Below are 64,161 nucleotides of genomic sequence, written 5' to 3'. Positions count from 1 at the left end.
AAGGCTTCGTTGGAGAGAGGGCGGGGGGTCAGAGGGGACTGAGAGCTGGATTGGGACTGGGGGCTGGCAGGTATGCGGGAGAAGGGTTCAGAGGGCAGGGAACGGGGCGGGAGGGCACAGCAGGCCTCAGGGGGCTGCAGCCGGGGCGTCAGCGGGGGCTGTGAGTAGGGGTCCAGGTAGGGCGACTGACGGTAGAGATCAGGGTGGCCAGGGGGTGAGGGGGCCGAGGGGATGGGGGTCGGGGGGCCGGTGCCCCAGCCCCGGGCTCTGCGGCTCTACCTGAGAGACCCGTGGGGTCATGGGGGCTTTGAAGACATCGGCCGCCTTCAGCTCCGCAGCCGAGAGGTGGGGCCCACTGGGGGAGTCCCCGTAGCCCATGGCAGAAGTGTAGCCAGGTGAGCAGACCCCCAGGCTTCCCCCATCCTCCTTCTTCACCTCCAGACCCTTCTTCTGCTCCCCAAAAGGCAGGGGAGAGAGCAGGGCCTCAGGGGGCCGTGCCCCAGGACTCCCTGGCACTGAGAGGTTGTCCAAGGAAGGGCACCGGGGTTTCAGGAAGGGGTCAGGGGTGCCAGGTTGGTGCCGGGGGGTGCCAGGTGGGGTGGGGTGGAAATCAGGGGGAGCACGGGGGGCTGTGAGGGGCTGGGGCTGGCCAGGGAAGGGCTGGAAGGCAGCACCCGAGGTGGGGCTCTGGCCCAGGGGCGAGGGGAAGCGGGGCTCCAGCGTGTAGGCGGAGGCCGCGCCGTAGGGATCGTGCGAAGGCACTTGGGCAGGGGATTGGGGTGGGAGCTTGAGGAAGAGCTCGCTGGGAGACTCTGGTCCCCCTCCAGCACCAGCTGGGGGCTTCAGGAAGCCCTCGCCGGTGGCGGGGGGGCTGCTGATGTAGACAGGCTGTGCCCCTGACGGCACCGGGATCCGCAGGTGCAGCGAGGGCCTCTCAGGCTTGCGCAGTCCCTCCCCTTTGGTCTGCTTGTTGATCTGGCTCTCGGCCTGCTGCAGAGAGAGCCAGGCTGTCAGCGCTGTGGGAGCCCTGCTGCCCTCTCCGTGGGTTGGGCACGGGCTGGGGGTGGGCACACCATGTCCCCCCAGGGCTGGGCCGGGGCCGCCGGGCACCTCCCCACGCCTCACGTACCTTCTGCACCTTGTTGATGCGATGAGCCGCCCGGTTATCTTTGGCCTTTTGCTAACAAAGACACGAAGCCAGCTGACTTGCAGCCCCCGGTGCCCCGGCCCCCCATCCCAATGACCTCCCAGCACTCACCAAATACGGGGCTTTGTCCGTGGCAGGGACTTTCCTCCAGAGCTTCATGATCTGTTTACAGCGGCTCGACCAGTCTGGGAGTCCAGTACGAGCAGATAAAGAGGGGAAAAGCAACATTAACCCGGACCTGACAAGCCCACTCATATCCTTGGTGGGTCACTGTCCCTCTCTCATGTGAAGGGACAGCCCTGTGCCCAGAATATGGAGGTGAGACTCTCCCAGCCCACTGCAGAGAACACTTCAGAGCCAGAACAGCCTGGTCTCCCCTTGAAATAGTGACAGGGGAGTCACACTTTATCCATACCCACAACCCTCACCCCAACTGGGTGGCTGCAGCTCCCCCAGAGCCCTACCTGGATAATCCTGCTTGAGGTTGGGGAAGTTCATGTTGGCGTAGAGGACAGGAGAGATGGTGGAGAGCTCACCCAGCTCCTCGTCCTTCTCCCAGCGCTGCAAACTGCGCTGGTTGTAGGACAGCCCATCACCCTCGCCCTCCGTCGTGGGCGTTGTGGGGGTCGAGGGGGTGGTGGCGGCCGAGCTGCTGGCCCACGGGCTCTCAGGCTCGCAGTGGTCAGGGCTAAAGAAGCCACTCCGCTCCCTGAGTGGAGAGGAGTGTCACAGGTTGTGAGGGAAGAGTGGTCCCACAACACCCTGTAGTTCAATCCCTCCTAGGAGGGGACCCTCCAGCTCCTTGAAGTACCTGTTATCAAGGAATGGGGACTGGCAGACACCCGAGTACGAGTCCAAGGAGACGGATCCGGAGAGTGAGCCCAGAGAAACGCTCCCTGTGAGGAAAAGGAGATGGGTTTCAGGGAAAGTAAAGCTGGGGCACAAGCCTGCACGTCCACTGGTGGTCCAAACAACCCCCAGACAGCACAACCCCCAAAATGCCTCTCATGTTCACCCCTGGAGCAACAGGGCTCTCAGATACCACAGGCACCACCGCTCTCCAAGCGGATCAACCCCATGAGTTTGGCTTTCCTTGGGCTGGCAACGAGCCCTGCCCTTCACCACATTCTCCAGGGACCCCCTGGATGGCAGTTCCACCCACCCTGCCCCGAGAGCTGGAGGTCTCCCTGCAGGAACGGCCGCTGTGCTCGGCTGGGGTCCTGCCCGGCCTCCATCCCCGCGGCCACGCAGTTGAGGGGCTGCTCCCCGCGCTCTGCTGAGCCCAGCACATCCTTGAAGAGCTGCTGCACGTCTTTGCTCTCCATCTTGGGCAGCTCTGCAGGGGCAAAAGCAGGAGCTGGGTGTTATGGGAAGTAGAGAAACCTCGGGGTCATGGTCCTGGGACCACAATCGCTTCAGCAGGAGAGGGGGCACAGGATATTCTCACCTTCTGTGGGGATCTTATCGAGGTCAGAGCTTAGCGCTCCTTCGCCTGGGGTCGCTGGTTTTTCGGTGTCCCCACGGTCTGGGGAATCCTTCGGCTCGTCAGCCCCTGTGAGGAACAATCAGGAAATTCCCTCAGCCCCCCGGGGACCCTCACGGGGCAGACCCCATCACTGGAGGTCCCTCGGTCCTCCAGGCAGGCCGCGCCACGCGGGGGCGCTCTGGGCGCCACTCTATGGTTACCAGCACCATGTAACTACAGGGAACCATAGAGCTCAGCCCAGCCCAGAGCGGACCCCACAACCATAGAGTTCCATCTCGATGGTTGTGGGCGCCCCAATGCCCCATGGAGGACTCGATGTTGGGGGTGTCGCAGAGGGGTCCCCAGGCCTCACCCAGGTCCTCGGCCTTCGCGTCGTCCTTGCCATCATCATCGGGAGCGGCGGCGCTGCCGTCAGTGCTGTCGTCCCCTGCAGGGTACCCCAGGATTCAGCGAGCAAGGTCAGGGCCCCCCGACCCTCAGCATCCTCCTACACCCCTCAATGGCAATGGCAGCCCCCCACAGACCTTGGCATTCTCCAACGAGCCTCAGTGTCCACAGCGGCTGCTCACAATGAGGGTCCCCCCACAATCCCAGTGACCTCCAACATCCCCCCAAAACCCCCAACAATCCCTCAGCCATTCCTAGGGACCACAGTAAATTCCAACAAACCCAGGGACCTGCAACAACCCCGGGGACAACCCCCAGCAAGCCCAGGGATCCCCTGATCAAGTCCAGGGACCCACAACAACCCCCCACTAACCCTGTAACCCCTTCCTGGTCAGCAGCCATGGTTTGGGTTGCAGACCCACTCCTGGTCACACTCACCTCGAGGGTGGGTGGGGGTCTCCCTCCTGTCCAGGGTGCCCCCTTGCAGTGCCCCAGCGAGGTTGGGGTCCCCCTTGGGCCTTGGGGCACTCTGGCCCAAGGAGGGGCGGGCAGCCCCGTCCCCCACCCCGCCTGCTGCCAGCAGCGCCTTCCGGCTCAGGTCCATCAGTGCTTTCCCAAAAAACGCTTCCTGGAATGGGAGGGTTCTGTCAGCACCAGGAGGTCCCCTCATCCATCCCCCCATTCAACTCCAGCTCCCCCCATCCATCCCACCTGCAGGTACGGGGGGAACATGTCCTCCAACTTGCTCTTCTTCCGTCCCCGGCGCTTCTTCTTCTCGTCCCCCTCTCCTGAGCCTGGATCCAGACCAGCCTCGGCTGGGACATCACCTGGAGCCCCTGCAACAGCCCCCCAGGAATGAACACCCACCCCCCAAAAAGGGTCTGGGGCTGTTCCTGTGCCACCAGCAAAGCACTGTGGGGTGCAGCCTGAGGGCCCCTCCACATCTCTGAGGGTGGGAAGGGAATGGGAAATGAAGAAAAAGAACAGTGCTGAGGAGAAAGAAAAAAGGAGGGAACTCCAGGAAGGAAAGAGAAGGGGAAAAGAGGGGAAAAAAAGGGGAAAAGAGGGGGGAAAAATGGGGGAAAAGGTAGGGGAAAAAAGGAGGGGGGGGAAAAAGGGGGGCCACTGGGCCCTACCATCCTCAGGGTGTCCCTCGTTGCTCAGCCCCTCGCGCCCCACATCTGGCAGCACCGCCGAGACCTTCTTGAGCCGCGTGTGGGATTTGCGCTGCCGCACCATGAACCCACCAATGCCTGGGGGGGCAGAGAAGGAGGGAGGATCACAATGAGGCCTGGTGGTCACAGAAGAGCCTGGAAGGGCTCAGGGCCCGCAGGACACTCACCAGGCCGGTACGGTTTGCGCTTCCTCTTCTTGCACTCCTCAGGGTCCTCCAGCCCCTTCCCCGAGTCCCCATCAGCTCCAACGTCGCGGTCAGGGCTGGCTGGAGCCTCGAGCTTGATCTCACACTCCATGTGCTCCACACCCACTGCGAGGGGGGTGCGCGTTAGTGGGGTACCCTGACCCCCCCACACTGCAACCCCGCAGCTCTCCCACCAGCAACACCCACCCTCAGCTTTGAGCAGCTCATCGGTGTCCAGGTCACCGTCCTTCTTGTCCTCAGGGCCCAGGGGGTCACTCCCCTCCAGCCCCCCATCCCCGTTGAGGGCGCCCGGGCGCCCCTTGCGCTGCCGCCGCTTGTGCAGGGGTGACAGGGTCAGGTTGCGCAGCACGGCCATCCCTGTCTCCGTCAGCCACACGCCCTCGAAGCGGAAATACTGGGGTTCTGAGGGGACAAACACCAGCGTTGGGGACAAATGCCAATAGTGGGTGCGTGGCCAGAAGAGGGCACAGCCCTGATAACCCCACAGTACCCTGCGCATACCTGGATCCTTGGCTTTGATCATCTCTGCAGAAGGCGCGGGCACTGTAGCAGGAAAGCAGAGGCACAGGTTGAGTCCCCACACCACTCAAATGCCCTCCAGATTCCCCAGAGTTCTCCCTGCCCCATGAGCTCACCAGGTTTGACCACATAGGGCTGGCAAGCGCTGCAGTCGAAGCCTTCATCCGCAGCCTGCTCCACCTCCTCCTCAGTGAAGAGGCTGTCGCACGCCGCGTGCAGCCACCTGTGGGCAGCAGGGGGTCACACACCACAGCCCCCCCTGGAGCACCCCAAATTTGAGCCCCTCAAGCCCAGGGCACAGTGCTCACCGATCGCAGTGCCGACACTGGATGAGCAGGTCGTCCTCCACGTACTTCTCGCGGCAGAAGGGGCACACAACGAGGCTGGCGCAGGGCGCGCAGTGCGTGTAGTTGTTCTGCCACTCGCAGTGGAAGCCGGGGGATGCAGCCCCACACTGCACACAGCACACACACCTGCAGAGGGGGACCTGAAGGGTCAGCACCAGCACCGAGCTCCCCCCGTGGCTCCCAGCGTGTCCCCCACGCACCACTTGCACTTCCAGCCGCCCTTGGGCACGGTCTGCAGCGGCGGGTCCAGGCAGTAGGTGTGGTAGCTGATGTCGCAGTCGTCGCAGAGCAGCAGGCGCGAGGGGTCGGAGGCTTTGCCGCACACCTCGCACACGATGCACTCCACGCAGCGCCAGCCCTTCAGCAGCATCACCTTGGTGATCTGGGGACATGGGAGGGCAGCCACGTGAGCCCTGGGCATGGCCCATGAGGGTCTCCAGGCTCGGTGTGGCTGTGGGGGACACGCCAGGCTTGGCATGGATACACCAGAGCCCAACTCAACACACAGACGTGTCAGGCATGACCTTGTGTGTGTCCCTGGGGGGCACAGCACAGTCCTGGGATGGGGCCAGGGGTCCTGGACCCTCTCCTCACCTTGCTGTTGACACAGTAGGGGTGGTAGCACTGGGAGCACTGGGAGCAGGCAAGGAGATGCCCCTCGGCCCCACGCCCGAAGCTGCCGCACACCACGCACATGTCCTGGGGATGGGGAGAGGTTGTGAGTAAGGAGACAGCGGCTGGCAGAGGAGACACAGAGTCTGTCCCACCCTGTCCATCTGTCCATCCCACCATGCCCTGGTTACCTGCATGAGCACAAACTTGTCAGTGTTGGAGAAGAGGACAACCGTGTTCTGCATTGTGTCATCATCATCCTCATCCTCCTCCTTGCTGGGCGAGCTCTCCACATCAGCGAGCTGAGGAAAGAGGGGGAAGCTCAGCATTGTGGAAAGCCTCTCTGTGCAGGGGCAGCAGAACCTCTCCCCAGGGGGAAGCTCCATATCTGCCCTATGCTTTTGTGGTGAAGCCCCCAGACTCAGCAAAGGCCCAGGCAGTTCCAACTCCCATGAGATCCCTATCCACCCCACACTAAGGGTTCTTAAGTCTTTCCAAGGGAGGGATAATGGGAAAGGGGATGGGAGAGACTCTCAGCTCTCAGCCTAACAGCTCAAGGATTCCCCAAACCCCACCTCTGCCCCAGCCCAGCCTTACTGCTAAGGTGTCAACAGACGAGGTGGTCGACTTCAGGCGTGCACGGCCCCGGCCTCGGCCCCCGTGGGACCCACCTCGAGGGCGTCTCCGCCCAGGGAAGCTGCTGCTGCGACCCTGTGGCCAAGGGGAGAGGGGAGTTACAGCACTGGGGGGCCCAGTGGGACACCCATGCCAGAGCAGCAGAGGGGCACTGCCCCCATCCACCTCACCATGAGCTCAGCCCTCACTGACTTGCTGCAGGGGCAGCCCAGGGAGGGGATGCGGCCCCAGAAGAGAGCTCAGGGTTCCCATAAAATTGTGGTAAGAGGGGTCTCCCTTACCTGCTTGACACGGGAGCGCCCAGGAGAGCTGCGGCGCCGGCTTTTGTCCCCGTCACCCTTGGCTGCTGGCTCGAAGAGCAGCGAGTCATCGGTCTCAGCACCCAGCGGCAGCGACCCAGCGTCCTCCTTCTGCAGGCTGGCATCAGCCGAGGCCGGGCCCAGCTCAGGGGACAGCGATCCCCCACCCTCAGGGTCTGGGGACCCCAGCAGCGGTTCTGAGCCAGGGAAGCTGCTGCTCGTGTCCCCCTGGCTCAGGTTGGAGATCTCATTGAGGATGTCGGGTCGTGGGCGCAGCGCGGGGGGCTCAGGGCACCCCTCATCCCCGTGCTTCTCGCTGGTAGTGCACACCTCCATGGGGGTCTCAGGGCCCAGCTCCTCTGGTTCCAGGAGCAGGGGTGACCCCGAAGGGGATCCCTTGACTTCAGGGTCCCCCCCAGCCCGGGTTTCTTCCAGTGCATCCTCCTCACTGAGTGGCGGGGAGCTTCCACTGGTGCCCTCCCTCTCCAGCCTCGGTGCTTCTTCTTCCTCCTCTTCCTCCTCCTCAGGCAGGCCTGGGAAGGGCCCCAGCTCAGGGGCTGGGCTGCCCTGGGGGGCATCTCCAGGGGGGCTGGCTGGGGACTCCCCCTCGCCACCGGCCATCTCCATCTCCTCATCCTCAGGTGGCTCAGCAGGGGCCAGGGTGACAGCAGGGGAGCCCAGGGGTGGCGGTGGAGATCCAGGGGGGTCGGTGTCCATGGCGGTGCCAGGGCTGCTGGGGGGCTCAGGCAGGGCTGGGGTGGGGGGCTCGAGCACTTCATCCTCCTTGGCATCAGGGGAGGGGACTGGGGTCCGTGCAGGTGAGATGGCACGGAGAGCTGGGGGTAGAAAACGGAGAAAAGTGATGTCACTGCCCACCCAGAGACACCCACCTACCCCAATCCCAACCCTGGTGTTTCCCCAGACCCACCTGGGGGAGCTGAGGGTGGGGGTGTCATCTCAGGGGGCAGCGAGGGCTCTGGCTCCAGCTCCATCTCCTCCTCGGGGAGCACCTCTGGAGCCAGGGCTGGCGCTTCCTCTGCCACTGTCACCTCGGGGAGGAGACCTGGGGGATGGGGATGGGGTGAGGGGGGTCCCCTCCACTGCCCTGTGCCATCCACCCTGGGATTGAGAGGCAAGACCCTTCCCCAGCTCCCCATGAACCCCAAAACAGGGCACCAGCACATGAAAACAGGTGGAATATGGGGATCAGGCAAAGCCAATGTGGGGAGAAGCCCCTGGTGCAGGACCCCCACACCCACTGGAGAAAACAGGAGGGGAAAGAGGACAGTGAAAAGTCCCCAAATTACCTGGTGGTTTCAGGTCCTCCTCAGGGTGCAGCTCACTGGGGACTGGTTGCTCAGGGGGTAACTCAACAAGAGGGGGTTCTTCAGGGCTCAGCTTCTCGGGGGACAGCGCTTCAGGAGGAGGTTCCTTGGGGAGCAGCTCGATGGGGGGTGGTTCATTGGGGGGCAGCTCCTCGGGGGGCAGCTCCTCGAGGGGCAGCTCCTCGAGGGGTGGCTTGTTGAGGGGCAGTTCCTCGAGGGAGGGCTCACTGAGCTGTGGCTCATCGAGGGGAGGTTTGGGAGGTGAGCCATCGGGGGGCAGCTCGTCAGGGGGTGATTTGTCAATGGGCAATACTTCGGGGGGCAGCTCACGGGGGGGGCGACTTTTCAAACGCTGGTTTCTCAGGGGGCAGCTCGGCAAGGGGAGGGACATCGAGGGGCAGCTCATCGTGGGGTGGTTCACTGAGGGGCAGCTCCTCAGGGGAGGGTCTGTCAGGGGGTTGTTCAGCAAGGCATGGTGTCTCAAGGGGCAGCTCCTCTGAGGGAGGCTCCTCGGGGGGCAGCATGAGAGCAAGGGGCTCCTCAGGGGGCTGCACATCGGGAGGCTGAATGTCAGAGGGCTGCGTTTCGGGGGGCAGCTGATCAGGGGGGAGCTCATCAGAGGGCAATTCTTCGGGGGGTCCCTCACTGGGGGGCACCTCCACAGAGGCCAGCTCGCCAGGAGGAGACACTGCACTGCCTGGGGGAGTCTCCTTGGGGTCTGGGGGTGCCTCTTTGGGGTCTGGGGGTGTCTCGTTGGGGTCCACGAGGGGTTGTGTCTCCTCGTCACCCCCCACGGGCTCCAGCTCAGGCGGGGGCACGGGCACATCCGTCGGCTCGCTGGGGACAGGGGACTCTGACCTGGCATGGGGGAAAACCTGGGTGAGGGGGCATCCCCAAGGCTGTGGGGCACATCCCCCACCCATAAAGGGCCTGACCCTCCCTCCACACCAGCACCCCCATCCCCACTCACATCTGGGCAGGCGGGTCAGGCTGTGGTGAGTGTTCTGGCTCCGTGGGGACATCGGCCGTGGCACGGCGCTGCTGGCAGTCCCCACACACCGCAGACCCCGGGGACCAATGGCAGCTGGAGTCAAGCCCCGTGGAGTGCCGGCCACAGTCTGAGCAGACCCAGCAGTTCTGGGGGGGAAGCAGAGATGTGTCAGGGGGTGCAGTGGTGGGGCAGGTACCCTGCACCCCCGAGCGAGAGCAGGACATACCTTGCACTTCCAGGAGCCGGTGGGGAGGCCCTGGGTGGCTGGCTCCATGCAGGAGGTGTGGTAGCCCTTGTCACACGCCTCACACACCAGCATGGCAGAGTCCTGGCCGCGCTGCCTGTGGGGCACAGGGGCAAGTGAGGGCTGGGACTCCTCCTTGGGTGCATACCCACTCCTCACTCCAGGGCTGGGGGCTCACCTGCAGGTTTGGCACACTTTGCACTCGGGGCACTGCCAGCCCGAGCGCTTGCGAGGCGTCAGGGAGATGTTCAAGCAGGTCCCGTGGAAGTGCTGCCCGCAGCTGGTGCAGAACACCAGGTCCTGCAGGTCGCCCGGCCCTTTGCACACCGAGCACCGCGCGTCCTCTGCCAGCCACGAGAGAAGGAGGTCAGGACCACCATGGCTCTCAGGACCCTCACAGCACCCAGAGGAGGTGTCCCCAGCCCACATACCCATATCCACAGCCTCAGCCACGTGCTCGGGGCAGAGCAGCCGCAGGGTCTTCATGGACTGGAAGCAGCCGCTGGCGGCGGCGCAGGGGAAGTGGTAGAGGCGGGAGCAGCCGGCGGCCGCCCGGCAAGGGATGGTGGCCCCCAGCCGCCCGCAGCGTTCACATTTCTGAGGGCAGAGAAGTCCAGGGGGTCAGTGCTGCTGCAGGGCAGCCAAACCGAGCCCCTGCCGTCCCCCCAGCCCCCTCGGGGTCCACTCACCTGTGAGATCCCTGAGAAAACAGCTCTGGCCACGCCGGCCACCTCCGGCTCTGCACCAGTCGCCCAGGCCGCACACCAGTGGTGCACCCAGCAGTGCCCTGTGAGGAAGGGGCGTCAGGAACAGCTTGGGGACCCCCAGGTGGCAGGATGGGGACCCCCGTGCTGTGAGCACACTCACCTGTCGGCTCGAAGAGCTGCGCTGGGGTCACCCCCTCGGAGAAGCCAATCTGTGCCAGGCCGTCACCCAGCAGCTCTGGCTCTAGGGGGAGCTGGCTGGGCCCTGGGGGAGGCTGGCCAGGCCCATCGGGGGGCTCGTGGCCCACCAGCCGCTCGGGCCAGTCGGGCACCGGCTCGAAGCGCTGCAGCTCCCGCTGCCCGTGTAGGCTCCAGTCCCCACAGTTGCAGAGGGCACAACGTCGGCCCAATGGGCTGGGAGAGGGACAGGGTGGGTGTCAGGGATATTTGGGACCCCCCTCCAGTAGCTCCATGCCACCCCCAAATCCTTCCACCCTCACCTGCCAGCCTCAGGAGGTCCCTCCATGCCCGTGCTCTCTGGCTCTGGCCCCACAGAGGCTCCTTCGGGGGGTTTCAGAGGGTCCCCCTCGGCGCTGCCCATCTCCTCCGAGGCCATCACCCCATCGGCTGTGGGGAGAGGGAGTGTCACCATCACAAGGGAAAACAGGGACAGGTCCCCAAAGTGCTTCCCTAGCTCACCTGGCGCGGCTGCGTCCTTCTCCTCACTGGGCACCTTCTGTTCGTCCATCCTGCCTCCGGCGTTCCTGGGGGGCCACAGCTGTAGGGGGGACATCCATCAGCACCAGGGATGATGACACCTTCCCCGACACCTTTGCAGCCCCCCATGACCCTCTACCCAAGGGACAGGGCAGCATCTTCCCACTGCTCTCCCCAAGGCCATCTGTAGGCTCTGGGATTGGGAACATCCCCCACGAGCAGGGGGTGGCTCCCTGCTCCCCGTGGGTCCAGGAGACCCCCTGGCCTCACCCATACCCCCTTGCCTCCCTAGGTTCTCCCCAAATCCAGGCAGCGACACCCTAACAAATCTGGGGCAGCCAAACCCCCGAGTGACCTCGATTTAACCATGGGGGAAAGGGGATCAGTGACCACGGCTCCACCACACACCAACACCCCAGGGAGTCACCAAGACCCCTGAGGAGCCCTCAAGACCCTACCAGGAGCGCACCCAGTGCTCACAACCAAGCTGAGACCCCCCCTGTGCCTCCCACGTGGGGGATCTTCAGGGAGAATTTAGGATTCAGCAAAAAAACGGGTTCCCCACGACCAACACCTGTCTGTGCCCCTACTTCCTCAGACACAGCACCAACCCTGCACAGTACGGGGATCCCGGGATAGACACGGGGGGAAGGCTCACCCCAAAACACGACACACAACCCAGGGGGGGCCATGCCCTGATCTCCAGCCGCCCCCTCCCACCGCTGCCTCACGTGCACCCCAAAAACCCGAGAGGGCTCCGGCACCCCGGGGCCAGGGGAGGGGACCCCAAACCTGACCACGAGCCACACACGGGGCGAGGGGAGAGACCGGGAGGGGACCCGCGGGCACCCCCGGGGCACCGGGGAGAGGGGAACGCGCTGGGGCAGCGCCAGCCCCCCAAAAAAAGGGGACGGCGCGGGGAGGGCGGAGAGAGCCCCCGGCGGGGTCCCGGCCGCGGGGTAGGAGCGTCGTGTCCCACCCAGCACCTCCCCCCTCCCGGTTCCCGGTGGGCCCGGGGATATTCGGGCCTTCCCGGAAAGGCTCCGGGGCCGGGGGTATTCGGGCCCTCCCGGGAAAGGCTCCGGGGCCGGGGGGAGGCCCGGCCCGCACCCCCGGGTGGGCCGAAACACCACGCGGGGACACCCCCCCCGCACCCTCCCCGGCGCGCCCGGGCCACGCTTCCCCCGCTCCCCGGTGCAACCGGGGGGTCGAGCCGGCCAGGCCCCGATCCCCGGCCCACCGCGGCCTACGCTGGCACCGGCACCGGGCCCCGAGCGACGGGCCCGGCCGTACCTGCGCTGCAGCCGCCCGGGCCCCACCGGTACCGGACACAAAGGCGTGGGAGCCGCGCTCCGGCCCGGCCCCGGTCAGGCCTTACCGGGAGCGGCGGCACGGCGGAGGCGGCGCGGCCCGAGCCCGCACGACCGCGGGGCCGCTCCTTCCGGGGCCGCCGGGGCCCGTCCCGCCCGCGCGGGCCCCCCGGCGGGGCCGTTTGCACCCCCGCGCCCCCCGCCCGGTGCTCACCCCCGCGGCCGCCCTACGCCGACGGGCCTCGGGGCGCGGGGCGTTCGGTGCTCCCCGGCGCGGCCATTTCCAGAGGAAAGTAGGTCCCGCCGCCCGCCCCCGCCCCGCCCCGCCCGCCCCGCCGGGGCCGCCGCCGCGCTGGGTCCTAGGGGGGAGCCGCGGACCGGGGGGCGCCGCCGCTCCCGCACTACTTTGGGCGGCGGGGGCTGCGGGCGGAGGGAGACGGTGCGCGGCGGGCGGGCGCTGCGGCCGCGGGGGGGGTGCGGGGGGTGTGACGGCGCGCGCGCGGCCGCAGCGCACGCTGCCGGGCGGGGCGGGGGGGGAGATCCCTCCGCCGCGCTTAACCCCGGCGGCGCCGGGGCGGGAGCGCACGTGGGCACCGAGGGGGCGGGGCCGGAGGCGCGGGGCTCCGCCCCTTCCCGGCACCGGCACCGGGCCGGCCCCGAGGGTGGACAGAGAGAGGCCTCCGGGACTGCGATGGCCACGGGGTTAGAGGAGGGGAGGGTGGGTTCCGGGATGGGGAGCCGGCGGGAGTGGGACCGTCCACCGTGCACCGCGCCGGTGTCTCCGGTATCAGCCGCTGTGTCCGGTCCCAGAGTTCTCCGTAGCAGCCGCCGGGACCGGTTCCGGTGTGTCCGGAACAGCTACTGTGTATGGTGCTGGTGTTCCCGGTGTCACTGGAGTAGGCGCTGTGGCGGTCCTGGATTCCCCGGTAGCAGCCGCCGAGCCCGGTCCTGGGGTCTCCGGTAACAGCGGCCGAGCCCGGTCCTAGTCCCCACTCACGGCCACCGCGTGCTGCTGCTGAGCCACGCTCGCCCGGTTCCGGTATCCCCGGAGCAGCCGGTCCTGCACCGTGAGCCCCACACACCCCTCGACCCCGCGGACCCCAGACCCTAAAGAGTACACGGGGCCGGTACCCCCCGGTGTGGGGCCACATCAGCTCCCTCGGACCCTGAAGCCCCCCCGGGACCCCCCAGTTCCGGGTAGAGGGATCAGACCCAGGGCCCCGGGAGCCCAAACCCCCAGACCCAGAAATTTGGGAGGGTTATTGAGGGGTGCAGCCCCCCCGAGCCCCCGGGCTGCATTACCCTTGCCCCAGCACCCCAATAGCCCACTTCACATCCCCCCAGCAGCTCTTGCTCCTCTTTACCATCATAATTGGGCAATTAGTAATAATTAGCTCGACTGGGTGGAGATAAGCCACAAGGGGAACCACAGCCAGAGCACCCCCCACACTCACGGAGCAGGAGCTGAAGTTCTCAGGGAGAGAAATGGGGGGGACAGGGCTGAACACACCCCCCAAAGGTCCCAGTGAGGTCTTTGGGGTGCTCAGCCCCACGAGGAGGGGGCTCAGGCCCAGAGCACATCCAAGGTTGGAGGGACCCCTATGCTGGGGTGCTGGAGAGGGCCTCACATGCTGCCCCCCCAGCAAGGAACAGCTCCCCCAGTCCAGGGGTTTACAGACAAAACAACGTTTAATTGTTTCAGCTCCGACTCCCACGGGTCCTGCCCAGCCAGGCTGCGGCCCCACGCTGGGAACAACACCCGCATTCAGCCCTGGCTGCCAGAGCAGGAATGGCCCCGACCTGTTCTTGTGCATGTGGGGGACAGCAGTGATGAACTGAGGGGCTCCTGCCTGGGACAGAACCCCCCAGCCCCCCGTGAGCCCCACAGTCTGTGCAAAGTGAGGGGTTCAGAACCACAGCAGGACCATGTGGCCTCCCCAAAGCCACTGCTGTGGTCGAGGTGAAGGCTCTGTCCCATCCCAGGGATCACATCAGGTGGCAGCAGGTGGATCTGCCATAAGAATTGTCCACCTGGTCGTTCTCCTCAGTGAGCTTCACGAAGATCCCTGAGGACAAGGGGACATCAGTGCCAGCACGCTGGGAACCCTCCTTCCAACGCCGGGTGGGCTCTGCCCCCCAAACTTGGCTCTCCTTGGCTGAAGACTCGAGGAAAATGGCCCCCAATGACTCCACCAGCTTCTTCCCTTCATCTGTCCTCACTTCCCAGCTGAGGACACAGCAGAGCAGCAGGGGACAGGCAGGACCCCCCTTCCTTCAACAGGGCCAGGTCTGCCCAGGACACAGGGAGGATCTGAACCCAGACCACCCTGGGCCCCCTCTTTGGGAGGGACAGCACCTTGGCTCTTGTGCAGCTCATTGTGGAGGGTCTGGAACACCTGGAAGCTGTGGGGACAAAGGAACACCCAGGCACTTCTTCCCCTGCTCCTAGGTGATTCATCCCCGAGTCTCGGGGGTTCCTCACCTTCGCAGGGATTGTCACCAAGTAGACCAGGATGTAACCGTGGATGGTGATGATGGAGTGTGGCAGGATAGTGTACTCATCCTGGTGGGTGGGGAGGAAGGACAAAACCGGTGGCAGGGGCGCCTGGCAGCCCAGCATCCCCACAACACCCCCAGACCCCAAATCGCCCCAGCATTACCTGCCCAGCTGTGGAACTCAGCCTTGCCCACCACCACCATCTTGTGGGAGCAGGTCAGGGGGGCTGCCTGGGATCTTCAGATCCTCTCCTCAAGGCTCAGACCCACTTCCACCTCAGTCCAGGGGCACCTCAGCCCCCAGCAAAAGGTTTTGGGGTACAACCCATCCTTCATAGAAGTGGGGTCACGTCTGTCCTCATCACCTGGGGCCCCACAGGGGCACCAGGAAGAGGGACCACAGGCGGCCCCCCACCCACCCTCCCGGGCTCGTAGCACTGCACGAACTTTTCCAACACGAATTGGTGGGCCAGGGATATTTTATCGGAGTAGGGGGAAACAACACCGCTGGGTGATCCCGGCTTCACCCCGCGATAGGGGATGGAGCCGGACAGAAAGATGGGAACCCCTGTCCGGAGGGACTCCAGGGGATGTGGCCCCGGGGTACAGGGGGTCCCAGGGAGGCTGCCCAGGCTGAACACAGCCCCAAACCCCCACCGGGCATGGCGGATCCATAGTGCCGAACCCCTCCAGTGCATCCGCCGTGCCCGGTAATCCCCAGTGGAGCAGCCCCGCTCTCACGCACCCCCTAGGCAGGGACCCCCAGAGGGCAGCACCCCTCTCCAGAGCTCAGGACACCCCCAGACCGATTCCCCCCGCGCTGACCCGGTAGCCGAGAATGAGAACTTTGCGGGCCCGGACGGGCAGCACAACCCGCGGGGAGGCGCCGGCGGGCGCGGCAAACGGCGCAATAAAAGCGCCCGCCGTGCCGGGGGGCGGGGCCGCCGCCACTACACCGGCGGCCGCACGTGACCACAACACCGCCCGCGCGCTCCCATTGGCTGAGCCGGGCGGAGGGGGCGGGGCTTCCCACCGCGCATGCGCGCTGGCCGAACGGGCTCTCCATTCATGAAAACGGAGGGAAGGGCCGTGGCCACGTGGTGGTCGCGCATGTGAGTGGGAATGTGGAAATGTGGGGGGAGGGAGGGTCCTGGTCCTGCCACATGACCCCCACAACTTGTCCCAGCCCGGAAACAGCCGGGAATACCCACACCCACCTCCTGCTCCCCGAGACCCCTATCGCGGCCTCCCTCAGCGCTATGAACCCCAGGCCCTCAGGGTTATTTCAGGATGCTTGACCGCTGCCCCAGGTATCCCCAGCCTCTTGTGATGGCCGACTCAAACCTTAGGGACCCCCAGCTTGGGAATACCCCAATTTCCTGCAGTGCCCAACCCCAGCCCCAAGGACCCACATCCCCCTGGAGATACCCCAGCCCCTGAGGACTGCATTGCTATTCCCCTCACTAGAAGCTGAGTCATGAGTTTGTCTCCACCCGGACAAAATTTGCAGGGGAATGTGAGCTTTTTGCCCATCTGGGGGCGAGAAAGTCCAGGGGGAACTGGGCTCCCTACTCCAACACCAGAGCCCCAGGGTGTCAAACCCCCAGGGATACCTCAGCCCCCTGAAATGCCCTAACCAGGTCCAAGGTACCCCAGCTGGATGCTCGGGATGCCTGCCCCCCACCCAAGTGAACCCCTGCCCCTGGGATACCCCAGCCCCTCAGGATGCCCAGCCTCAGGGACCCCCAGCCCCGCCTTACACATCCCCCATTTCCAGCCAAAGCTCCAATAGGGCCATAGACTTTCTTTATTTCCCCAAACAATTAAATAATAGTATTTCTTTTGTTTTTTAAACAGAAGTGGTTAAAAGCAGGCTGCCCCCTGCCCCGTGGGGTGAGTCCCCCTGCTGGGGCAGGCAGGAATGGGGGACATTTATATTACCATTTATAAATAGAAAAATAAAACTCTCAAGCAGGGCGGGTTAGCGGTTAGCATGGTTAGAGTTGGACCTGGCACGGGATGCCCGTGCCCGTGGCAGACACCCTGTGCCCATGGCAGACACCCTGTCCAGCCACCCTGTGGTGCAGGGACAGGGACACTGTGGGTGATAGGGACAGACGGAACAGGAGGATGGGCAGGAACTGCTGCCAAGTGCTCAGTGTTGGGATGTTTTTGGCATCCCCCTCAGCTGGATTTCGCCCCAGGACAGGATCTGGTGCTGCCTGGCTGTGGCTCGACAGGCACCAACTCCAGCCCCAGCGCAATGGTTAATAAAGCAATAAATACCAGGAGAGAATGTGGGGGTCCAGGTGTGGGGACATGGCCATGGGGGGGTTCTAGAACAGAGGACAGGGCTGAGCCAGTGCCACTCCCACCACCCCATACCCCAGGGCAGTGCTGAGCCCCAACCTCCCTACAGCACCAGGGGTGCCCCTGTCCCTCCTCCCCAGGTCCGAGGGGTGCCCAGAGCTGGAGCGGCATCCAGTGTGCGGCATCACCTGCCATGTGCTAACTGGGGGGAGCAGGCACCCCTACACCTGCAGGGCCTCCTGGCCCAGCACGCCCCCGGCCAGCCGGTAGAGCAGGCGGGAGTACCAGTGCATGCCCGCCTCTGGCACCGTCCCATTGCCCACCTCGGGGTGGGCCGGCAGCAGCGAGAGGAGCCCGTGGAAGAGGCGGAGCGGGGCAAACGCCCGGTGAGCCCAGCGGTGGCTCTCCAGGACGGCGTAGCAGGATGCCAGCACCCCATTGACCAGCAAGGTGCCGTGGGATGTGAGGGGGGCAAAAACCCCCACGCCGTCCTCCCGAGACACCCTCAGCACCCGTGTGGGGCGCAGCCCCTGCCCGCCGGCCCCGTGGGCCAGCACAGCATCGCCGGGGCGCACGCGGCGGGCGAAGATGGGCAGGAAGGCGGCCGAGCCGTTGGCCGCCCCGCGGGCAGCGAACACCAGGTGGGACGGGGTGAGGAGCAGCCGGCGGGCTGGGCTGGCCGTCTCGATGGCCACGAAGGAGGCACGTTGGCCCAGGTCCCGGTCGAGGAAGAGCAGCACCTCAGTGGGCACCAGGCGCCCGCCTGGCTCGGCGCCCAGCACCCAGTCACCCTGGCGCAGGTCAGCCAGGCCCCGGCGCTCGCCGCTCTGCAGCGTCACGGTGGCGTGGCCGGGAAAGCAGCCACCGGTGCGGACAGCCAGCGAGTTATCTGGGAGGATGGAGAAAGTTATCAGTGTCCCCATCAGCCACCTCCACTGGGCCACCACCTCCAGAAGGGAAACGGCAACCCCCGGACCCCCAAACCACCCCCGGAACAAAGCGGGTATTTTCCAAAGCTCCCCCAGTTCCTGCATGCAGCTCCTGAACGCTGCAGGGCCCCTTTGTCCGCCCTGTACTGACGCCCTTTGTTCCGGGCTGGAACGGTGACATTTATGGGCATTTTCACTTTCTGTCAATTGTCACTTCTGGACTGGATGGGAACTGCTGGCTGGAGTAACTGTGGGGCTGAGGCCTGCAGGGCAGAAGGCTGCATTGCTATTCCCCTCACCAGGAGCTGAACCACAAGGTTGTCTTGATCTGAACCAAAATTTGGAGGGGAAAGTTAGGTTTTTGCCTATTGAGGGGCCAGGTAGGCCAGGGAGAGCTGGACTGCCTGAACCCACTGAGGCTAGACACCAATAATCCCACATGGATCCAGGATAAGCAGCAGAGGCTTCAAGGCTGTGGGCTGGGATGTTTATGGGAACGGCAGCCCCTTCTGTGTGGTACCTGCTTTGACAGAAACGTGGATGTGCGCCTTGGACTCATAGTAGACCCAGTCAAAGCCAGCCTCCACGGCCAGCCGTGCCAGCATGCCGTACTTGTGGCGGTCACGGTCGGACGTGGTGATGTCCAGCGCCCGGCCCTCGTAGTGCAGAGAGTCGGGGAGGTGGTGCCCATCCTCGTCCCAGCCCTCTGTCACCCGCAGCTTCACCCCCGGCCACATGTTCATCACCGCGATGGCCAGTGAGTTCACACGCTCCTTGCAGCGCTGTGGGGACACGCCAGCACCGGTGTCACCCTCCCCACAACAGACAGGGACTCCACAAGGACAGACAGACAGACACCAGGCCTGCAAAGAGCTTTGAGGGAGCCCAAAGGGGCTGCTGTGGGGGCAGATTCCCAGGTGCAGAGAGGTTCATGGCTGAGCTGCCCCCTGCCTGGGTGCAGGTTGAACGTTAACATGCCCCGGGGTCCCGTGGTGGAGCTGCTCCACGGGCAGCCGGGCAGAACAGGCAAGGGACCGGGACGGGCACCAGGACAGTGTCACCTTCCCCGCGGCCACGGCCGTGACTGATTAACCTGGCTGGGGGGGGTCTGTGAAGCAGAGCTGGGGCACAGCTGACCCTGAACCAGCAGTGGGTCTGGGCTGACAGGGAAAGCGGGGCACCCCAGGAAGTTCTGGGGTCCCTCTGCCCACCAGCACTGGCAGCATCGCCCTGGGGTGCAGGGGTTGGAGCTGTCCCCGTCCCCCCCGCACCGCTGAGGTCACAGCGTCCCTCAGTGCCCCAGTGATCCCCCTCTCCCCCGTTCAACAAAGCGGTTCCCGGGAGCGCGGGGCCGCGGGGGCGGCAGTGCGGGGCGCGGGCCCGGGGTGGCCGTGCCGGGGGGGCGGCAGCGGCGGGGGGGCAGGAATGCGCTCGGCCCGGCCCGGCCCGGCCCGGCCACAATAGGCGCCTTCCAGCCCGGAGCTGACCTCAGGCCCCGGGAATGCCGCCGCGGCCACAAAAGGCTCTTTCAGCCGCCCGCATCCCGGGCCGGCTCCGCGCCCGCGGCCCCGCCGGGCCCCGCCGCCCCGGCCCCGCCGCCTCCGCCGTCCCGGCTCGCGGGAGCTGCCGGCGCCGCCTGGACCACTCGCAGCATCCCCCGTCGCCATGGCGACCGCGGGGCCGCCCCTCGCTATGGCAACCGTGAGCATCCCGATGGGTGCGCGGCGAGTCCCGGGCTCTCGCCGGCCCGGATTTCCCCCGAGTAGCGGGGTCCCGGGACCTCCCCCTCCGCGCTGACCCTGGGGCCGGGGCGCGGCGCGCTGGGGGAGTGGAGCCGCCGGTGCCTCGTGCCCCCGGTGCCATCGCGTCCCGTTAATCCCCGACGGTCCCGAACGCACAAGGCGACGGGACCGTCTCGTCTCGGGGCTCCGGTGCTGCCGCGCGGCTGCCAAGGGCCGTGGAAAGGAGCGGGGGACCGGGGTGAGGCACCGTGCGGCCCCGGCAAGGACGCTGTTCCCTGGGAGGCTCCGTGATCCCGGAGAGAGTCGGTGCCACTCGAGAGGATCGGTGCGCCCTGGAGAGGATCAGTGGCGGCCGGGAAAGCTCCGTCAGCCCGTGAGAGGGGTCGGTGCTGGCTGAGAAAACTCCACGAGCCCTGTCGAGGGTCGCTGTGATCCCGCCCATCCCTCCGCCGCCCCCGCGCCCCCGCGCCCCCCGGGAGCGAGGCCGGACCGGGCCGGGCCGGGCGCAGCCCCCACCTCGGTCATGAGCCGGTCCGCCCCCGTGTTCTCCTCGTCCTTGAAGATGATGTCGGGGTTGTAGTTGGGCACCAGGTCCCTGAAGCGCTCCGAGCCCCGCAGCACTTTGCCCTCCGCCTTCCCGCTCGCCCCCAGCGTCTGCTCGGGCACGTTGGGCACGAACTGCTTGTAGAGCAGGGGCGAAAGCTGCCGCCGCCCCAGCCGCCGCCGCCCCACCGGGCCCCGACCCGGGCCGCAGCCCAGCACCGGCGCGACCAGCAGGCAGGCGGCGAGCCCGAGCAGGACGAGGGCGAGCGGCCTCCACCGGGGCATCCCGCCCGCCGGGCACCGCTGCCTCCGCGGGTCCCGCTCAGTCGCCGGGGGCACGGGCGGCTGGGGCGGGCATGGTCCCGGTGCGGCGGCCCCGGAGCTTTTAGATGGTCTCGGTGCCAGGGGCGGGTCGGCGCCGTTTCCTTCTCACACCCACGGTCCCGTCGCTGCTGCGGGATCCGCGGCCGCTCGGGACGATTGACCACCCCCTCGTGCCCCCCCGCCGGTGCCGCCACCCACTCGGAGCGCCGCCGGTTGCGCGCCCACGGTATCAGCACCCCCTCGCCTGGCGCTGCACCCTGGTCCGGTCCTGGTCCCGACACAGTCCGAGCCTTAGGGAAAACCCTCGCAGAGCTGCGTCCCAGCACTGGGCACCGTCACCCAGCTCCGGGCACTGCCCTGGCACTGGCACTGGTCACCCAGCTCCTGAAGCTGCCCCGGGACCGGCACCGGGATCTTATCCCGCGCCCCAGTCTTTCTCCCCCCTCCTGTCTAAATCCCTCACTCTGATGTCGCCTCCTCTCCACGGTCCCTGCACTGCGCTCCGGTACCGGAACCCCCCCTTTATCCGATCTGAACGCCGCGATTCTGGTCCTGGGACCTCTCCTGTCACCGCCTGTTGGGAACGAAGACTCCTCGCTCCCACTCCGGTCCTTCTTCTCCTCCCGCTGTCCCTTGCACTGAGAACCCTCGTTATTCTAAGTCTGTGCCGCCGGTATCCGCACCTGCTCCGTTCCCCTGGCACAGCCCCGCTGCCGGGACCCGCTCCCTGGCACTACCCCGGTCCCCTCTGTTCGGTCCGACCCACGGTCCCCGTCCCCGTTCCTGACCCAGCCCCCGGTACCGGCTGCCTTGGTGCTGGTCGGCACCGTGCGCCGCCCTGAGCCGCCCCGGCCGGGCTGCCCCCACCGTGGCCGCTCGCCTTCGGCGCTGGGCAGCCCCTTCGGGCCCCGCCTCGGACCCGGCCCTCGGCAGCGGCGGCAGCAGCGGCCACATCCCCCGGGGCCGCCCCCGCCGGGCTGCCCTGCCCCGGCCGGCCCCTCCGCGCCCCGGCACCGGGGCACCTCCGGACCGGGACCGGGCTCCGCCAGGGATCCAGGTACCGCCGAGGATGGGGCCGGGCTGCTCCGGAACTGGCACCGGGCTCCTGCAGGGACATGGGCTCCTCCAGGAGCGGGGCACCCCCGAGACCGGGACCGGGACCGTGTCCCCCGACGCAGCACCCCAGAGCTACCGGCAAAGCGCCCACGGGGACTGGGGGCCCCGGCGAGGGCAGGAGGCAGCAACGGGGTACTGGAGGGTTGGGAGGGGGTCGGAGGGGGTCCCGGCCCCCACGGCCCCCCCACAGCTTCCCCACAGCCCCGGTGCCAACCCGGGGTGACTGGGAGGGGAGCAGGTTACGGGGAAATCGCGGGCACCGATGGCCTCATTTCCTGCAATATAAACCAGGTTTCCTGTGCTTCCTGCTCGGCCCCAGCCCGGGGGGGGCGGTGAGGGGGGGCCCGGGCCCCCCACCCCCGCCATGGAGGGGCGGGGGGCGGCCTGGCTCGGCCACAGCCGGGGCAGGATGGGTGGGGGGCCATCCCGGGCAGTTTCCGCTCCATCCCAGGAGGTGAAGCCTCTGCTTTGCCCCTCACTTGGGGTAGCTCAGCCCATACCCCGAAGCCTCCCGGAGCCCCCCAACACCCCCGGGTCCCTCAGCCCGGGCAGCAGGCAGGGAGCTGCCCTCTCCTGTAGCCCTGCCTGGAAGAAGCTCGTTAACCCCAACCAGGAAGAGGGTTAATTATGGCCCCATAGGGGCCATAAGGAGGGGCAGGACTGTGACCCCCACAAGGCAGGGACACCCCACCCCTGCCCCCTTCCTACTCGGCCCTGCCCTCGGGAGGAATAAAACCCCCAGATTAAATTATTTTTATATAAAAACAGTAACTATTTATTTCTCCAAACAAGTTCCGTGGTAACAGAGACCCGATGTACTCATCACATCAAGCTGCCTGGGGTGGGGAGTGGGGCTGTCCCCTGCACCCCAGGCCCCCCTATTAGGGACCCCAAGGGCCTTGGAGTGTGTGAGGGACAACCAGTGTCCCCCTGCAGCCCCAGAGTGACACAGGGATGGAGTGTGCAGTGACTCTGGGCAGGGAGCACACGACCCCCTCCCACAGTGTCAGGACAGCCCCCAGGTGGGGCAATATTTAAAACTCAACCAGACCCCAGGGAGCAGCCAGAGGAGGTCGGGGGGGGCCCGGCCATTCTTGCACGAGGTATGTAAATGGAGGTGGGGGAGCTGCAGCCAGCACAGCCTGGGGGGGACCCCAAGCCCCTTGGGGATGTGTGATGGGGATGTGGCTCAAGGCCAAGGCTCAGTAGCACAACACGCTGAGACAGAGCAGGGGGGCAACCCCCAAAGGTTTCCCTGAGGGGCTCTGATGTCCCTGAGGTACCAGGTGCTATCATGGCCACCTCTGTGGCTGGCAGCCACCCTGGGGGCCACCACAGCGGGGAGGACACGTCCCTGTCCCCCAGCCCTAGCAGGGCTTGCTACGGGTCCGGCAGCGCGTCACAGGCAGCGGCAGCTTGTGCAGACCTGGATACAGGAAGATTGTGAGAACCAGGGTGGGGGACAGGGGACACTCCAGCAGCCATCCCTGTGTCCCCGTGTCCCTGTCCTCACCAAAGGCACGGATGAGCTCGGCCTGGACTGCCCAGGAGACCCTTTTCACCAGGCACAGCGTGGTGAGCCCCGCAAAGCCCATGTTGTAGAGGAAGACAATGTAGAAGTTTCCCAACCAGTTGAAGCGGCCAAAATCCCCCAGGAGGTCAAAACGGGTGATCCCTGCACAGGGGTGGGGTACACTGGTCAGGGCACTCCAATCCTAGGGACACCCCCATCCAGGCATCACCCTGATGCCCCTGGGAGCTCACCCAGTGTCCTGGAGAAGACAGGCAGTGCTGAGCTGAGCACCAGCAGGGAGACACAGTTCCCGATGATCTGGGGAGAAGGAGGAGGTTTGGGGTGGGGCAGTGCTGCTGCAGGGAACCCCCAGGGACTTTCCTGGCAGCAGGACACTGTCCTCCCACCTGGGGACATCACAAGCAGTGCACAGGGGCACACTGTGGGGAACAGGGTCTTGCACCCCCACAGGAGCCCCCCAGCCCCGTCCTGCTGTCCCACCTTGGTGAGGGGCGTGTCCTGCCGCTCCGGCAGCAGACGAGTGAACAGGGGGGAGCTGTAGAAGCCCACAACAGAGGAGACCATTAAATAGCTGCAAGGAGTGTTAAGGAGGAAAACAGGATGGGATGGCGCTGGTAACAGAGTTGGGGACACAGGGGACATCGCTGGGGACACAAGTGCCCGTCTGAAGGATACAAAATGAGGACAACCTGCAGTGCAGCTCCAAAGGAACCAAAGATGGAGAAGGAAACCTGGCCCAGGGACGCATCCTGCAGGAAGAGAAGGGCACAGGTTGGGGAGGAATGGTCCCCAGACCTGTGAGGGAGACAACCCTGAGCTGTCCCTTCCCCCCACCCGGGTACCTGGATGCCCCGTGGCATCGCAGCATCATCCAGCAGCAGCTCCAGGACGTGGAAGCAGACAATGAGCACAGAGATGCCCTGGGAGGAGCAGAGAGTGAATGAGGGCAGTGGTAGGGTGGAGACAACCCCCAGCTCCCCTGGGAGCCCAGGGCCACTCACCGTCAGTGCCAGGAGGCCCAGCATGGCCAGGGGGTAGCCCAGGTTCCTCTGCCAGGGCGATGCTCGGTGCCGCAGCTCTGCGGGGAGGATGTGCCCAGGTGAGAGGGGAGCACAGCTCCCAACCAAGGACAGGACACTGAGGGGCCCCAAAGTGCCAGGACAGCCCCCACCCCATCTCCCACCCTCCCTCCACGGAGCATGGAGCACTCCAGAGCTCCCGGTGCCAAACTGGAGGGAACCCAGTCCCGGCCTTCCCCCTGCCAGGCTCCTCACCCAGCTTCCGCCTCTTGCTCCGGATGGCAAAGAATTGCTCTCGCAGCATCTCCATGTCCAGATTCAGCCAGCAGGAAGCTTTGCCTGCTGGGGGGAGACCCAAGGGGCTCAGTGGGGATGAGAGCTCCTATGTGGTTGGGTAGAGGAGCTCCCAGTCCACCCCATGCTCCCCTTTCCCAGCCAGCAGCACCCACCAGAGCGGATCCTGTGGGACACGGCGGCTTCCTCAAACCTCGTGCAGCTCAGCTGCTCATCCAGGTCTTCCAGGAGCTGGGGATGGGTGAGGAGCCTGTGAGTGGCTGCAGGGGTGTGTGAATGGCTCCCCATACCCGATGTGGGAGACCAGTCACCCCCAAAGCTGGGGCAGAGGGACTGGGGGGGACACCTTACCCGGGGTTTCACCAGCAGCTTCCCAGTGACACTGAACATGATGGAGAGGCCAAAGGGGGTGCACACTGTGGTAGGAGGAGAGAATGAAAAGGAGGTGCCCTGCCATCCTACCCCTCCCCACACCCCCAGAAAGATCCTGGAGGCTTCAGCCAATGAACCATGGCCCCTCCAGACCCCATCAGGAGCAGCACCAGGGCCTCATGGGGACACAACTTACACAGCAGAAGCAGGACGCCAAAAAGAGAGATGCAGGAGTAGAGGTAGGGCAGATAATATTCCCAGAGATCTGTGGAGACAGTGGGATCAGGCCAGTGACACCAGAAATCCCATCCCTTGTTCCATTTATTGCCAGGGTCTGATCCTGGAGCAGGGGGGGCCCAGCACACCCCAGCAGCACCCACCATAGAGTGACTGGCGACTGGCAGCGTCGTTGCCCACGATGGCAGAGGCCACCCAGACCATGCCCAGCACCAGCAGTGTCAGCAGCAGCAGCACCACCGAGGTCTCATACACCCTGGCCATGATGCCCTGCAGGAGCTGGGTTAGCAGGGAGCCACAGAGGAGGGGACAGGGGGGACATTTTGGGGCAGGGGTTTGCAGGATCACCCACCTTCTTGGATCCTGCAAACCCCTCCGACTCAGTGAAAAAGTAGGCAAAGGGCATGAGGAAGACCAGGGACATATTGGAGAAGAGGAAGACCAAATTCCAGAGGCCTGGAAGAGGAGGAACAGCATGGGGTGAGCTCCCAGGCAGGGCAACTCTGACCCAGAGATTTTAGGGACATCCCAGGGTAACCCCATTCACCCACCATGAATGAGGGACCCGTTCAGCCACTGGATGTAGTAGTTCTGGGGGAAGGAGAGCAGCACCTCGTTGCTGATGATGGAGAAGGGCAGGAGGAGGACGGCACCCAGTGCCACAGCCAGGGTGAAGGTACAGAGCCCCAACCTGCCCAAGGGACAAGCAGCTGGGTCAGGGCTCCTCTGGGTGTCACAGCCCGGCTCTGCCACCCAGCGTCACCAGCACCCACAGGACACAGTGTCCTGGCTGAGGAAGAGGACTCAGGGAACGGGACAAGCAGGAACTTACGCAATCCTGTTGACAGCAGCATCCTCGTCATCGTGAACTGCGGGGACAAAATCCCAAACCAAAGGGCTGCGGGAGGTGAAGCTGCCTGGAGCATCGCTCCCTGCCCCCTGCCCAAGCTCTCCCCTCTCCAAATGCTACAGAAATCCTCCCAGGGAATTTGGGCTTTGCTCCCACCTAGGGTGTCACAGCAATCAGGCTGTGGCAGGACCAGGGCTCCGGGGGAGGTCGAAAGCAGTGGAGGAACAGGAAGAACCCTGGGGAGGCTGAATGTGGCTGAAAGGGCTGCCCGGCTCTGGCAGCTCTCTTACCTCCTGTGAAATCTGTGTGCTTCTTAAAGTGGGTTATGATGAAGTGGCAGAGGATGTAGAGGCTGGCGAAGAGCAGGGCACAGATCTGCGGGCAGAGGAGTGTGGGCAGTGCAGGCATGCCCTGAGGGCAGCACTCCTAGCCCGGCTCCTGGCTCCTACCCCTGGTGATGCCGCCAGCCCTGGGGCTTGTCAGCTCCACCCTATTTGTTTTTCCACTCCTGGCACTGGTTACACCCCACTCGTGCACTCAGACCTGTCTGTTCAATGGGGGCTGCACACAGGGTTCACACATGGGTGCCACAAGCTGGCACAGCACCCAGGCCAGGGGGCTGAGAGCCCACCCGGGTCTGGATCTGCCTGTGCTGGCAAATCTGTGACCCCGTGGGACATCCCTGAAGTGCCTGATCCCACAGCCCTCGCCTTGCTGGCACCAGCACCCAGCAGAGCCACGGGAACAGCCTTGAATAAGGCACCAAGGACATCTGCAGTGTCCCTCCCGCCCCCGCTGGAACGCCGAGGTCAAGCCAGAGCAGGCGATGTTCAGGGAACACGGCGACCTTTCATCCCACTGGGTACGCGTCAGGATGAGGAAAGGTCGCCTGAATCCTCCACCTTGGCACAGGTGCAGTGGGAAGCAGCTGTGGCACCTCCCTTCTGCCTGACTGGGGGTGTTCTGACCTTGCTGAGGGTCCCCAGGATGTGCCAGTGGGGTGGCAGGGAGCCCCCAGAGCTGGCCCAGTTCTGGGTCCCAGAAGGGCAGTGCCCAGCAGGTCCTTCTGCTCCTGCTCCCAGCTCCCCAGTGAAGGGTTTCAGGCCACAGGTTCCCTCCTGCCATGGGCTGTACCCCACACACCAACACTCTGCCTGGTGGGGGGAACCCCAACTCCTCCTGTACTCAGGGAAGTCGTGCCAAGTATGTTTTGTGCTGCCCGTGCCAAGCCAGGGGCTCCAGGGCAAGATGCAGCTCCCTGGGATGGAGGTCTGGGAGGTTCCAGGGCAGAGGTGCCAGGCTGTGGCCACCAGGTCCTCCCTGGAGGCACCGAATGTGGCTGTGGCGAGGTAACCTCGGCACTGCTGGTCACAACCCCCTTGGCTCCCTGCACGCAGCATCCCAAGGCCCTTAGGAGATGCCAGGACCAGGACATCCAGGTCATCCCCATCCCTGAGCCTATGGCAGCAGGGGAAGGGGAGCAGACCCAGCTGGCTCCCGCTGTGGTACCCGAGGTTTGGGGGGCTCTGTAGGGTCCCCTTCCTGCTGACACCGAGCTGCTGGCCTGGGAACAAGGACAGAGCCGGGAGCCTGGCATGACACCACCATAGCCCAGCACTCCCAGCCCTCCCAGCAGGACGGGAGCACAGCCCGCGCTGCTGGAGCCGGCAGAGGGGTCGCGGCAGGGGCTGGGCAGGGTCCGGCCCTGGCACCCCGCTATCTGCCGGGCACACGCAGCTCTGGCCCCGATAAGCGCGGGGTGTGGAGCGCTGCCACAGCCGGGTCCTGGAGCTGCCACCGGGGATCCCGACGGTCCCACGGAGGGCTGCGAGCTCCCAGCCCCCCTCCCACCTCTCCCCGCCACACCAGGCCCCTTCCCCCGCCCGCCGCCCCTCACTGCGGCCCCCGGGGCACTCACGATGCACTCGCGGACCCTCTCGTGGAAGAGCTGCTCCCGCAGGGCCAGCGCGTCCTGCTCCACAGGGGCCATACTGCGGCCAGCATGGCAGGGCCGGGCGAGGCTGCTGCGGGCAGGGGCAGGACGGCAAGGCCGGTACCGCCAGCCCGGGCCAGCCTCTCCGGTACCGCCGGGAATCGCCGCTCTGAACGCGCCGGGCCCAGCCCAGCGCCGCCGTGGGTGGCCCCGCCCCTCTCCGTGACTCCGCCCACCGCGTCCGGTCCCGCTGCGAAGCACCCGCAGCCCGAACGGGCCCGGTAGGCCCCGCCCCCTGCCCGCCATTGGCTGCGAGGCTTGAATGAGGCGAAGCTCATTGGTCAAACAGCGGCGCGGCGCGCGCTGATAGGCTGAGCCCACCCGCCGCTCCCACGGCCCCAGCGCACCCCCCGGAAGTGGGAGCGGGGATGGAGCTAATCCTGGGACACGGATAATCCCGGGTGAGTTAATCCCAGACAGCCGCGGGGGGCAGGACTATGCTCCCGAGAGGGGGGGGCAGCGGGCAGGGCATGGCCCTCCCGGGGGGGATCACGGACAGCTCATGAAAGAGCCCAGCAATAGCCACGATGAGGCCCCACCCTGTGGAACCCAGGGATGTGGGGACTTCACCCCCCCCAGCTAGCAGAACAGGGAAGGGCTGGCCAGCTCGGGTAGCAGCAGTACCATGCCAGCTGCCTGACTGGGCACAGACAATAGGGACAGTCTGTTCCCACGGGATGGGGCCAGCCGGCCCGGGCGAGAGCAGGCGCTGACACAGAGGGTTTGTATCCAACACAGTGTAGCTTCTCTTAAAGCCTTTTATTCACAGACACGGTACAGACACATGGAAAATCTGCATGATCACATCCGAGAGGGCAGCATACTCCTGGTTGGGCCCACAGGGCCAAACCCGACGCAGTGCACAAGGAAGCTCAAGTGTTTGAAGCAGACATTTCGTGGACATGCGACAGTGACAGAAGGAACCCAGCGTTTAGTATTCCTCCCCTTCCTCCTCTCCCTCCCCTTCCACAGAATCCACCCCCACCTCCTCATAATCCTTCTCCAGGGCAGCCATATCCTCACGGGCCTCCGAGAACTCTCCCTCCTCCATGCCCTCCCCCACGTACCAGTGCACAAACGCCCGCTTGGCGTACATCAGGTCAAACTTGTGGTCCAGGCGCGCCCAGGCCTCGGCGATGGCCGTGGTGTTGCTCAGCATGCACACGGCGCGCTGCACCTTGGCCAGGTCGCCCCCGGGCACCACCGTGGGAGGCTGGTAGTTGATGCCCACCTTGAAACCAGTGGGGCACCAGTCCACAAACTGGATGCTACGCTTGGTTTTGATGGTGGCGATGGCGGCGTTGACATCCTTGGGCACCACGTCCCCGCGGTACAGCAGGCAGCACGCCATGTACTTGCCGTGCCGCGGGTCACACTTCACCATCTGGTTGGCCGGCTCAAAGCAGGCGTTGGTGATCTCGGCCACTGAGAGCTGCTCGTGATAAGCCTTCTCAGCAGAGATGACCGGGGCATAGGTGGCCAGAGGGAAGTGGATGCGGGGGTACGGCACCAGGTTGGTCTGGAATTCTGTCAGGTCGACATTCAGGGCTCCGTCAAAGCGCAGAGAGGCCGTGATGGAGGACACGATCTGGCTGATGAGGCGGTTCAGGTTGGTGTAGGTGGGACGCTCGATGTCCAGGTTGCGGCGGCAGATGTCGTAGATGGCCTCATTGTCCACCATGAAGGCACAGTCGGAGTGCTCCAGGGTGGTGTGGGTGGTGAGGATGGAGTTGTAGGGCTCCACCACAGCTGTGGACACCTGTGGGGCCGGGTAGATGGAGAACTCCAGCTTGGACTTCTTGCCGTAGTCGACAGAGAGCCGCTCCATGAGCAGGGAGGTGAAGCCAGAGCCGGTGCCACCGCCAAAGCTGTGGAACACCAGGAAGCCCTGCAGCCCTGTGCACTGGTCAGCCTGCAAGGTGGGAAGAGGAAAACAAGACCAAACTGTCAGTACTTCTGAATTTCAACTGCTATTAACTTGCCCAGGATGACACATATTTCCTCCAAGGGTCTCTTAGACTTTTGGGGCACCTATGCCCACCCCACTTCCAGCCACGGGATTCTGTGTTACAAAATTACCTTCCTTCAGAAAAAGGGACCCCTTCCTGCCCTCTCCCTTCAGCTGCTTCCTCCCATGACCCTGGCAATCTGCTTGAGGGAAGGGGGAATCCACTTGAGCTGCCCCAGCAAGAGTTAAATACTTGGCACAGCTGCTCATAAGCAGTTGGCGAAGCAGGATCAGAGTCCAGATCAAGAGAAACCTCACATGACCTTAAAAAAGGGATGAAATAAGGTTTTCCCAGGGACAGAAATGACACTGAATCCCTCAAGCCCTAGTGCACTCCTGGAACATGCCATGCTCAGGGTACACATTCTGGCCTGGTGGGTTTGTAGAACACTGAGTAAAGGGATTCAGGTCAAGAGGAAGAGAAGGGGCTGATCCTGATCACTTAGAGGATCCAGATCCCATAGGGAGCCTGGATATGCTGCAGGCTGACACATGACTCACAACAACTCATAACAGACCCTGGAGGCACAACAGGGGTCATGTAGGTCCCACCAGGAATGCAGGAGGTCTCCCCTGGGACAGCCCCACCCTCTGCCCCAAAGCGCTGATGGGCTGAGAAGGACCTGCCCAGATCACCTGGAGTTTCCTTTTGTCCTCTCATCCCCCGCAGGGATGGACCCACCCCATGAGACCCCAAAGGACACTCACCAGCTTGCGGATGCGGTCAAGGACCAGGTCGATGATCTCCTTGCCGATGGTGTAGTGCCCGCGGGCGTAGTTGTTGGCCGCATCCTCCTTGCCCGTGATCAGCTGCTCGGGGTGGAAGAGCTGCCGGTACGTCCCGGTGCGCACCTCGTCTGCGGAGACAGCCCCGGGCCCCGTTAGCACCCAGCGCCCGCTGCCAACACCCCCCTCCCGCCTCCCCAGCCGCCCCCCGCGCCCTCACCGATCACCGTGGGCTCCAGGTCCACGAACACGGCCCGGGGCACGTGCTTGCCGGCGCCCGTCTCGCTGAAGAAGGTGTTGAAGGAGTCGTCCCCCCCGCCGATGGTCTTGTCGCTGGGCATCTGCCCGTCGGGCTGGATGCCATGCTCCAGGCAGTACAGCTCCCAGCACGCATTGCCGATCTGCACGCCCGCTTGGCCCACGTGGATGGAGATGCACTCGCGCTGTGGGGGACACACGGCATCGGGTCACCCCTTTTTGTCCCCACCGGGCTGGGAAGGGCCCCTTTCCACAGTTGGATGGAGCCAGATCCTGCCCGGATACACCCACTGTGCTCATCCCATCCCACTCCCACTCCTCAAAAACTGAGGCCCTACATACCGCAGAGACAGGAATGTAGTTCCCCAGGATTATTTCTGATCCCCACTATTCCCAGTCCCCTCCACCCTTGACTCCCTCTACACGTGGCTGCCCATTACCCTCCTTTCCCAGTTCAGGGACACCCCCATATCCCAGGGAACATCCCTTTTCTTCAATGCAGAGCGTACTGAGGGTCCCATCCTGCGCTCTGTGGGATGAAGCGATCTCACATGGGTTCAAACTCAGCACCCCTAGACCCCAGTAGTGCCACCCAAAACAGTGGCTGAACTTCGCTAGGGCCACCCAGGATCCGCTGAGAGATGTGTTGGGTGACATCTGTGTTTGGGAACAGACTGCAGCCACCTGTGGGCAGCGCTCTGGGGGTCCCACACCCTGCATCTGCCACCATCTGCTCCCAAATGGCGCCCAGGGAGGACATTTTCCAGCCGGGCAGCCTGCGCAGGGTGAGGTCGGGAGGAGGAGGAGGAGGAGGAGGAAGAGGAAGCTCAGCGCTGCAGCGGGGCCCAGACTGCACCAGCTGACCCGAAACGGCGGGGATGGGAAGGGCCGATGGCGTCACCCTCGGGGGGTCGCGCACATTCCCGGCCGCTCCCTGCCCCGTGCCACCTGCTCCGCGCGTTCCTCTCCGCCGGGGCGGGGGAGGCCGGGATTTGGGGGGGGGATCTGGAGCGGAGCGTGGCCCGAATGACCCCCCCTCCACCAAGGAACCATGGAGCGGGGCCAGCCTCACGGGCTCGGGTGGGGCAGATAACAGGGAGGGGAGCCTCGTGTTCTAGGGAGGGGTGAGGTTTGGGGGGAACCAGGGTTGGATTTTGGGGGGAAGGGTGGATATGCGGGAGGGGCGGGGCCGTGCCCCCGGCGAGGGGCGGGGTTCTGCCCCCGCCGCGCGCCTTCCCGCGCGCGGGAACGGTAACGGTCGGGCTGACCCCGCCCCCACCGGTGGGCTACTGGAGACCACGTGTGACCACCCTAAAAGCGCTGTGACCCCCCCCAAAGGGGGTCCATCCAACAAGGACCTCACCTTCTATTCCCTGCCCAACACCCCCAGACCCTGCTTTACCCACCCACAGCTCCCACCGTATCCCCCCATCCCCTCTCAACTTTTCCAACTTGATCCCCCCCCCCCTTATATCCCCCAGCCCCATTTCCTGCCGTCCGAAGTCTCCCCGTCGAAATTCCTTCCCTCTCCTCTCATCCGCACCTTTTCCCCCCCAACTCCCCGCACCCTCCAGATCCAGCCCTTCTGCTCCTTAACCCCGCCATGCCATGGGCCCATCTCCCCCATTTCTCCTTTCTCCAGCCCCCTCCTCTCACCATGATTGAGGCTTGGTTACTCGTCCCGACAAGCAAGGAATCGACGCAAGTACCAGCTACCGCCGCCCCCGGGCGCCCCGCTATATACCGGCCCGGGGGGCGGGCCGAGCGCCCCCGCCCCGCGCTCCTATTGGCTACACCGCTCGTCAATCAGTGCGCTCTCATCGCGGATTGGCTGAGACGAGTGGCGCGCTCCGCCTCCTCCGCCCTCCGCGCTGCGGGGTTGGGGGGGGGAGGGACGGGGACCTTCCCGTCGTGGGGTGCAGCCCCTCCACCCCCCCGGTTTGCGAAGGGCCCCCCCCCCCCCCACGGGGAGTGCGGGGTACGGGGGGGTCTGACCTTCCTGCGGTTCTCTGCCCCCCCGGTAATGCGTTTTTCCGCGTAGGATGGGGGGGCACTGCCGTTCCCGCCCGCCTCCCCCCGCTCCGCCGCCCCTCCCGCCCGGTGCGGCTCCGCTGCGGAGGAAAACTGCGACATGGGGGGGGGCGGCACGTGCTGCCGCGCCCGGTGTCGTTTCCCTTCCTCCCCCACCCCTCCAGTCCCCAGGTTGTTAATCGGCTTCTCCGCACGGACCCCCCCCCTCCCCATCTGCACCGCTCAGCCCCCCCCCCAGTCCCGGCTTATTTACACCCCAGGGGTCCCACCCTGACCATCTGCAGCCTGCGCAGCCACCTCCCCTCCCCCCAGCACCCCCCAAGCCCATCTGCACCCCCCAGCCCCTCCCAGCCCATCTGCACCCCTGGATCCCACTGCGATGGGGGGGTGCAGGGTTCGCACACTGAACCCCGCTTTTCAGGGTGGGGTTGTTCTCAGCCATGTCCGCAGCACGGGGGGACGACCGTGAGCTCCAGAAAACAGGGAACGGGCTGGGGGGAGCAGGTCCCGGAGAGCGCACCGGGTGGGAGCCCAAGCCGGGGGGGGTTTGCCATCCCCAGCCCCCATCTAATCCCCGGAGCTATTTGCACCCAATAATCCGCCTTCCTGTTTTGCCAAGAGCTTTGCGGAAAACCCAGCGGCCCCTTCGCCAGCACACGCTGCTGGAGGGGGAGGGAAAGGGGGGGCCACATCCCCTCCCGCCCCACCGGAGCCACCCCAGGCTGGGGTCACCGAGGAGCTGAGCCCACCCCGGCCGGGCTGGCGGCGCTGGCGCGGCCGCATCCGCCGCAGCTGCACTGCAGCGGTGACGTGGCTCCCCGCCATTTGCCTCGCCAGCCCTGTGTGGCCGCATGGCTGCTCCAGCCCCGCCGGTCCCACCGGCAAGGAAAGAGCTGCTCCCCCTCCTCCTATCCCTGCCCGCTCCAGGCTCCCAGCCGCTCTCAGTTTGGGGGTCCCGGATGGCACTTTCGGGGGTCACTCGGTTCTGAGCGATGCCAGCGTGGCGGCTGCTCCTGGAGGAGTTGGTGCTGGTTGTGTTTATCGGTGTTTATGGGGTGGGTGTTGTTAAATCCCCAGATTCCCCGTGCATCACGTCATCTCTGGAATGGTGTTACCGGAGTGTTTTGGGTCGCTCAAAGAATTACCGGCAAAAGCAGGTTTCGTGTTAAAGTGAAAGTGCTGCAAAATTCACTTGGCAACTTCTCACTGTGACTCACTCGGTAGTGAAAGGCAACAGAGGAAAATGGGGATAAAATTTAAAGTCGACCCATGTAACACTAAAATCGGCCAAAAATGACCTAAGGGGAGGCTGGGGATAGGAAAAGAATTATAAGGATAAAATGCAATAATAATTGAGATCCTCCCTCTGAGTAAGAATGGGCAGAGTGGACCCCTGCCCCATTGTCAAACTGAGCCCTATGCTTGACCCACAGTTTAAACCTAAAGGTTTAAGAGCACTTAATCCAGACTTAAATAATTTATCAACATATTCATATAGAATTTACTATAGGCACAATAGTAACACACTTACAGGCCTATTTTATTTATGAATCTAAAGTGCTTAATAATCTGACAGCAGCATTCCTAGCACACATGTTATAGAATATTCACCCTTGCACACACACATACCTGAAGATCATGTACAGGTGTAAATATCTGTGAAAAATCCACCTTGAGTTCGGTATTGACATCAGAGCCTTTGTGTCTTCTCAATAGGCCAAGGGTTCAGTCCCAAGGTCTGGGGGGGATTGGCCCAAGCTCTGTTCATCCTCCAAGAATCCCAGACTTTGAGTTCACTGTTCCTGAGAGTTGTCCTGCCTGCTGTGGTCCAGGTGAACTCAGGGGGTCTCACTCAGGATCTGCTGATTATAAGATTACAAGTGTTGGCTTTTTAGTCATCCTAATTTTCTGTCCTGGCTATAATATGGATCTTCTTTTGAAAGTTTGGTAACAAACGTGTTGTTCTTCAGGAAAAAAAAAAAGCAGTTCCCAAGGTTGCTCCTTAAAATCAAGGAGTTGTTTTGATAACACAAGTTCCTGGGAGCTGATAGTGTTGTTGATGAACTGAATGCTGCTGGGCGTTGTTGATGGCCTGAATGCTGCTCATCAAGGTCTAGCCTGAGCTTGTGGTGCAAAAGAGGGAGGGGTGCACCACACAAATGAGGGTCCCTGGGGTGCCCCCAAGCTGCAGCATCTCCTTGAATTTCACTCCTCAACTTCCCTTTCATTATTTATCTCTGCTGGAGCCATAAGGGACTAGGTAAAAGGATAGGAAAGGGAGGGTTAAAGAGGCTCCCCCTCGTTCAGGGGGGCTACTTCTACATTTCCCCCTCCCCCCTCGGTGGGTGGGACCAACAGGGCCAACTCCTCACCCCTGAAAGAACCAGAGGACCTTAAGGACATGGTGTGGTTGGTGTTGGGGGAACCTCGTGTAACCCCAGACACCGAGCTGGATGAAGGAACCCTCACATCCCCAGCACTTCCACCTGCGGTGGGCAGAACATCCCCTCCCCACCCCCAGGGCAATGCACCCCTCCCCTGCCCAGGAGGAGGAGGCAGCAGAGATACCAAAGATTTCTGCTAAACTGGGGGGCTTCAGGGATCTCCAGCCCACCCAACCCCAATGTGCTCAGGTGGGGCTCACTGGAATCCTGGTACTAAGAAAACCCAACCCTCTCCACCGCCCCAGCCCTCGGGGTGGGGGCACAACACCAAGCCCAGCAGGATAAAGAAGGAGCATGGGTTTGGGAGGACAAGTTTAGGGGGTTCTGTGGGGTGCTAAATTCACCACAACACCCAGCACATGCTCAGGGACAGGGAGGAGACCCTGGGTACAGACAGGGACTGCAGGGCTGTGTCATGTGCTGGTGGGGACAGTGTCGAAGCCAGGCAGGGACATCGCCACAGGGAGAGAAAACACCAGAGCCAGGGTAAGACAGGGAATGCTTTTTATTCAGACCCACAGGAGAGGACGGGTGAGTCCGTCACAGACTTTTCCATTGAAGCACAGACCATTGACAGGACAGACCGTGGCGCACACATTGCTACAGACCCCGCGGGGTCTTCAACTAGTTTATGTTCCCTGTTCGAGCAGCACCCTTGTGAGTTTAGTATTCCTCCCCTTCCTCCTCTCCCTCCCCTTCCACAGAATCCACCCCCACCTCCTCATAATCCTTCTCCAGGGCAGCCATATCCTCACGGGCCTCCGAGAACTCTCCCTCCTCCATGCCCTCCCCCACGTACCAGTGCACAAACGCCCGCTTGGCGTACATCAGGTCAAACTTGTGGTCCAGGCGCGCCCAGGCCTCGGCGATGGCCGTGGTGTTGCTCAGCATGCACACGGCGCGCTGCACCTTGGCCAGGTCGCCCCCGGGCACCACCGTGGGTGGCTGGTAGTTGATGCCCACCTTGAAACCAGTGGGGCACCAGTCCACAAACTGGATGGTGCGCTTGGTTTTGATGGTGGCGATGGCGGCGTTGACATCCTTGGGCACCACGTCCCCGCGGTACAGCAGGCAGCACGCCATGTACTTGCCGTGCCGCGGGTCACACTTCACCATCTGGTTGGCCGGCTCAAAGCAGGCGTTGGTGATCTCGGCCACTGAGAGCTGCTCGTGATAAGCCTTCTCAGCAGAGATGACCGGGGCATAGGTGGCCAGAGGGAAGTGGATGCGGGGGTACGGCACCAGGTTGGTCTGGAATTCTGTCAGGTCGACATTCAGGGCTCCGTCAAAGCGCAGAGAGGCTGTGATGGAGGACACGATCTGCCCAATCAACCTGTTGAGGTTGGTGTAGGTGGGACGCTCGATGTCCAGGTTGCGGCGGCAGATGTCGTAGATAGCCTCGTTGTCCACCATGAAGGCACAGTCGGAGTGCTCCAGGGTGGTGTGGGTGGTCAGGATGGAGTTGTAGGGCTCCACCACGGCTGTGGACACCTGTGGGGCCGGGTAGATGGAGAACTCCAGCTTGGACTTCTTGCCATAGTCGACAGAGAGCCGCTCCATGAGCAGGGAGGTGAAGCCAGAGCCAGTGCCACCGCCAAAGCTGTGGAACACCAGGAAGCCCTGCAGCCCTGTGCACTGGTCAGCCTGCAAGGAGAAACAAGGTAGGGAGGCATGTTTACTCCAGGCAGCAGAAGTTACTCCTTCCTCTCTGTGGCCTCACAAGGACATTTGGGGGCATTCCAGCAGCAGAGCCACAGTCAACAGGATGGGGGCAGGGGGCCACTGACTCTATTACCACCTCTGACTCATGGTGAATCAGTCAGGGAATCTGCTTAGTCTCTGGGGTGAGACAGTGGTCAGGGGCACCTCAAGGTGCAGAATTGCCACCAGCTCAGCTGCAAAGAGGGGACAAGTTTGACCACCTGGCACTGTCAGAGCCACATGACTCTGGGAGGGACCGGCTCGGGGCTGCCCATCCCCAGCAGACGCAGCTGGACTCAGCCACGTCAGGAGCCAAGTCGGAACAAAGAGGGAATTGCCGAGCTCAGCACCGGCGGCGCCCGGGGGCTGCGGCGCTGTGGAGCGGCTCCAGCTGCGCCGCGTCCCGCTGCCGGCCAATGGCAGCCACTGCACAACAGGATTAACATTAATTAATAAATTAAATCTAAACCCAACCCAGCGAGTCTAGAGGGGAGAGCGAGACAGAATGGAGGCTTTGTCCTCGCTCGCCATCTGCACCCCCCTGTGCCCCTACCAGCTTGCGGATGCGGTCAAGGACCAGGTCGATGATCTCCTTGCCGATGGTGTAGTGCCCGCGGGCGTAGTTGTTGGCCGCATCCTCCTTGCCCGTGATCAGCTGCTCGGGGTGGAAGAGCTGCCGGTACGTCCCGGTGCGCACCTCGTCTGCGGCGACAGCCCCGGGCCCCGTTAGCACCCAGTGCCCGCTGCCAACACCCCCCTCCCGCCTCCCCGGCCGCCCCCCGCGCCCTCACCGATCACCGTGGGCTCCAGGTCCACGAACACGGCCCGGGGCACGTGCTTGCCGGCGCCCGTCTCACTGAAGAAGGTGTTGAAGGAGTCGTCCCCCCCGCCGATGGTCTTGTCGCTGGGCATCTGCCCGTCGGGCTGGATGCCATGCTCCAGGCAGTACAGCTCCCAGCACGCATTGCCGATCTGCACGCCCGCTTGGCCCACGTGGATGGAGATGCACTCGCGCTGTGGGGGCACACACGGCACCGGGTCACCCCTTTTGTCCCCCTCCCCAGCGGTGGCACCAGACCAACACAAGCTCGGCTGTCGCCGAGGTGGGAAGGGCCCCTCCCCAAGGCTGGCTGGAGCCAGATCCTGCCCGGACACAGCCATTGTTCGGGGGCTGGAGGTGTCCCCAGCGCTCAGGGTCCCATCCTGTCATGTGCCCATCACCGCTGGCACCCTGCCTGGGGGGGATGGGCAGCTCAGCACTTGTGGCTCATCCTGTCCTGAGGGACTGGGACTGCGGCCATGGGGAGACAGGGAGCCCCGGGGCTGCCATCCTGCCCCGCCCTGTCCCGGTGAGACCCAGCAGAGCCCCAGGGTGGCTCAGCACCGGCGGTGCCTCCTGCCCACCCGGGTCCCAGTCGAAGCAAGGCCACGCCCAGCTCAGGACTGGCGGGGGGGGGCCCATCCTGTCGTGTTTCGAGCTCTGGTACAGGATGGGGTGCCCAGCACTGGGGGGTCCATTCCGCCCTGCCCACCCCGCACCGGGGACTTTCTGCCTCGTAAAACCGGGGCTATGCCCTGCCCAGCACAGGCTAAAGGCTCAGCACCGGGCGCGGGGGGCTGAAGGGGGTCTGTCCTGCCCGGTTTAACGGGAGCCACGCCCAGGGACGGATGGTGGCTCGGTACCGAAAATGGGGGGCACGATCCTGCCCCTTTCACCCAGTGCCACGCCCAGGACGGGCTTAGCACCAGGGACCCATCCTGCCGGGTTTAATGGGAGCCACGTTTAGTTCAGGCTCGGGGTTCGGTCCCAGGGAATCATCCTGTCGGGTTTAACCATAGCCACGCCCGACAGGAGCTCAGTTCTGCATCGCGGGGTCCCATTCTACCCTGTTTAACGGGAGCCACGCCCGATGCGAGCTCGGGGCTCGGTCCCGGGGGTCTCGTCTTGCTCGGTTTAATGGGAACCACGCCCGGTACGGTACCGTGGATCAGCGCCAGGGATCCATCCTGGCCGGTTTAACGGGAGCCACGCCCTATGGAAGCTCAGTGCTGAGTCTCGGGGGTCTCATCCTGCCCGGTTTAACGGGAGCCACGCCCTGTGGAAGCTTAGTGCTAAGCCTTGGGGGTCCCATCCTGGCCGGTTTAATAAGAGCCACGCCCGCTGCGAGCTCGGAGGTCGCTCCCGGGGGAGGCAGAAAGACCCTTCCAGGCCCATTTAACAGGAGGGACCCTCGGGACTGGGTCCCAGGCGATACATCTTACTCGGTGTAACGGGAGCCACGCCCGGTGCGGGAGGAGTCCCAGCCCCGAGGGCTCATCCCGGGGGCGGGGGGCGGGGGGTTGGGGGGGAACGACAAGCCCTTGGGAACGGAGATCAGGGGGGTTGGGGACCAGAGACAACGGCGAGACGAGGGCGGGGGTGAGGGGATGAAAACCGGAGACTACGATGGGAGGGTGGGGATTGGAACCGGGGAAAACCACGGGTCCGGGGGTGGGAGGGATGGGGCGGGCGGGAATGGGAGACAAGGGAATAAGGATTATGGGAATAGGGACAAGGGACATCCCGACCCCCCCACACCCCCTCACCATGGCGGCGGTCGGTCCGGGGCGGTCTCACAGCCCGACGCTGAGGCGGTCGATGTAAGAGGCGCGGCGGAGCGCGGGGCTCGGTGCGGGGATTTATAGCGGCGGCGGGGCGGGGCAAAGCGGGGCGGGCGGCGGGGCCGGGGGGGCGGCGGGGCCGGCGGCGGCGGAGGCCATTGGTGGCCCGGAATGAGGTAATGCCCCCCCGCAGCCGCAGACAAAGGCCGGGCGGTGCGGGAGGGGGGGCCCGGGGGCTGCGGCGGCCACGGCCCGGCCCCGCCGCCGGAGGGGCCCCGGCTGTGTCCTTGGCACCGTCCCTGCCACGCCCCGGTCCTCGGTCTTGGCTGAGCCAGCGGTCACGCTCGGGTCCCCATCCCACGGTCCCCATCCCCCCGCGGGCCCCTTCCCCCAAATCCCGCCGTTCTTCCCGATCCCGTTCTCCCACTGCCCGGAATGGGTCTCTTGGTCCCGGGGCTCCCGTTAACACGGGCTAGGACCACGCCCTGCTCCCCGTGCCCAGTGGTGCAGCCCTCCCCCTTGTCTGGCCACTGCCGAGCTCCCGGTTATCCCCGGCCACACCCTGGTCCCTGTCCCCAACCATCCCGTTGTTCCCATCCCTTGTCACACTCTGGTCCTCATTCCCAGCCGGCCACGCCCTGGTCCCCATCCTCAGGGTCACTGTTCTCATCCGTGAACAAACCCCTGTCCCCATCCCCAGGGACGCTGTCCCCATCCCTGGCTGTGCCACAGTGCCCTGGTTCTCAGCCACGTCCCTGCCATGGCCCTGTGCCTGTCCCGGCCCTTTCCCTGCCTTGCCCAGCCCTTCCAGTGCCTCTTTGTCTGCTCGGGCGGTGGGAACCAGCGCTGCGGGGCCCAGCCGAGGGACAAAGAATCATCCCTCCGGGCAGCTGGGGACGAGCAGGGCCGGGGGATGAGGGACAGCGGGAGGACACAGGGGACAAAACCCCCCCCAGGATAGCGTTGGGCTGGGGACTCGGACCGAGCAGCAGCTGCTGTGTGGCAGCTGGTGGTTGGGACACAGCTGGGACACTGGGACACGCGTCCCCTGGCCGCCCCTCCATCTGCTGCAGCCCCTGCACAGCCCCCCCGAGCCACCAGCCCCACAGCCCTGGGCTTTCCCACTGCTGGGGGGGTTCCCCCCTCCCGTTTGTTCTTGCAAAGCCCACAGGGGCTGAGGGTTGTCTCCCCAAGCCGGGAGGTGCTGGGGGGGCTCAATCCCTGCAGAGAAGTGACCCCACAGCACATACATGGCCTCAGCTGCTGCAGGTGGAGCTGCCAGAACATCCTCCCTTGCTGAGAAATCCCTGCCTTTTTTCCTGGTGTTTCCCACATTATGCAGATTTCTGGGCAGATCCGAGGTTCCCCATGTCCCTGCTACCAAACCCATGTCCCCACTACGACACCCATGTCCCCAGCGCCAGTCCCATGCCCCTGCTGGCACCCTGTTTTTGGGATGCTGCCGGGACTGCAGAGCTGCAAACAAAGAGGGGATGGGATTTGGGCATCGCCCACCAGAACAAAGGACCAGGTGGCTCCAGCTTTGCTAAGCAGAGAAAAACCAGATTTGGCTCCCACCGAGCTGGTGCCCATGGCAAATGGCTGTTTTGGGGCACCCTGACCCCAAAGCAGTTCAGCCCCCAGCCCTGACCCCACTGTAGGTCCATCTTTGTATGGGAAATGCCTCCTGCATTTGTCCTCCTACAGTCCCAAGTGCTCAATGCTGGTATGGAGCCTGTCAGGGTGTCCCCATTCTGTCCCCACTGCCAGGGATTTTGGGGGCTCACAGCCTGACTCGGGGACCACTCTCCAAGCTAAGGAGGGTCCCCACCCATCCTATTGCCCTGAGCTGTGGGTGGGAGGTGCCTCATAGGGCAGGGGGTGGCTCAGCCCCAGTGGGTGATGTGGGGTGTAGGGTGAGGGGCACTGGGTGCTGCAGTCCCTGGTGCCCCCCAGCCCCCTCCCCTCTCCTTGGATATGGGCGACCACACGTCCTGCACCGACTGCTGCCAGGCAACTGCTGGGGTTGCTAGGAAACTGGTTGCTAGGAGATGGGCTGGGACCCCCCCTCCCCTTGCATCCCCCTTCCCCAACATCCATCCTGGGGCCTGCTGGGCGTGGGGGGGGTTTGCAGGCAGAGAAAACCAGGTTCCCACCACTGCCTGGCCTTATTGTCACAGTGGGGGCACCATCCCTGGGACCCCACTGCCTCACCCTGCTCGGCTGTGGGTGAGGCAGAATCCCCAGGACCCCCAGTGCCTGACCCCGAGGGTGGGGCACCATCCCTAGAACCCCCAGTGAGTGATCATTCTGCTGTGCCAATGGGGGGTACACACACCCTGGGGTTCCCCTGTGCCCACCCTACTGCCATGGATGTCACCAGCTCTGCAGCCCCCAAATTTCCATCCCTGGTGAGTGCCAGTGTGGGGGTTCTGGAATGACTCCCAGCCTCCCCCTGCCCCCCCCCCGCCCCGCACTTCCCATCGCCCGTGCTCTGTTGACTGTTGGTAGCAACGCTCTGGCTCCTGGTGACGGTTGCTGTCCTCCCCCTTCCATATCCACACCACCGGTTCCACCGGGTGGGACAGACCCTGGACCCCCCCAGGGAGCCCCCTGTCTGCACAGAGTCCCCAGGGCTGCCCCCCACCCAGACAGCACAACTCGGGGGCTCCTAGAGCTGGCATCTATCCTGTGTGGGCTGAACTCCTGGCTGCTGGACTCCTGCCCATGGCGAAGGCAAGATTCCCAGCCTCCCCCAGTTTGGGCCCTTTCTGGAGATCCCAAGTTGGTGACCTCGAACCCCACAACCGGGACACGCTATCCCCAGGGACAGAGGGGTCTCAGCCCCATCAGGAGCTGTCGTGGCTCAGGGCTGACATCCCAGACACAGGCTGTTGCTATTTTTAGCCTGTTTTCCCGCAGAACCCAGCTCTGTCTGTCTGTCTGTCCATCCGCTGCCACCATCGATGTGACAGGTTCATTCAGATGGAGAGACAGAGCAGCTCGGGGGTGGGGTCGTTCCTCTCCGGGGTGCCGGATGAGGCTGTGGTGTGGTGGAGGGGCCCCTCCGCCCCTCGACTGGCCCAGGGTGGAGCTGGGGGGCTGCAGTGCCCTGCCCGCACCCCCTCCCCATCAGAAGGGCAGAGGGAAAACACCTCCAACCCCAGTGCTGGGGGCAGCGGGTGACCGCATTCCCTGTGGGAGGAAGCAGGGAGGTGTCACCGGTGTTCCCGCAGCCTGGGTGTCCCCATGCCCCCTCCCAACCCGCAACCCTTCCCGCCCCCTCCCGGCTCTGCGGGGGCCACAACAAAAGGGAGACTCGACCCCGGGAGTGGGGGGCACTGCGGGGTGCAGGGGGAGCAGCCGTGGGGTGCGGGGGGCTGCGGGCGCGCTGCCCGTGGGGAGGGGGCTGCGGCACCGCCTGCGTGCGGGGCGGTTCCGCAATGCGGCAAAGCCGGGAATAAAGGAGCGGGGCGGCGGAGGGGTGGGGGCGAGGTGGGAGAGACCCTGCTGTCGGAGGGGTTCGCTCTCGGTCCGGCCCCCCTAAAGCATCCCCTGACCCCCAGGAGGGCCCCGGAACCGGCGTGGTGGGTGGGGGGAGCATCGGGGGGCTCCGGTGGCATCGGGGACTCAAGAGTGGGTGTTGCTGGGACAACGGGCACTCCGGGCTGGGCGTGTGCCAGCACCGAGGATGTGCCCAGGGAGTGGGGAAACACCGCGGTGCTCAGGGAAGGGAGGGACACTGAAGTACCCAGGGTGTGAGGGGACACAGAGTGCCCAGGAAATGGGGGGGGGGGCATCGAGGTACCCAGGGAGGGGAGACACGCTGAAGTACCCAGGGTGTCAGGGGACACTGGGGGTGCTCAGTGAGTGAGGGGGACGCTGAGGGTGCTCAGGGGCGGGGGGGACGCTGAGGTGCTCAGGGTGTGAGTGGATATGCGGGTGCCCAGGGACTGTAGGGACATTATGGAGTGTGGGGTCTGTAATTCTGTCTCGGGGCCGACCCCAATGTCCCCGTGCTGTCCCAAACCTCTCTCTGGCGTTTGGAACTCGGCTCCTACCCTCTTCAAACCAACCCAGAGCGGGGCAGGCAGGATGGGACAGGGCACTGCACCCCGGGGGTGGGTGTGGGATGCTCCCCCGGCCCCGTCCGTCCTGCCCCACAGGAACTGCCCCACGTGGGTTCCCCTGGGGAGCAGCCCCGGGGCTGGCAGGGAACAGGGCGGCGGCGGGCACAGGAGCCGGCGCGACGGGAGCCCGCGGGGCTTCCCACGGGAACGGGACCGGGATGGGGACGGGGGCGCGGACAGGGATCACTGGACCCCCGAGGCCTCCAGCCCAGGCGGGGCCGGGGCGCTCCCTAGGCAGATGCAGCACCTGAGGCTGCGGGCGGGGGCTTCTGGGATCCATCCTGCCGCCGACTGAGCCCCCCACCCCAATACCGCAAAGCCCCCCGCCTATAAAGCCTCCCGTAAAGCCCCTCTAAAGCCCCCTCACCCCAACATTCCCCGGGCCCACTGCCCCTAATGCTTTCCGATCCTTCCGACCCCCCAAGTAGCCCCCAGTCTGCCCGTCCAGCCCCCTCCCCACTCTCGGGACCCCCAAACCCCCCCATCCCCGCCTCTTCCCCCGCCCATAGCCACGCCCACTTCCACACAAAGCCCCGCCCCCCTCCCCGCCTCCCGCCCACCACATTCCACTCCGCTGACGTCACCGCCCACCCAACCTCCCAACGTTCGAACCGGCCAATCAGAATCGAGGCGGGCGGGGAGGGCGTGGCCAGAGCGCCGCGTGGCCCCGGGGGGCGGAGCAAAGTCCCGCTGGCCCCTCCCCCGTCCCGCCCCCTCCCCGAAGCCCCGCCCCTGGGGTATAACTCGGGGGCCATACGGGGCGACCCCCGCCTCCCTCCTCGACGGCTTCGTAACAGTTCGGGCAGCGAGCGGCCATGGTGAGGGTCGGGGGCGTGGCAGGGTCGTGAGGGGACACCGCGTGGCGTGGGACCCCCAGGGCAGCGCGGGGGGCTGAGAGGCGGGCGCGTGCCGGGTCCCCTCCATGTCCCCAGCAGCACGTGGGGCTGTGCTCTGGAGGGGTTGGGAGCTCCTCGCGTGTTCAGGACGCCCCGTGGGGTTGCCGAGTTCTGGCTCGTCCCGGGCAGGACCTGAGGTGGGGGTGCGTGTGTCCCCCCAACCGGGGGTCGCTCCTCGGGGTGCTTCCACCCTCGGGCTGGGCCGATCCCCTCCGGGCTCCGGGGTTCTGGGCTCCCACGCAGGTACTAAACACGTCCCCACACCATCCCTGGGGGAGAGGAACCGGTTTGGGGGCTCCCCCCGCGCCACCTTCTCCCGGCTCTGTTCGCCGGGACACGCGTGGGAGTGAGTCACGGCAGCGTGCGGCGATTCCGGGGGGTGGGAAGCAGGTCCCATGCTCTCGGCCAGGAGAGGCTACCACGGGGAAAATCCTGCCGGTCAGCGGGGTTTGATCTTGTCCCGGGTGGAGCTGGGTGCCAGCCGGGTCCCAGAACCGCGGTTCAGGGCTGCGGCGGGACCGGGACGGTGCGGGGTTGTGCAAGGGCTGGTGGAGGAGAGTGGCTCCACGTTCCATGAGGTCCAAGGCTGCCCCCGAAGTGGGAAGTGATGAACAGCAGGGAAGGGGCTGAAGTGTCCCTGAGGTGTGATCCGTGGGTGGAGGGGACTGGGAATGGGGGGGACCGGGAATAACCCTGTGGAACTCCAATTCTCGGATCGTGAGAGGTGTTGGTGGCAACCCCAGCCAGTGCAGGGTCCCACCTCCGTGGGGGGCCAGGATGGGACCCCCAGAGCTGAGCACTCGCTGTGTCCCTTGTACCCCTAGGGCTGTGCACACTGGCAGCCCCAGCCTGGCCTCGAACGCGGGGGTCCCTCCACACCTCCCTCCCCAGCTCCAGTTGGAGTTTGGGATGGTGCTGGGTCAGCCCTGCGGGAGCCAGGGTAAAACCGGGGTTTGGGGGGGCTCAGCCTGCGCCCACCACGTTATAGCTCCATCCCTCAGTGGGGAGGGTCTCACGTCCCGATGGTGGGGGGACAGGATGGGACCCCCAGAACAGAGCACTCCCTGCAATGGGTCTGGGCAGGATCTGGCCCCATCCAACCTTGGAGAGGGATCCTTCCCAGCCCGGTGGGGACAAACAGGGGACAAAAGGGGTGACCCGGTGCCGTGTGTCCCCCACAGCGCGAGTGCATCTCCATCCACGTGGGCCAAGCGGGCGTGCAGATCGGCAATGCGTGCTGGGAGCTGTACTGCCTGGAGCATGGCATCCAGCCCGACGGGCAGATGCCCAGCGACAAGACCATCGGCGGGGGGGACGACTCCTTCAACACCTTCTTCAGCGAGACGGGCGCCGGCAAGCACGTGCCCCGGGCCGTGTTCGTGGACCTGGAGCCCACGGTGATCGGTGAGGGCGCGGGGGGCGGCCGGGGAGGCGGGAGGGGGGTGTTGGCAGCGGGCGCTGGGTGCTAACGGGGCCCGGGGCTGTCGCCGCAGACGAGGTGCGCACCGGGACGTACCGGCAGCTCTTCCACCCCGAGCAGCTGATCACGGGCAAGGAGGATGCGGCCAACAACTACGCCCGCGGGCACTACACCATCGGCAAGGAGATCATCGACCTGGTCCTTGACCGCATCCGCAAGCTGGTGAGTGTCCTGTGGGGTCTCATGGGGTGGGTCCATCCCTGAAGGGGATGAGGGAACAAAAGGAAGCTCCAGGTGTTCCTGGGCAGGTCCTTCTCAGCCCATCAGCACTTTGGGGCAGAGGGTGGGGCTGTCTCAGGACCCTGTCCTAGCTCAGTGCTAATCCTTGCCAATGGGAGGAGGGTGGGAAGCCCCATGGCCAGGGCAGGGGGGTAGGACAGATGGTTTGGGTGCTGGTGCAGCACTGGTTTGACTGGTGCAGCTGCCCAAGCTCTTTGAACCTCTGGTTCCCACGCTGGGGCTGGCGCCGGGGCGGCCGGACCTGCTGCGCCACCGGCTGCGCTCGGGGAGCTGCTGGCACATCAAAGGCTGAGCTGGCTGCCCCTGGGCTCTTGTGGGATAAGCTCCTCTCCTCTTAGAAAAAAAGGGGGTGAAGCTGTGGCTGACTTATTCCAGAACCTGCTGGGGTGTCTCCCAAAGGCATACACCATGAGTCTCTCTCCAACACATTAAGTCAGGGCCACCTGGTCCCTCACGCTGGTGGTCCCTGCTGTGGTGGTGGAACACCTGAATGATGTCCTCATGTGGCCACAGAGAGGAGCAACTTCTGCTGCCTAAAATAAACATGCCCCCACTCCTTGTCTCTACAGAGTGTCCCCAGATCCCTGCAGGAAGGAGTCCCTTTCTGTGGACCTGGTCTTAGTGACTCACAGGGCCTGAGATCCTTGGGGGAAATATCTACCATCCTGTGAGGAATATTTGCCTTCCTGGGCAAGTCCATAGCAGCTGAAGATCAGAAGTACTGACAGTTTGGTCTTGTTTTATTCTTCCCACCTTGCAGGCTGACCAGTGCACAGGGCTGCAGGGCTTCCTGGTGTTCCACAGCTTTGGCGGTGGCACCGGCTCTGGTTTCACCTCCCTGCTCATGGAGCGGCTCTCTGTCGACTACGGCAAGAAGTCCAAGCTGGAGTTCTCCATCTACCCGGCCCCACAGGTGTCCACAGCTGTGGTGGAGCCCTACAACTCCATCCTGACCACCCACACCACCCTGGAGCACTCCGACTGTGCCTTCATGGTGGACAACGAGGCCATCTACGACATCTGCCGCCGCAACCTGGACATCGAGCGTCCCACCTACACCAACCTGAACCGCCTCATCAGCCAGATCGTGTCCTCCATCACGGCCTCTCTGCGCTTTGACGGAGCCCTGAACGTCGACCTGACAGAATTCCAGACCAACCTGGTGCCGTACCCCCGCATCCACTTCCCTCTGGCCACCTATGCCCCGGTCATCTCTGCTGAGAAGGCTTATCACGAGCAGCTGACCGTGGCCGAGATCACCAACGCCTGCTTTGAGCCGGCCAACCAGATGGTGAAGTGTGACCCGCGGCACGGCAAGTACATGGCGTGCTGCCTGCTGTACCGCGGGGACGTGGTGCCCAAGGATGTCAACGCCGCCATCGCCACCATCAAAACCAAGCGCACCATCCAGTTTGTGGACTGGTGCCCCACTGGTTTCAAGGTGGGCATCAACTACCAGCCACCCACGGTGGTGCCCGGGGGCGACCTGGCCAAGGTGCAGCGCGCCGTGTGCATGCTGAGCAACACCACGGCCATCGCCGAGGCCTGGGCGCGCCTGGACCACAAGTTTGACCTGATGTACGCCAAGCGGGCGTTTGTGCACTGGTACGTGGGGGAGGGCATGGAGGAGGGAGAGTTCTCGGAGGCCCGTGAGGATATGGCTGCCCTGGAGAAGGATTATGAAGAGGTGGGGGCTGACAGCATGGAAGGAGAAGAAGAAGGGGAGGAGTAGTCGTGCCTTGTCTCTGATGTTACACCGTGGTGCTGTTCATTAAAATTGCTCTTTCCAATGTTGTCTCGTTCATTGTGCTGGGACAATCTGCCTTGCTGTGACCTGGGGGGATGTCCCAGGGGAGGGGACAGCTGGGCTGGCTGCCAAGCCCTGCTGCCAGCTGGCACGGGAGCTGTGCTGGGAGAGGCTGGGGGGTTGTGTGGGGTCAGGGTCCCTGGGTGGGTCCTGTGCTATGAGCTGGCAGTGCTCTGCTGGGCTGCCTGCAGGGGCGGGGGTCTCATGTCCCCCTCACTGTTCTGCTTGCTCTGGGGGTCACCAGGTGAGGGGGGAGCCCTGAGAGGCCCCAGTGTCCTGCCCAGTGCCTGGTGCAGACGGGCTGGACGTGATGTCATGCTGCTACTGGCACGGAGCCACTCTCGGTGTGCGGCTCTCTGCAGAGCTGGGAGGGGGTCCTGGGCGGGGGGGACCCTCCCTCCCCGCAGCCTCTGGGCATGGCACCGACTCCTTCCCGTAAATGCTGCCCTCGCTGCCAGGAAAGGGGGGGCTCGGGGGGGTTGCAGAGCCCATTGTCCAGCGCTGCCCCGCGCATGGCAGCTCCCACAGAGCCGAGTCACGGCGGCCCCGACCAGCAAGGAGGGGGGGGACGAGAGGGTCCCCTCTCCATGGGTGCTGAGCACCCCGGGCAGAATGGGGGACCCAGCTCCGAGGGGTGCTCTGCCTGAGCCCTGCAGCCCCCAGCCCCTCTGTGCACCCCAGCTGGGGGGTCTGGACCCTCATGCTAACTGGGGGGGACCTCGTAAAGGGGATCCCTCTGACCCAGCGCAGGGCTCCCTCTGTCTCCCGGGCACCTTCGGCCCCTCTGCCCCTGGGGCTGCTGGGTTTCTCTGCCTGGACCCACCAGCCCCTCACCTTCTATCCCGTGAGGGTCTCCGACCCCTCCCGAAGGGAAATACCAGCAGCCTTACGTCCTTCAGCCCCTACCCCTCATCCCGAGGGCTGTCCCGCATCACCCGAGCCCCTTTCCCCGCCCCTCCGAGGGGACATCCGCAACCTCCAGCTGGGAGACCCCTCCCCTCTCTCCGTCCCGTAGCCCCGGGTCTCCCCGGCGGGGCGGAGCCGCTGTCCGCTATAAAGAACCGATACCGGCAGCCACCGCCCTCCCGGTGCAACCATGAGCCGCCGTGACCGCGACCCCGGTGTGCCGCCGCCTCTCACCGTGGCCCCGGGGCGGCTGGCGGCGGCGGCGGCAGCGCGGGGCGCGGAGCGAGAGGAGCTGGCGGCACTGAACGATCGTTTCGCCGCTTTCCTGGAGCGAGTCCGGGCGCTGGAAAGGCAGAACGAGACCCTCCGTGCCGCTCTGGGCCGCGCCACCGCCGCCACCGGGCCCCGCACCGGGCTGGTGCAGGGGGAGCTGCGGGGGCTGCGGGAGCGGCTGCAGCGCCTCGGCCGTGACCGGGACCGGCTCCAGGCTGAGCGGGACGGGCTCGCCACCGACCTGGCGGCCCTGCGGCAGCGGTGGGCCGGCGGTGGGGCCGTGGGAGGCAGCGGGATGGGGACCAAGGATGCGTCGGGATGAGGGGTACTGGGGATGCGCTGGGATGAGGGATGTGACTGGAGGATGTGCTGGGGGGAGCAGGGAATGCAGCGGGATGAGGGATGGACTGCGGTGGAAATCGGGGATGTGTCGGGATGAGTTGTGGACGGGGTGGGGACTGAGGAAGGTGCCACGGAGGGACTGGGAGATGCGCTGGCATGAGGAATGTGATGGGATGAGACTTGCACCAGGATGGGGACGGGAGGATGCAGCGGGATGGGGATGGGGGAGCCCCGGGGAAGTCGGACTGGTGAATTTTCAGGGAAGAGGAGCCCTTGGAAGGGATTCGCTCAGCACTGGGACGGGCGCTCGGGATGCACAGTGGGCGCTGGGAGAGCTGGGCTCTGCGGAAGGGCGGGGCACTGGGAGGGGCAGGGCAAGGGTGAGGGCACTGGGAGGGGACTGGTCCGAGCGCTGTGGGACGCCCCCATCCCCGTTCGCCTCCGCTCTAGGTGGAGGGGGCTGCAACAGGAGGAGCGGGGCGGGGGTCTGCAGTCCCGCCCCCACCTCCCTCTCATCCATCCCTTGCTGTCCCCAGGCTGGAGGACGAGACACAGAAGCGTGAGGATGCCGAGAAGAGTCTGGTGCTGTTCCGCAAGGTGCGGGGACTGGCGGGGCCCATCCACTACCGAATCCTCATCCCCAACCACCCCGGGGGTGCTCCAGGGTGTTTCCCATCCCCTCCACGCTGCCCTGCAGCTCATCCCAGGCTCTCCCACAGGACGTGGACCACGCCACGCTGTCTCGCCTGGAGCTGGAGCGCAAGGTCGAGCTGCTGATGGACGAGATCGGCTTCCTCAAGAAGCTGCACGAGGAGGTGGGGCCAGGGTGGGATGGGGCGAGGTGGGACAGGTCAGGTCCTTGTGGCACGACGTGATGCTCACGCTCCCGCGCAGGAGCTGCGGGACCTGGAGGTGAGTGCCCCGAGCCCGGCGGGGCTGGCCGAGGTGGAGGTCTGCAAGCCGGAGCTGACGGCTGCGCTGCGGGAGATCCGCACCCAGTACGAGAGCATCGCTGTGAAGAACCTGCAGGAAGCCGAGGAGTGGTACAAGTCAAAGGTACCCGGGGCTGGGAGGGATTTTGGGGTGGCTGAGCCATCCCAGAGCCCTGACTCGCCTGGCCCGCGCAGTTTGCCGACCTCTCAGATGCAGCAAACCGTAACCACGAGGCGCTGCGGCTGGCCAAGCAGGAGATGAACGAGTCCCGGCGGCAGATCCAGAGCCTGACCTGCGAGGTGGACGGGCTGAAGGGTGTGGTGAGAGCCGGGGAGTGTTTGGGGGGGGTGCAAGGACCACATCCACCCCGGTCCTTTGCAGCCCTTTGCTCCCCTGCAGAACGAGGCGCTGCAGCGGCAGATGCGGGAGATGGAGGATGAGTTCGGGGAGGAGATCGGGAACTACCAGGATGTGGTGGGGAGGCTGGAGCAGGAGATCCAGCAGATGAAGGAGGAGATGGCGAGGCACCTGCGCGAGTACCAGGACCTGCTGAACGTCAAGATGGCCCTGGACATCGAGATTGCCACGTACCGCAAGCTGCTGGAGGGCGAGGAGAGCCGGTGAGGGGAGCCCGGCGTCCCTGGGAAGGTCCCCGGGTCGAGCCCCTCCGGTTTTTGTGGGATTTTCTTGGGAGGAGGCAGCTCCAAGCCTTGTTCCCACAGGAAAACAAGAGGTTCTCGTGGGAGCTGAGATAAAGGCAAGGCCAGGGGCTGGAGGGATGGTGGGGGAGCTGCCTCCAGCTCCGCTCCGGGTGCCAGCCTGGCAGCCCACGGGCACAACCCCCAGCTGAGCTGGGATGTGGGTCACGGACTTGAGGGTGTGGAAGTGGTCACTGGCAACGTCCAGGAGTCCCAGACCCTCCTCATCCTCCTCTCCCCTCCAGGATCACCATCCCACTGCAGCCCACCTCCTCCTTCAGCATGAGAAGCTCAGGTGAGTGACAAGCTGGGGGTCCCCTGCTATGTCTGGGGGTCTTTTTTTGGGGGTATAGACCGTGTGTGGGTGTGGGTGGGTCCCTGTGCTCCTGCCCAGGGTGTCTGAGGAGGGGCATGGGGTGCTGATGACCCCTCTGTGCCCAGTGCTGGAGCCCCAGCCTGTGGAGAGCTCGGCAAGGAGGATGGTGCTCATCAAAACCATCGAGACACGGGATGGGCAGGTGAGAACTGGGGGTGCCCTGCCTGGGAGGCCCAACCCTGCCATGAGACTGATCCCCAAATTCTCCTCTTGCAGCAAGTGGTGACAGAGTCGCACAAGGAGCGGGCGGGGAAGTGACACAGAGGAGCTGATGCGATTGCCCCGAGCCCATGGTGGGGGTTTTGCCAGACCCTGCTGCGTCCTGGGCGGGGCACGCAGCAGAGCAGAGGGGCTGGGAGTGCCCCAATTCCTATTCCTGCTGTCAGCACCACGGGACAACGCTGTGGTGCGTCCCTGTGCCTTTGCAGTGTGTCCCTGTGCCTTGTCCCCGCACTATTTATCGCTATTTATTGCCTATTTATTATCCTCCCATCCACAACCCCACTTGTATTTAATATCGAGTGTTCCCCACGCTGCCCTGGGGCCGAGGGGACTCGGCTTCCCTCCCGCCACCAGAGCTGGCACCGGCTGCCCCCGGGGCTGGCGGATCTGGTGAATCTGGTGACATCCAAGCGCTGTCCCCTGTGGTGTCACCATCCCGGGGATTGGAGCAGAAAGGGAAGCAGCGCCCGGTTGAGGGGGGATCTGCATCCCCAGAGCCCCTCTCCATCACCACCACTCTCATTTTGGGGGGGGTCTCACCTCCCCTCCCATCACTGGAACCGGCACCGGTGTCACCACCTCGGGGAGCCTCAACCCCGCTCCCTCCCGAGACCCGGCGACTTCCAGAGGATCGAGGGCACTCCCGGTATCCCGGAGGGCTCCAAGCCCATGGAATGTCCGGTCAGAACGGGATCGGTGCTCCCGGAACATCGCGGAACCGGAGCGGGCACCGCCGGGAGCGCCGCGCTCATTCCCCACCGGCACCACCAGAGGGCGCCACCGGCCCGGCCCGATCGCTGCCGCGCGTTAATTACGTATTAATTACGTATTAATTACGCATTAATTAGGGGTTAATTACAGCGTGACGAGCTCTGGGCGTGCGGGGAAACACCCTGATTTCTCTAATTGCGTTTTTTCAAGAATTTTTTGGCATGATTGCGTTACTTCGAGCAACTTATGCAAAGTTGCATTTATGCAAAATTTGCGTGTTAGTTATTTTAAGCAAATCTTTTGCACTATTTCATGATTTTCAGCATTTTTCGAGCCACTGATTGAATTGTTTAAAGCAAATTATGCACAATTGCGTTATTTAAACAAATATTGCCCACATACTTGCATTATTTAAGGAAATGTTGCACTATTGTGTTATTTTAAGCTTTTTTTGCATCATTGCGTTATTTTAAGTATTTTTTGCATTATTGTGTTATAGCAAATTATTTAAAATTGCATAATTTCATGGAAATTTGGCATCATTAATTGCATTATTTTATGCAATTTTCGCACCAATAATTACGTGAACAAAGTAATATAAAATCGCGTTATTTTAAGCATTTTTTTTCATGATTCATTACGTTATCTTAGGTAATTTTTTGCGCGAAAATTGAATTATTTTAACCTATTTTTGCATCATTAATAGAATTATTTTAAGCCGCTTGCATTATTTGAAGCGTTAATTTTGATATCGCTCACTCTGGGTCTGCAGGAACAGCCCCAGATCCCTGATCGAGGGTGGGGGAGGTTTGGTCACTCTCAGGGGACCAAGGAGTGACCTGTCCACCCCTCCCCAGGACAAGATCAAGCCGTGGTGACAAACACAGAGTCCCCTGAGAAAGGGTTTAATGAGGGGAGGGGGTGGCACTGCTGGTGCTCGCACAGACGGGAGGGACAGACAGACAGACAGGTATGAACACTATGTACAGGCACTCCCCTGCCCCACCCCTGGGGATCTGCCCCCCTGGAGCAGGGCTGGGGGCGCTTGCAGTCCTGCCACACTGGGATTTGGGCTGGGGGGGCACTGGGAGCACTGGGATGGGGCCGGGGGCTCTTTGGTTTCAGCTGCACGGGGGCGAGTGGGACACGCTCCGAGGAAGGGCCCAGTAAAACCAGTTCCCCACGCCAGAGGTCACCTGGAGGGTTGGGGCTGTGTCTGTGACCCCTCCTGAACGAGGGTGACACTGAGGCTGGAGAACGGGGGGGCTCAGGGGTGTTCCCCACTCCCCCCAGGCACAAACCTGTGTGTGAGGCCAATTCCCACCTGTGCCCCACCCCAGGCCGCAGAGGTGCCCACCTGAGGGCAGGTACCCCCCGTTAGGACAGCGAGTTGAGGAAGTGGCTCTCCCCTGCCAACGTGCTCAGCATGGAGCTCATGTCCCCCACTGCCATGTTGGCACCCCCAGGTGAGGGCAGCAGGAGCCCCCCGGCCGGGCTGGGGGGTCCGGGCACTGCTGGGGGGGTCTCCACATCCTCCACGATGGCAGCAAAGTCAAGGTGCGTGTTCTCCAGGTCCAGTGAGTCCAGGCTGTTGGCCACCTGCTCCCCCGAGTCCAGGTAGTAACAGGAGGTGCCCCTGAGTCCCTCGGGGCCGTAGTGGCCGCTCCCCCCGCAGCTCGCTGCCCCCTGGCCCAGCAGCTTGTGCCCACCTTTGCCCCCCTGCCCATGGGGGCTCTGCCCTGGGTAGTACAGGGGGAGGTTCCCAGGCCCCTCGGGCATGGGGCGGGTGGGGGGCAAGCGTGGCAAGCGCCGGGCACTGGTGTCCATCCCCTCGTAGCCATGCCCTGGCTGTGCCAGGCTGCCGGGGTAGCTCAGGCTGGGTTGGTGACCCGGTGGTTTTGGGCCACCTGGAGGGTGTGGGATCATCTCGGGGCTGAAGCAAGGAGGGCTCAGGAGGGGCTGGGGCTCTGCCAGGCTCTGCAGATGATCTGCTTTGGGTTGGTAACCGCAGTACCTGGGGCTGAGGTACGGCGGGGCTGGCACAGCCTGGCACTGGCCGGGCTCGCTGCCCAGCCCCACGCCAGCCACGCTCCCCTTGGGCGGGGGCTGCTCCCCCCACATCAGCGCCTGCTGCGCCTCCACGTAGTTCCGGACCATCACCTCTTTGGTCTGCAGGGTGGGGGTCTGGGCTCTGCGGGCTCCCGGGCTGGCCATGCCCATGTACCCGCCCGGTGCCGGTGCCGCGGGGGGGAACCCGCCCGGCCCCACCTCCACGGCGTGCCCGAAGGCGGCGGGGGACGCTGCGGGCCCGGCCAGTTTGGCACCGGGGCAAGGAGCAAGTGCTGGGCTCGGCGCTGGGTATCGCTGCTCCGATTTGATCTGGAGTCGGTTAAACCGGTGCCCCCTGGAAAATTCGCTGTCCTGGCATGAGCTCACCAGTTTGGGATGCTGCCCGCAGGCGCTGGGATGGGGGTACTCGATGCTTTGATGGGGACAGTGTGGCCCGGACATGGCGGGAGCTGCAGCACCGACACCGTGCCTGGAGCTCATGTCCAGCGTGCCCTGGGGGTGCCCATCCCAGGGCTCCGGCACGGCCCCGTTCCCAGCAGGCAAACTGGGGAAGCGCTGGTTCATCTGGCACTGCGGGAGGGAGAACTCGGGCTGCAGCAGCCCCTCCTCCATGTCCCCATGCGTCCCCACCATTGTCCGCTGAGCACCGTAGATGCCACCCTGGAGTTCCACACCAGTGCCCTGGCATGGGAAGCTTTCCTCGGGATAGCTCAGGTACTGATCCATGTCCAGCAGGCCGGACTCGGGGCCAGGACCCCCCATGCTCTCCAGGAAAACGTTCTCGGTGATGCTGGGGGGGCGTGGGGAGAAGCCGTGGCGCTGCAGGTTGGCCTCGGAGCCGCCCAGGGGCTGCAGTGCTGTCCTGGCCACGCCCGGCACGCTCACATTCCCCACGCTCTTAAACCGCTGCACCCTGGGCACAGCCGGAGGCTTGGCCACCGTCCGGGCAGGGTCACTCGCCCGTCGCACGCCGTGACGAGGCACCAGGTGAGCAGGAACGCTGCCTGGGTAGCCGGGCTGCTCGTTGGAGCTGTGCCTTCTCAACAAACCATTGGCGATGCAGCGAGGTCCGGCAGGCGCGGGGTAACCCCCGGGCACGCCACCGTGGCCACCTGTGGCCACCTGCTCCACGCTGGGCAGCGGGGTGGGCGGGGGGCCGCCCGTGGCCGCAGCATACTTGGCCTTGAGGCGATACCGCTGTGCCGGGGTGAGGCTGCCCACCCCCGGCAGCCCCCCACAAACGCCGGCGTCGCTGGAGCGCCGCGACTCGTCCGGAGAGATGGGATCGTAGCCGTCCCCCGGGCACGTCCCGCCGGGCATGGCGCCGGCCTCGCCTCCCAGGCAGGGCCCAGGCAGGTACGGGGACACCAGGGAGGAGCGGCGGCTCACGGTGTAGGCAGAGCTGACGGTGCTGGTGCCGCTGCTCCGGCGCTCGCCCAGCGCGGCCAGGCCCAGCTCTGCCGCCGACAGCTCGGCGATGCGCCGGTGAGAGGCTGGCGGTGGCACAGGGACACCGGGCACGTCCCCGGGCAGGCCTGGGGGAGACAAGCAGGAGTTACCCCGGGCAATGTCAGAGCAGGGACAGGAGGCACCTGCAGAGCTGGGATGTGGCTCTTCTGTGGTTAGAGCCTGTGAGGACAGGGAGCAGGGGGCAACAAAGATGGGCAGAGGCTCATTTAGGTTGGAAAAATGATGGAATGGTTTGGGTTGGACCACCCAGTTCTATCCCCTGCCACAGGGGCAGGGACATTTTCCACTAGAGCAGATCACTCCAGCCTAGCGTTAGATGCTCTCAGGGATCCAGGGGCAGCCACAGCTTCCATGGGCCTGCCCACCCTCACAGGGAGGAATTCCTCCCAATATCCCACCTAACCCTGCCCTCCTTTCCAGTGTGAAGCCATTCCCCCAGCCCTGGCTCTCCATGCCCTTGTCCAAAATCCCTCTCCAGCTCTCTCAGAACCCCTTCAGGACTCTAAGGCCTCCCCAGATTTGGGGTCCAGCAAGGAGTGGAAACCTCTGGCTGCCCACCAGACCTCTCCCCACACTTCCCACGGGCCAGGCCCCACATCCCAGTGGAGGAGGCACCCCAATCTCACCCGCTCCAGGGATGGGGGGCAGGTTCAGGCCCTTGGAAGCCGCAGGTTTCCTCAGCTGCTTCAGTTTGTCGATGCGAAGGTTTTCCAGTTTGTGAAGGGCCATGAGCCCTGAGGTGCCCATGGGCTCCCCAGGCACCACATCCTCCAGCGTGGACAGGTCCTCGTAGCTGCCACCAGCGTTTCCTGCCATCTCCACACCGCTGTCGTTGTTGGTGGTGCTGCCCAGGGGTGAGTGGTCGCTGCTGCACGAGGATTGCCCGCCTGGGCTGGGCTGAGGCTTCTGGGGAGAACCAGAGCACGGCCAAAAAAAGGGGGTCAGGTACCCAGGACACCCTCAGAGCCATCATGAAGGCTGGAAAAGCCTCTGAGATCACTGAGTCCAACTGTTAACCCAACACTGCTGTGTTCACCACTAAACCATGTCCCCAAGTGCCACATCCCCAAATGCCACATCCCCAAATGCCACATCCCAGGGTTTTTTTTGATATTTCATGGATAATTTCTGGATACAGGGATGGTGACTCCACCACTGCCTTGGGTAACCCATTCCAGTACCTGAACACAAAAAAATTTTCACTAATATCCAACCTAAGCCTCCCCTGGAACAGCTCAAGGGTGTTTTCTTGTCCCATCACTTGGGGATGATCCCCCTCCCTCCTCCCTCCACTGCCCCTGCAGCTCCTCACCAAGGCCAGCTCAGGCACCAGGAGTTTCCCATCGTCCTTCCGAGCCTCGCTGGGGCCGTTTGTGTCCTTCTCCTGTTTCATATCCGGGGGGGCACTGGGGGTTGGCAGTGCCCTGGCCGGCCCCACGTCCCCTCGGTGTTTTTTGGTGACGTGGGCGTCGGGGCCGTGCACGGTCTTGACGTGTTTGCGCAGGGAGCTGGGGTCCGTGTAGCGCTTGGTGCAGCCGGGGATCTTGCACACGTACGGCTTCTGCCAGGGAAAACCGGCGGGGGAAGAGGAGGGAGGATGTCAGCTCCACCCTCCCCAAAGGTAAATCCTCTCCTCATCACCCTCTGGAGAGAGCTGAGGGTGCAGAGGAAGGAGGGAGCTCCCCAGGAGTGGGGTAAAGAGATCACAAGGGAATGCTGGTGATATTGAGAGCAGGAAAAGAGGGAATTGAGGCACACAGGGGTAAAACCCAACGATGTGGGGAGTTCTCAGAAGCACAAGGGAGCCCTGGGTGGGGCCGTACCTCGTTGGAGTGGGTGCGGTTCTGGTGCTTGGCGCGGTCGGAGGCGTTGGAGAAGGCTTTGTTGCAGCCCTCGTGCTCACACACGTAGGGTTTCTCACCCGTGTGTGAGCGCAGGTGGGTCTTGAGGTTCTCCAGGCGGGAATAAGCCTTGTTACAGCCCTCAAACTGCAGCAGAGCGGGGTGGCACGTGTCACACACGTCACCAGGCCTGGGAGCACGTCACCCCTCATCCCACACCCCTGGCACGTCCATGGACACACCATGGATCTCACCTGCCCTGCTCAGGTGCAGCCTCACACCCCCTTCACCCTGGGGCTGTGCCACCTCGTTGTTCCCCTGGCCATGGCAACCCCACAGGGAAACCCCAAACTGGCATTGATATCCACACCCAGCTCCCCATCCTGATAAAATTCAGGAACATATTCCAAAGCACAGCACAGCGCTGGGGCCATGGGACTCTGGGTTTAGATGGGATGTTGGGAAGAAATTCCTCCCTGTGAGGGTGGGGAGGCCATGGCACAGGGTACCCAGAGAAGCTGTGGCTGCACCATCCCTGGCAATGCCCAAGGCTAGGTTGGACAGGGCTTGGAGCACCCTGGGATGGAAATGTCCCTGCCCATGGCAGGGGATGGGAAGGGATGGGATGAACCAAACCAAAACATTCCAGGAGCCCCACACCTGTACCCACCCGCTGCCCATCCCCTTCTGCCACTCCACAGACCCCACAGGCTCCAGCTGCTACACTTGCACCCCCCTCTCATGCTCTACCCTCATTTTTCCAGCTCACCCAGAATTTCTGAGGATTTTTTAGCATCTCACCGTGCACTTGTGAGGTTTCTCTCCCGTGTGACGCCTCATGTGCACCACCAGCATGTACTGAGCCTTGAAGGGCCTCTGCTCCCGGGAACACGCTGCCCAGTGGCACACAAACTCCTTCTTCTCCCCGTGGATGTGCTCATTGTTGATGTGCTGAGGAGGGAGAGGAGCGTCACTGGTGGCACTGGGGAGGGGGACAAGGGACAGGGAGATACAGGAATACCATGGGAGAAAGGGGTGTGGAGGGATTGGAGAGGACTGGGGTGGGAGGAAGGGACACAGAGGGACTGGGATGGGAGGAAGGGACACAGGAGGGACTGGGATGGGAGAAAGGGACATGGACAGACTGGGATGGGAGGTGGAGACACCAGAGTTTGGGGAAGAACAGATCAGGTGGTGTTTGGAGGAGGCAGACAATGCAGGGAATGTTTGAGGGATACTCTGGGAGGACCAAGAGCAGCCAGAAAGGTCAAGATGGTCCAAAGGATGGTCAGGGGGATATAGGAGAGTTGGAGGAAGGAAATCTGGAGCAAAGGAAGGAGTCTGGAAGCACCAGTGGCTCAGGAGAACTGTGGGATGCACATCCCTCCCTTCCCAGGAGGGAACTTCCAGCATCATGGTGAGCTCCCAGGGCGGGGGGGTTGAGAACTGGGAGCACTGGGCTGGTCCAGGGGGTCGTTGGCCAGCAGCCTGAGGGCAGTTTTGGGATGGGAACACCTCAGCAACCCCTGACTCACGTGCACCAGCTGCTCCTGTGTGTCGAACTCCTTGGCACAGCCATCCCAGTAGCAGTTGGTCTCATACACAGCCTCACACTCGGGTTTCCCATCCTCCTTCTCCAGCTCTTCCCGAACATCCAGCATGCCCAGCAAGGGGTCCTGGGGGAGCACGGGCAGGTGAGTGCAGCCAGGTGTGTGACCCCACAGGAATGGTGCTGGGAGTGTGGGGATGTCAGGGGGATCTCATGGCCTGGGGGGTACCTGGGTGCCCGTGGATGCTGGGCTGGAGATGTCACCCTCAGATCGTTCCTCGGGGAATTTGGCACTCAGGGGGCTGCTCAGGCTCCACTCCAGCTTCAGCTGCTGCCAGGGCAGGGGAATTGGGAAGCAGTCAGCATGGAGATGGCCACCAGAACACGAATTACACGGATGCCTGGCTCACATGGATATGTCTGACAGAGATTCCCCTCTCACACTAATCCCACTCACATGTGAGCTGGGGATCTCACACAGATCCCTCTCACAGGGATCCTATGCACACAGATCCCCATTCACATAGATCCCCACACACAAATTTCCCTCTCAAATGGATCCCACTCACACAGATCCCCTCTCTCATGAATTCCCTCTTACATTGATCACCTCTCACATGGATCCCACCCACATGGATCCCCAGCTTACACAGATCCCCACTCACACAGATTCTTCTCTCACACAGATCCCCACACACAGATTCCCCTCTCAAATGGATCCCACTCACACAGACCCCCAGCTCTCACAGATTCCTCTCACACAGATCCCCTCTCATGAATATCCTCTTACATTGATCCCCTCTCACAGGGATCTCTCTCACATCGATCCCCACACACAGATTCCCCTCTGACACGGATTCTTTCTCACACAGATCCCCTCTGACACAGCCCCTCTCCCATGGATGCCTCCCCCCCAGATTCTCCTCTCAAATAGATCCCTACGCACAGATCCCCTCTCACAGATCTCCTCTCACACTGATCCCACTCACATGGATCCCCAGCTCACACAGATCCCACTCATGCAGATCTCACTCACATTGATCCCACTCACACTGATCCCTCTCACATTGATCCCCTCTCCCACAGATCCCCTCTCCCACGGATCCCTTCACACTGACCCCCTCTCCCAGGGATCCCCTCTCACACTGATCCCCTCTCACAGAGATCCCACTCACATGGGTCCCCAGCTTACACAGATCCCTCTCACATTGTTTCCCTCTCACATTGATCCCTCTCCCACAGATCGCTTCTCCCACAGATCCCCTTCTCCCAGGGATCCCCTCTGACACTGAACCCCTCTCACAGTGAACCCTTCTCCCGCTGAACCCCTCTCACAGGGACTCTCACACACATCCCCTCTCCCAGGGATCCCCTCTCACACAGATTCCCCTTTCACAAAGATCCCACTCACATGGGTCCCCAGCTCACACAGATCCCACTCACACGGATCCCTCTCCCATAGATCCCCTCTGACACTGAACCCCTTTCACACTGACCTCCTTTCACACAGATTCCCCTCTCACACAGATCCCCCTCATGCAGATCTCACTCACATTGATCCCCTCTCACAGAGATCCCTCTTCCAGGGATCCCCTCTGACACTGAATCCCTCTCCCACAAATCCCCTCTCCCACAAATCCCCTCTCCCACAGATCCCCTCTCACACTGATTCCCCTCTCTCAACATTGACCCCCTCTCCCACTGCCCCCCTGTCCCACTGATCCCCTCTCCCAGGGGTCCCCTGTCCCACAGATCCCCTCTCCCTGGGGTCCCCTCTGACACTGATCCCCTGTCCCACTGTCCCCCTGTCCCCCTGTCCCCCCGTACCTGGCAGTGTTTGAGGCCCCCCCGAGCAGGCGGGTGGTGCAGCAGCCCCGGGCGTGTGGGCAGCTCGTGGGAGCTGCAGGGGGGGGGAGGCGTGTACAGGTGGCCTTGGCCCTTCTGCTGCCCAGGAGGACTCTGGTACCCCAGGGACGGGCTGTGGACACCAGAGGGACGAGGTGACACCGTCAGGAGACAAGATTGAGGTCTGGGATCCCATCCATCCCTTCCCCACCATCCCACCCTGCTCCCAGCGCTCCCCAAGCTGGGAATGGGCACTCAGCTCCCAGCCAGGCTCCCAGTGCCAGGGGGCTGAGGGCAGGTGCCCACCTGATGGTGCTGATGGACAGGTGCCCATAGGAGCCGCCGGCCGAGGCACAGCGGGAGTTGATGAAGGCGACGAGGGAGTTGGGGGAGGTGCGGATCACGGTCTGCAGGTCGATGCTGGAGTCGGACAGGGGGGAGATGGACAGTGCCCGCTTCTTCCCCAGCTTCCCTGCACCACGGGGCGTGGAGAACCGGGAGCCTGGGGGGGCAGAGCAGGGGGCACTGCCCTCAGCATGGTGCTGGGGGGCTGCAGGCACCCCAAGGACACACACCTGGTGGGTGGAGGCTGGAGGAGTGCCCTGAGTGTGTCAGTTCGCTTCGGATTTAGAACAGAGAGATGCTTAACTCCTCAAAGGAATCCCCCCCAAAACCGGAGACTCACCATCAGCAGCGTGCTCAGCTCCTGGTGCCAGCCCGTACCCGCGGTGCCCGGGCTGATGGCACACGGGGAAATCAAGTCCTGCAGGAAGGAGGACAAGTGAGCTGGGGGTGGGACAGAGACCCCCGGAGCACCCCTGACCTCGGGGGGTGCATCCGGAGCCTGGAGCCCCCTCCATGACCCACCTGGCGGTCCCGGGGCGGTGGGGGCTGGTCCGTGGGGTGGGTGCAGGCAGCAGTGCTCGCTGTAACCGGCAGCCGGGGGTCCCGCGGGGTCGAACATGTCGCGGTGGGGCCCGGGGGGGTCTCAGGGACACATCGGGGTGGCGGCGGGGACCTGGGGGGGGTGGGGAGAGGTTGGGTGTGGCCGCCAGGGGGCGCTGCAGCACGCGGGACCTCGCTCCCCGGGACTGGATTTAAATTGAAATAGCAGAGATTTGGGGATTTGGGGAAGAAATTCCCCCCTGGGAGGGTGGGGAGGCCCTGGAACAGGTTGTCCAGAGAATTTGTGGCTGCCCTTGGAATTCTGGAATTGTTCAAGGCCAGGTTGGATGGGGCTTGGAGCAACCTGGGATAGTGGAAGGTGTCCCTGCCCATGGTGAGGGGTCGGAACGTGACTTTAAAGTTCCTTCCAACCCAAACTATTCTGGGATTCTATGAAATGGAAAAGCGAGGCACAGCCGGAATCATTCCCGGGCCAAAGACCAGAGCTGGCTCCCTACTCCTCCCTTCCCAGGGATTCTCCAGCATCTGCAGGTCCCACCCAGCCCTGCCTTGCCCGTGGGTCCCCACCCTGCCCGCGGGTCCCCACCCTGCCCTGTCCCACCCACGCATCGCGCCCCTGCCACGGGGCTCAGCCCAGCCCACCGCCGATCCCTGCCTGTGGGGTCCTGCCCTGAGCCTGGTCCCGCCTCCACCCAGGGCCACCACTCTGCCCCCAATCCACCTCAACCCCCCGGTCACCATCCTGTCCCCCCACTCCATTCCCACTCACTGTCCTTGTCCTACCCCCCAACTCCATCTCCATCCAGGGCCACCACCCTGCACCCATCCATTCCCACCCCCCGGTCCCTGTCCTGCCCCAAGACCCCCGAGGGCTGACAAGAGGAGCAGGAGAAGCCACCACAGGAGAGGCAGATGTGGGTGGCACTGGGAACAAGGACTCCTGCCCCCTCAGCTTCCCCCTTTGAGACGCGGGGAATCGCCCCAAACAAGGGGTCTGGGGGAGTGGGAGCCCCTCACCCCGCTGGGAAAAGCGCTGGGTTGCGTTTGGAGCCGGGGGGGCGAGGGGGGCAGCAATTCTTCCGCATGAGTTGCCCCTTTGAAAGCTCGTCTAGGGGCTTTGTGAGAGTGTCAGGCAGGAAGAATGGAGGGGGGGGCAGCGGGGCAGGCACAGGGGAGGGGGCTGCCCAGGAAGGTGGTGGAACTGGGGGGGAAAGGGGAAAGAGAGATGAGGAGGAAACAGGGGGCAGAGAAGGGGGCTCTCACCTGCCCCCTGGGCCTGGGCCTCGCAGGAGAGTTTGGGGAAAGCTCCCACCTGCCTTCAGCCTGCCAGGGCTAAGAGGTTTGTGAGCCCCTCCCCTAAAGTCTCCTAAAGGTTATGGGGTGACCCCAGCCCCCCAAGCCTCTGCTGCTCAGGTGTGCACACATAGGGACACACGGCCTGACTCACCAGAGAGCACCTGGGAGGTGATGGGGGATTGGGATTCAGCAAATCCCCACCTCCCCCTCCCCACAACCATCACCTGAGACCCCCGGTTGCCCTGGTGACCACCAGCCCCATCCCCCTGCTCTGCACAGCCCTGGAACAGAGATTCACACACCTGCACATGGCACCTGTGTGACACCAGCACAGGTACAGCCACAGGAACACACAGAGAGCTCTGTGTGCACAGGAAAACACACAGGAATCACACAGAGAGCACACAGAGAATCACACACAGGTAAACACACAGGGAACACAGAGAATCAATCACAGGGCACACAGAATCACACACAGAGCTCTATGTGCACAGGTAAACACACAGGAATCACACATAGGGCACACAGAGAGGCACA

At 64.0% G+C, this 64,161-nt stretch overlaps 8 protein-coding genes across 8 annotated transcripts in view; 2 read left to right on the top strand and 6 right to left on the bottom strand.

Moving 5' to 3' along the window:
• Positions 1-12,386, bottom strand: part of LOC117008969 (histone-lysine N-methyltransferase 2D-like) — a 21,862-nt gene extending 9,476 nt beyond the window's left edge. Inside the window, 34 exon segments of the mRNA XM_033083113.1 lie at positions 1-224; positions 226-990; positions 1,130-1,180; positions 1,259-1,332; positions 1,612-1,856; positions 1,959-2,043; positions 2,310-2,483; positions 2,595-2,699; positions 2,986-3,060; positions 3,459-3,648; positions 3,732-3,856; positions 4,157-4,273; positions 4,363-4,506; positions 4,588-4,803; positions 4,903-4,944; positions 5,037-5,143; positions 5,229-5,393; positions 5,468-5,649; positions 5,862-5,966; positions 6,071-6,181; positions 6,477-6,590; positions 6,797-7,650; positions 7,743-7,877; positions 8,122-8,491; positions 8,493-8,997; positions 9,110-9,276; positions 9,357-9,471; positions 9,553-9,718; positions 9,806-9,971; positions 10,064-10,161; positions 10,242-10,492; positions 10,579-10,705; positions 10,778-10,856; positions 12,320-12,386. The exon segment at positions 1-224 is cut by the window's left edge and continues 691 nt beyond it. Coding sequence (XP_032939004.1) covers positions 1-224; positions 226-990; positions 1,130-1,180; positions 1,259-1,332; positions 1,612-1,856; positions 1,959-2,043; positions 2,310-2,483; positions 2,595-2,699; positions 2,986-3,060; positions 3,459-3,648; positions 3,732-3,856; positions 4,157-4,273; positions 4,363-4,506; positions 4,588-4,803; positions 4,903-4,944; positions 5,037-5,143; positions 5,229-5,393; positions 5,468-5,649; positions 5,862-5,966; positions 6,071-6,181; positions 6,477-6,590; positions 6,797-7,650; positions 7,743-7,877; positions 8,122-8,491; positions 8,493-8,997; positions 9,110-9,276; positions 9,357-9,471; positions 9,553-9,718; positions 9,806-9,971; positions 10,064-10,161; positions 10,242-10,492; positions 10,579-10,705; positions 10,778-10,826 — 6,419 coding nt within the window. The 5' untranslated portion in view covers positions 10,827-10,856; positions 12,320-12,386.
• Positions 12,387-17,132: 4,746 nt separating this feature from the next.
• On the bottom strand, positions 17,133-20,410 carry LOC117009045 (desert hedgehog protein-like). The gene is made up of 3 exons (XM_033083225.1): positions 20,099-20,410; positions 18,361-18,622; positions 17,133-17,800 (listed from the first exon to the last, which is right to left on the bottom strand). The coding sequence occupies exons 1-3, from the start codon at positions 20,408-20,410 to the stop codon at positions 17,133-17,135; spliced, it is 1,242 nt and encodes a 413-aa protein (XP_032939116.1).
• A 1,942-nt stretch (positions 20,411-22,352) lies between these two features.
• LOC117009032 (protein LMBR1L-like) lies at positions 22,353-27,982 on the bottom strand. The gene is made up of 17 exons (XM_033083209.1): positions 27,790-27,982; positions 26,162-26,246; positions 25,854-25,890; positions 25,573-25,712; positions 25,374-25,477; positions 25,165-25,291; positions 24,981-25,049; positions 24,764-24,828; positions 24,568-24,643; positions 24,374-24,457; positions 24,101-24,177; positions 23,942-24,019; positions 23,775-23,848; positions 23,580-23,670; positions 23,330-23,396; positions 23,079-23,240; positions 22,353-22,991 (listed from the first exon to the last, which is right to left on the bottom strand). Exons 1-17 carry the CDS (start codon positions 27,859-27,861, stop codon positions 22,933-22,935), a joined length of 1,467 nt encoding a protein of 488 aa, XP_032939100.1. The 5' UTR covers positions 27,862-27,982; the 3' UTR covers positions 22,353-22,932.
• A 626-nt stretch (positions 27,983-28,608) lies between these two features.
• On the bottom strand, positions 28,609-32,620 carry LOC117009038 (tubulin alpha-1B chain). Its single transcript, XM_033083218.2, has 4 exons — positions 32,513-32,620; positions 30,819-31,041; positions 30,581-30,729; positions 28,609-29,776 (listed from the first exon to the last, which is right to left on the bottom strand). Exons 1-4 carry the CDS (start codon positions 32,513-32,515, stop codon positions 28,796-28,798), a joined length of 1,356 nt encoding a protein of 451 aa, XP_032939109.1. The 5' UTR covers positions 32,516-32,620; the 3' UTR covers positions 28,609-28,795.
• Positions 32,621-35,818: 3,198 nt separating this feature from the next.
• Positions 35,819-39,727, bottom strand: LOC117009040 (tubulin alpha-1A chain). Its single transcript, XM_033083220.1, has 4 exons — positions 39,619-39,727; positions 37,824-38,046; positions 37,586-37,734; positions 35,819-36,975 (listed from the first exon to the last, which is right to left on the bottom strand). Exons 1-4 carry the CDS (start codon positions 39,619-39,621, stop codon positions 35,995-35,997), a joined length of 1,356 nt encoding a protein of 451 aa, XP_032939111.1. The 5' UTR covers positions 39,622-39,727; the 3' UTR covers positions 35,819-35,994.
• Positions 39,728-45,829: 6,102 nt separating this feature from the next.
• On the top strand, positions 45,830-48,126 carry LOC117009070 (tubulin alpha-1C chain-like). Its single transcript, XM_033083249.2, has 3 exons — positions 45,830-46,063; positions 46,153-46,301; positions 47,140-48,126. The coding sequence occupies exons 1-3, from the start codon at positions 45,943-45,945 to the stop codon at positions 48,109-48,111; spliced, it is 1,242 nt and encodes a 413-aa protein (XP_032939140.1). The 5' UTR covers positions 45,830-45,942; the 3' UTR covers positions 48,112-48,126.
• A 1,141-nt stretch (positions 48,127-49,267) lies between these two features.
• Positions 49,268-52,044, top strand: LOC117009052 (peripherin-like). The gene is made up of 9 exons (XM_033083234.1): positions 49,268-49,626; positions 50,244-50,304; positions 50,427-50,522; positions 50,602-50,763; positions 50,835-50,960; positions 51,040-51,260; positions 51,584-51,633; positions 51,780-51,856; positions 51,931-52,044. The coding sequence occupies exons 1-9, from the start codon at positions 49,283-49,285 to the stop codon at positions 51,970-51,972; spliced, it is 1,179 nt and encodes a 392-aa protein (XP_032939125.1). The 5' UTR covers positions 49,268-49,282; the 3' UTR covers positions 51,973-52,044.
• Positions 52,045-53,570: 1,526 nt separating this feature from the next.
• GLI1 (GLI family zinc finger 1) lies at positions 53,571-62,386 on the bottom strand. Its single transcript, XM_033083162.1, has 11 exons — positions 62,290-62,386; positions 62,108-62,185; positions 61,729-61,924; positions 61,405-61,555; positions 59,807-59,908; positions 59,564-59,704; positions 58,830-58,979; positions 58,011-58,175; positions 57,500-57,748; positions 56,814-57,093; positions 53,571-56,252 (listed from the first exon to the last, which is right to left on the bottom strand). The coding sequence occupies exons 1-11, from the start codon at positions 62,384-62,386 to the stop codon at positions 54,025-54,027; spliced, it is 3,837 nt and encodes a 1,278-aa protein (XP_032939053.1). The 3' UTR covers positions 53,571-54,024.
• Between the last annotated feature and the right edge of the window lie 1,775 nt (positions 62,387-64,161).

Source organism: Catharus ustulatus, chromosome 31 (genome assembly GCF_009819885.2).
Source record: "Catharus ustulatus isolate bCatUst1 chromosome 31, bCatUst1.pri.v2, whole genome shotgun sequence".
In the NCBI taxonomy this organism is placed as follows: domain Eukaryota; kingdom Metazoa; phylum Chordata; class Aves; order Passeriformes; family Turdidae; genus Catharus; species Catharus ustulatus.
Note: the sequence above shows the minus strand (reverse complement) of the source record. Positions and strands in the feature narration are given on the sequence as shown.

Excerpts from the sequence above, each read along its gene's own strand:
- GLI1 (XM_033083162.1), bottom strand. The coding sequence starts at position 62,386 with ATGTTCGACCCCGCGGGACCCCCGGCTGCCGGTTACAGCGAGCACTGC. Across the intron at positions 59,705-59,806 it reads CAGCATCCACGGGCACCCAG|GACCCCTTGCTGGGCATGCT; the intron begins GTACCCCCCAGG and ends GTGCTCCCCCAG. Across the intron at positions 57,749-58,010 it reads ACCGCACCCACTCCAACGAG|AAGCCGTACGTGTGCAAGAT; the intron begins GTACGGCCCCAC and ends TTTCCCTGGCAG.
- LOC117009038 (XM_033083218.2), bottom strand. Across the intron at positions 30,730-30,818 it reads CCTGGAGCCCACGGTGATCG|ACGAGGTGCGCACCGGGACG; the intron begins GTGAGGGCGCGG and ends CTGTCTCCGCAG. Across the intron at positions 29,777-30,580 it reads TTGACCGCATCCGCAAGCTG|GCTGACCAGTGCACAGGGCT; the intron begins GTGAGTGTCCTT and ends CCCACCTTGCAG.
- LOC117009045 (XM_033083225.1), bottom strand. The coding sequence starts at position 20,410 with ATGCCCCGGTGGAGGCCGCTCGCCCTCGTCCTGCTCGGGCTCGCCGCC. Across the intron at positions 18,623-20,098 it reads CGGACCGGCTCATGACCGAG|CGCTGCAAGGAGCGTGTGAA; the intron begins GTGGGGGCTGCG and ends GTGTCCCCACAG. Across the intron at positions 17,801-18,360 it reads CCACGTTTCTGTCAAAGCAG|ATAACTCGCTGGCTGTCCGC; the intron begins GTACCACACAGA and ends CCATCCTCCCAG.
- LOC117009070 (XM_033083249.2), top strand. The coding sequence starts at position 45,943 with ATGCCCAGCGACAAGACCATCGGCGGGGGGGACGACTCCTTCAACACC. Across the intron at positions 46,064-46,152 it reads CCTGGAGCCCACGGTGATCG|ACGAGGTGCGCACCGGGACG; the intron begins GTGAGGGCGCGG and ends CTGTCGCCGCAG. Across the intron at positions 46,302-47,139 it reads TTGACCGCATCCGCAAGCTG|GCTGACCAGTGCACAGGGCT; the intron begins GTGAGTGTCCTG and ends CCCACCTTGCAG.
- LOC117009032 (XM_033083209.1), bottom strand. The coding sequence starts at position 27,861 with ATGGCCCCTGTGGAGCAGGACGCGCTGGCCCTGCGGGAGCAGCTCTTC. Across the intron at positions 25,478-25,572 it reads GAACGGGTCCCTCATTCATG|GCCTCTGGAATTTGGTCTTC; the intron begins GTGGGTGAATGG and ends CTCCTCTTCCAG. Across the intron at positions 23,849-23,941 it reads CGATGCCACGGGGCATCCAG|GATGCGTCCCTGGGCCAGGT; the intron begins GTACCCGGGTGG and ends CTCTTCCTGCAG.
- LOC117009052 (XM_033083234.1), top strand. The coding sequence starts at position 49,283 with ATGAGCCGCCGTGACCGCGACCCCGGTGTGCCGCCGCCTCTCACCGTG. Across the intron at positions 49,627-50,243 it reads CTGGCGGCCCTGCGGCAGCG|GCTGGAGGACGAGACACAGA; the intron begins GTGGGCCGGCGG and ends TGCTGTCCCCAG. Across the intron at positions 50,961-51,039 it reads TGGACGGGCTGAAGGGTGTG|AACGAGGCGCTGCAGCGGCA; the intron begins GTGAGAGCCGGG and ends GCTCCCCTGCAG.
- LOC117009040 (XM_033083220.1), bottom strand. Across the intron at positions 37,735-37,823 it reads CCTGGAGCCCACGGTGATCG|ACGAGGTGCGCACCGGGACG; the intron begins GTGAGGGCGCGG and ends CTGTCGCCGCAG. Across the intron at positions 36,976-37,585 it reads TTGACCGCATCCGCAAGCTG|GCTGACCAGTGCACAGGGCT; the intron begins GTAGGGGCACAG and ends TTCTCCTTGCAG.